The sequence below is a fragment of the Accipiter gentilis genome, chromosome 3 (genome assembly GCF_929443795.1).
Source record: "Accipiter gentilis chromosome 3, bAccGen1.1, whole genome shotgun sequence".
Lineage (NCBI taxonomy): Eukaryota > Metazoa > Chordata > Aves > Accipitriformes > Accipitridae > Astur > Astur gentilis.
Window position 1 is genome coordinate 8325139 of NC_064882.1, and position 72089 is coordinate 8397227.

At 39.0% G+C, this 72089-nt stretch overlaps 1 protein-coding gene across 1 annotated transcript; it reads left to right on the forward strand.

The window, feature by feature from the left end:
* The first annotated feature begins 29861 nt into the window (after positions 1-29861).
* MAP9 (microtubule associated protein 9) lies at positions 29862-51525 on the forward strand. The gene is made up of 13 exons (XM_049796506.1): positions 29862-29966; positions 30959-31055; positions 32324-32752; positions 34895-35121; positions 35493-35604; positions 38007-38257; positions 39117-39175; positions 39719-39881; positions 41013-41102; positions 41818-41979; positions 42435-42580; positions 43335-43467; positions 49491-51525. The coding sequence occupies exons 1-13, from the start codon at positions 29913-29915 to the stop codon at positions 49611-49613; spliced, it is 2046 nt and encodes a 681-aa protein (XP_049652463.1). The 5' UTR covers positions 29862-29912; the 3' UTR covers positions 49614-51525.
* The last annotated feature ends 20564 nt before the right edge of the window (positions 51526-72089 follow it).

The window sequence follows — 72089 nt, forward strand, 5'->3', positions numbered from 1 at the left end:
CAAGCCCGTAGCGCTACACGGGGTTGCTATGACCCAAGTGCAGGACCTGGCACTTGGCCTTGTTGAACCTCATACAGTTGGCCTCGGCCCATCGATCCAGCCTGTCCAGATCCCTCTGTAGAGCCTTCCTACTCTCAAGCAGATCAACCCTGCCTCCCAACTTGGTGTCATCCGCAAACTTGCTGAGGGTGCACTTGATCCCCTCATCCAAATCATTGATAAAGATATTAAACAGAACTGGCCCCAATACTGAGCTCTGGGGAACACCACTTGGGACCCACTGCCAACTGGATTTAACTCCATTCACCACAACCCTCTGGGCTCGTCCATCCAGCCAGTTTTTTACCCAGCGAAGAGTACACTTGTCTAAGCCATGAGGCGCCAGCTTCTCAAGGAGTATGCCATGAGAGACAGTGTCAAAGGCCTTGCTGAAGTCCAGGTAGACAACATCCACAGCCTTTCCCTCATCCAGTAGGTGGGTCACGTGCTCATGGAAGGAGATGAAGTAGGTCAAGCAGGACCTGCCTTTCATGAACCCATGCTGGCTGGGCCTGATCTCCTGGTTGTCCTGAACATGCCATGTGAGCGCACTCAAGGTGAACCGCTCCATAATCTTCCCTGGTACCGAGATCAGGCTGACAGGCCTGTAGTTCCCCAGATCCTCCTTCTGACCCTTCTTGTACCGTTCTTCCTTACATTCTTTTACAACACTGTAAATGGGTTGCTGGTTCATTGACCTACAGCAAGCCTTATATATTTGCATTTTAAAGTGGATTCTATCTCCCTTTGTATTTATTTCTTAGTTTCTTAAAACGTTGATTATTCTCTTGACTTTTGCTCTTCAGAATAGTCTTCATTTCTCTGTTATCCTCAGCTTCGTTCACGTTTCCTTCCGGACTATGAACATTAGGTCCTAAAACTAACACTGGGCCCGATCCTGCACTGAATAGTAAAACCAGAGTTATGAAGAATGGGAAAAAAAAATCATATTATCATACTTTATCCTGAGAGCAATACAACTGAGGCAAATGGAAGCAAGCAGAGTTCTTCTCCAGTGTAAGCTCAAGTGAAGCTTATTTGCTCTTCATGTTAATTTTCATTTTAATTTAAATTCTTCAAGTTAATTGTAATTTTAATTCCTTTCTGCTTTCTGAATTGTTGTTAAAGAGTCACTTGTAAAAAAGAAAGGATGTCCTGCATGTTTAATTCATACATAGAGATAAAGGTTCATGCATGTATCCACATACAAGAAAACAGATTCAGACACCAAGAGGAAGGCAGAAGCAGACTTCACTGTTAACATTCTGACAGAAACTTCAGAAGAGATGTTATTAAGCTCAACTCAAATGTTTATTTTAGAGGGCACATAATACAAAAGCTGATGAGTGAGAAATAATTTTCAAAATGCTGAAATTTTGCTCAGATTTTTTTTTTTACATGACACTTCAGAAGCATGTACAGAAACACTCAAGATTAAAAATATGAGAGAACTATCTAGTGAAAGAACATCAGCTATTAATTGACCCAAGCATCACATAACTGGACAATGTACAGAGAAGGCATTCAGCAGCCTTAGGTAGTCTCTGGGGAGAGGTGGAGCAAACACACGTACTAGGAAAAACAGTATTTTAAGGTAAGCAATGACTTCTAATGATGAGTGCCCTGTGTGTCAGGTGTGGCAGTGGTGAAAATACAAGCCTGTGAGATGAACACAAGATCTCATAGCCTATATAATGAAATGGCCTTTTAAAACAAATCAAATTCTGTCCTAGGCAGAATGATAAACAAAAGGAAGAGCTCCAAGCCAAAAGTAACCAATATATTTCAGTGTTAGAAGATCTATTTTTAATCTTCCTTCTGACCACAATTTGTAAATATGCTAAAAGATAGTGCAGAGGAATGGAAAAAAATTCCAACTCCCTTAGACCAACAGTAGTGATCTAATTAAAAAAAGATTCCAAATGGCCCCCAAACCCAAGAGCAGGCTGGGAAAACTACTAACTGTGTCCTAATCTCTAACTCACAAGGGACTCCAGCGGGCCTGAGACCAAAATTGAAAGGCTTACTAGTCCTTTTGGATCTTTGGGCTTTCAGCTTTTTCCCCAAGGAAGCCACTCCTCTTTCTATTCATTTGGCAACAGTTGGTACTGTGTTTTGATATTTCTCTTTGCTTTTCATTCCCATTCCTGTGTCTGGAGTCTCCATGTACTGTAAAACTCTAAGAAGTTTTTAATTTCTAATTCACGTTCAGAATATTGTTCTGCATTTTCCATAGAAGCAGCTTTCTACCCCACAGTGCAAATTCCAAATGGGAAGCAATATGAATAACTTTTGAATGCACCATTCTGTTTTCTTGCTGCCAGAGCTTTCAGCTTTACCATGAAAGTTAAACAACCAAAAATTCAGCCTTTTATCCCAGGTACTTAGGAACAGCAGGTGTAGGTGCTGAGGACCCAATCAGTAAAAGCCTCACCCTGATCTCAGGTATATTATATAAATCTGGATTATCTCCATTGTTATGGATTTGCTTCATGGATTGTATAGATTTGCTCCATTAGCATAAGTGAGACAGTATATTCACAAGAACTTTTTTTTCATATATTCATTTCCATTTCCATTGTCGGTCATCAACATGAAATGTTATAACTCTGAAATCAGCCTGTCACTTATATAATTTGAAAACCTACTTACTATAGAGCTTGCAAGCACACTACTCCTACACACATGCACTCCTAGTCAAATTAACCTTCAAGTCAATGAATATTTAATTTTTACATTATTTTCAGCATCTCATCTCTCAACAGTAAGTGTGTACTGGATAATAACATAGCTGATATGGTGCTAAATTCTTTGAGGCACAAGAGATGAAGTAAAAAAGGCTACAGACCAACTAACTACTGTCCTGAATAGAGAAAGCCCAAGTCCAAAGATAAAAAGGCTTTGTCAAGTGGTGAAATGCAGGCAAAAGGTAAGGACAGAGAAACTCAGGAAAGACATAAAACAGTATTTCACACCTTGACAGCAGCACTAAAAGTGTGCTAGTAAGGAAATTAAAGCACTGGAGGCCACTATGATACATTACAAACAGATCGATAGCAGAAAATGTCACACGTACCTTATAGTTACAGAGCTGTGAGAAATAATCTGATTCATTTTGGCTAATGCTATAAGCCTAAAAGCATCAAAGAGAAAAGTCAAGCCAAGAGATATTACTTACATTTTAAATAAGCTAAAGGCTTTCCTTTACTAAAAATGCTGTCTTTTCAGAAAAGTGTCAAAGACTCCTACAATCTACATCGGGCAGTTCAAATTTTCAGTATTATCACTATTTTGAGAAAAATAAACAAAAAAACAAAAAAACAGAAAAAAAAATCTATGTCAGAATTACTGTTCCAGCAATATCAAAGCATTTTATGGAAGTCTGTTGGTCTGATGAAAATTTCACTTGTACACTTCCTCAGATCCAGGTTCAAATTTTGATCAGAGCATGTGCCAGTCCTTAGACTAACCAGGAATTTTCCTATGAAGTTCAAATTATTTCTTTGTGTCAGGTAGAGGAGTGGTTTGAGACTGTCTCATTTCTCAGCTGACTGGCCTACCATCTTTTGGTTACACTGAATTGGGGCTCTCCTCTCTTCCTCTGTGACCTCCAGATGGAGTCCCCCCAAAAATTTCAAAACCTCAGAACTTTTCCATGGTCAAATCATTATTTTCTAAGCAACCCCCCTGCTACTGGAAGTCATAGGCTTCAGTACCATGACTAAATGGCTAGATTACATGTAAATCAGTGTTTCTAGTAGTTTGATGTCAAAATATTTGAGAGAGACTGAAAACACCAATAACTATAGCAGGGGACAACAGAATGTTCCTGCATTGTTGGGATTAGTGGTGGCTAGTGTTAATTTCCATACTGACAGTATTCGCTGTGTTTCTCTAAAAGATTATGAACCACAGTAGGCAAGTGAGAAGAAAGAAGAAGTACCTCTTTGTTTCCATCTGATTGCAATGGTTGTTTTACAAACTCATGCAGCTCTTTAAGAAAAACATGTCTTGAAAATAGCTGGTGTATTTAAAGGATTTCTAAAAAGATTGAGAAAACTAATTTTAATCAGGCACATTCCAGGTAGGTTTTGCATTTTGTTTTTATATCTGCTTACAGAGGAGAGTTATTTATACCATTATTTTGAACCTATTATAAATGTATTAGCTGTCCATGTCATGAATAGCATCTCAGGGAAGAGCTGATCCTGGGTCTAAAGAAGATATACATAGCTAGATATCCATCTGTGCAGAAATCTGATTGTTGGGATTTATAGTCGTAGCATCTTTCCTTCCTAAATATTTTCTGTGAGGCTGTAATTCCATATGTTATTGCACAGGACAGCAAGAGAAAACCTTTAAAGTACTGAAATCAATGTAGAGCAACTGTGAAAAATAGCAGCAATTATAGCAAAAGTAGTTGGATAAAGCCAGACGATTCTTTTCTTCATTCACACATAACCCAAGACCAAAATCCAGCTCAATTATTTCTAGGTTTACAGAAAAAAAGGTAGAGGGAATGTGTTTAAAAAAAGACTACCGTTTGCTTTCTGTTGTAGTACTTTGAGTTGTTTTGTTTTTCTTCAGAGAAGTACACTGCCTACCCATGAGGCAATAGTATGTGGTGGAGAGGGTATTATCTGATGTTATAGCTTACATAAAAGGAAAATATTCTCTCTTTTTGTTCCTCTTTTAGCTAGCCAGGACAGCCACGTATTTTATGGGTATCAAGCAGGAATACTGAAAGCATGATAGAGGCAGTGACTTCTGAATTTCAATAGAAAATATTTCTAGTCAGGAAAACCAGCTCCCAGCACTACTCTGAAAGAGCTGTAGTAAGAAAGTAAGACCCAATATTATCTTAAGACCCAATTATGTTCCTTTCAGTGGGAAAATAGAAAGCCATCATTTTACATGAAATTCCCTAAACAGCCTTGCTGATGATATTTTTTCTGTATATTTTAAGTGGAATTTCAATTCTACATGCCAAAGGAGATGAGTTGCTGATTAAAGTTGTTTGATCACACACCAGCAGACTGAAGACCTCCCACTGCCTGCTCTAACTGCTCCCTCACTTTCTCAAATGCATGTCTTTACTATTTTGACTTCATCTGTAGTCTTGTGTAATAAAAATGAAGTCATTTGTCTGGAATGTATTTATATCGCTATGATACCAGTGCTCTGTTTTCACAAATTGATTTTCAGTGTCATTTCCATGTATGTTACCCTATTGCATCTATGAGATGCTCATCCTAACACAGAGCTGAAACTATATTCCTAACATGAAGCTGCTTTTCAATATATATTCCACGGAACAACTTCCTCTGAAAACAGTAACGCAGCTATGCATTTGGCTGGTACTTTACTAATGCTACACACAACATCTGTCCAAAAGAAAAATTCATGCCAGAATAATTAAAAATACCTGTCGTGACTCATTAGGATCAGCATATGACACTATTGCTGCTGGCAACAGAAGTGACACACACAAGTCAGCTAGTGGCAAAGACGTGTCACTCCCTTTAATCACGGGAGGGGGGGGACATAAGATCTCTGCTGATCACAAAGTACTTTCTCAATTTAAATTTAGTACTCATGTTGATTAAAAGGTTTTCCACTTTAATCTTACTTAATCAGATAAAAAGGCTTGGTACCATGTGTATGGAGCAGTATCTATGACTCATGGTAAACTGCTGCTTAACAGAATTAATGCAGAATACAGTTCTTCTCACACATAAAGGAGGAAATTATGTTTGTTACTACACCACTCCTTGAAAAACAGCAAGTTTCATAATAAACTACATAATGAAGTAGTATCATACCTTTTAATCATACATAATAAAAGTACTGTGAACATGTGATACCTTTTTATCAAACGACCAGAGTGTTACTGAAGGCAGACCAAAACTATTCCTTTCTTGAGGAGGCAAATTAAGATAGCAATAAAAAGGTAAAGGTAACTTCCTCCAAAATTTCTGAATATTATGTGCAAGAAAGCATGATTATAACTTGTATAGCTTGGTTATAGTTTATGTGTTTGTACAGTTCTCAGGACTGTATGAACTATCAGCTCACCATCTAACCGGTTATTCAGCCTCACAGCAATTGTGCCTGTACTGTTGCAAGAGAGATGTTAAATTTTTACACACATAGTTTTGTCGCACAAATATTAGCCTGGGTTTCCTGCTGTAGAGGGCTGAGGTCATGTCTACACCAGAAAGTTCTTCTGGCAGGACTTTGGGCTGATTACAGCTTGTACACATTGCACTGGAAGAACAGATACGTACTTGCTGAACTGCCTTTGCTAGTGCCAAGTGTCCTCCCCTTAAAAATCCATTTTGGCAAGAGATATGGTATACACACTTTCTATTGACCCTAGCAACTCTGCCGAGCACAGTTCCTCAGGGACCTCTTGAAGCATGTTGTAAGATATCAACAAGGAGCTCAGGTTCGAATTCTCGTGACTCCCTTTCTTCCAGCCCACTATGTTTTCCCCATTCTCTGACATTCACATTTCTGGTTTAGATTTTTCATGATGCCTTTTCACCTTTCTTTTCAACCTCTCAATCAGAAATAGGGCCCCAGAGAGATAAGTAGCATACCAGAGCCTGTTCACAGTCAGAAACTCCCTGCAGACTCTACTCCCGAGGCAGCCAGCGGAGCTGTGGTAGACACCAGGTGGAGTGGCTGATGATGGCAGTGTGTGAAAAGGGCAAGATGTGCTAGACATTTGATGATCAGCACCGCACAACAGAGCCGCAGGAAGCAAACGTTAAAGAATGTGCGATGTTATGCTGTGGTACAAATCCAGGAAAACCACCAGTGACGCCAAATTTCACAAAGGTTGAAATGTCCTCTGGCACAGAGACACTGGAGACAGCAGATGGAGGTTGTTCATTTGCCAACCCTCAGCCCAGATGCTGATTCACTGGGGGCAAGAAGGGCCAGGGAGTTTACAGCGGATATAATCCTCCCTTAGCATTGTTAGCATTGTTGAGCATGCACTCAATCTGCTCTGGCATAGCACAATATCCTCACAGCCATATGGATGCACAGCCTTCCTCTTTTTCCATATCCAAAATTTGGCTTGTCTGGCCAAGACAGTTACCAAAGGTTAATGAGGCTGGGGCTGGAAAGCCCAGCATGGGAACAGGTTGTCAGTCAGGTGTGCCGGGACCGTCTGCAACAGGAACAACAGGCAGATTTGAAGTAATGGGATACATGAATTTCAGAAGAGGCAAAAGTGTGGTGCATAACCCAGTTTGACTCGGCACGTTGTGCCTCTGAGTACACAGGAACAGGGGAACAGCTACAGTGGCTCAGACAAAAGGTCTAACTAACTAGCCTTGTACTTCTCTGACAGTGACCAGCAACAGATGCTGCGAGAAGTGTAAAAAGGAGACCAGGCAAGTGGGGGCACTTCTCCAGACCACCCTCCCAGCCTCAGGACTTCCTAGGGCAGAGGTTTTCACATTGTATTTCATAGTCTTTGATTTATTCCTTTTCCAGTAATTTGTGCTGATGCTTTTGGAAACCCTGTAAAATTTTAGTATCCACAACAAGGTGTGGTAAGAAGTTCTACGATTTTTTGGGAAGCTGCCTATGGAACTACATTAATGAATTTTCTTTGAACAGGTAACTAATTTAATCTGAAGCTCATTATATTTTATACTGAAGCAGATAGCAAAAAATTGCTTGCTATTTACTGTTTTGTGGCCATGTGGGACCTCATAGTTTTCTACGATAGCACCCAGACTTACACAATGTGGATTCTTTATGAACAGCGTTCACTAGATGGGGAAGGTATGTGATGCTGCAGCCTTATAAATATAAGAACTTTTCCAATAAAACCAATAGGAATACAATTCTGGGACCTACATTTGTGGATTTAAAGAGCAGTGCTGATCTTAGATGGCCATTCACTTCCTTGGTTTATACTGACTAGCAATAGAGAACTGTTTGCCTTTTTTCTGAATAGGGACAACAAAGCTGTTGAATGTGTACCAAACAGACTGAAAAATCCTGGCAGTGACTCACGGCTAGCCTGAACTGTGATGAGTAAGTATTCTTTAGTTGCTACTGTATGTTATGTTTTCCATAACATTTGTGGAGCGAAAACTAGCTGGACGGAGGAGTGAAGTCTAAGGACTGCTGATTTTGAATAACCTGGCACAATTAGAAGAGCTCAACAAGGCTGCAAAGATCCCTTTAACAGTCAGTCAGAATTGCACAGCATGCTGCTTTTGTCTAGTTGTTTGCATAGTTGGCTTGGATTTGGATTTTTCATAACTTGTAAATGCCTGTTATAAATGGGGTAGAGGGGATGTTAGAGCCTGTAAATATGTATAAACAGGAATGTCATACTCATTAGCTAGTTCATGATTTGAAAACAAAGTTATATCAAATTGTGATAAACAATGTGCAAATAGCAAAACACTTCAGAGCTTATGAACTTGAACATTAATACAACTTTTTTTTTTTTTAAACCTTCATCGCACTGAGATGTGTGTGAAGTGTTTTTTGACACATCCTGTATTTTTTCCCACAGGCGAGTGTAAGTTTCCTTCTAGCTATTTGTCTTATCCATGGAATTCCTGTTACACACTTCCTAGACCTCCCACAGCTTTCACCATTCTTCTAATATTTGTCTTGTACTTTCTGCTTTTCTTCAGCCATGTTGTGCATTAACCCTTCGTGCTCCTCCTTGGACTCTAGCATGCTCAGCCGTTGTATCATGCACTCCCACTGATCCCTACTATTACACTTGACAAGCACTGGGGATGTAAGCTGCCCTGCTTTTTCTGATTTTCTTTTCCTAATCAAGGCCAATTAGTAGAGAGCTTTGACTTTGAAAGAGGCAAATATGCACATTGAATAAAATGTCAGGTGAGGAAAAATAAAACCACCTTGGTGAAAATTTGAAAAGGATTAGATTTGCTTCAGGGCTGTTCCACAATTTGAGCCATCACAAACACGAATGCACTCCTGAGAGCCTTTGTGAGAGGTGTTTGTGGCAAGATGAAGGACCCCCAGGGCCACTGGAGACACACTGGCACCAGACTACTAAAAGAGAAATAGGTGGAGATGAGCACTAACTGCTGCCTGTAGTTACGCTGTTCATGACTTGAGTGTGGGTTCTTGCCATGGATTCTGTGCAGGGTGGTCCAGGCCAGTTCTACAAGTCCTCCTGCTTATCTGAAGGGTTAACATCCCCTTCCCTCTCCTGAATAAATTAATTACTGGGTGCTGCCAGGAATGCTTCCTTGAGGTCAGGAAGGGTGTCCTCTCTCATTTGTGGCAGTGGGGATCCAAACAAGGCTGGAAGTTCTTTGGTAGCCAGAAATGGTACGTTTTGGAGAGAAGCACCAGATTATCCTTTGCCCTTCTTCATCTAATAGTGCAACTGAAACAGCTGATGTTGTTTCTTGTCCTTGCTGGCTGAAGAATTATGTTGCTTGCAGAGGTAATTTTACTTTGGAGATGAAAAGCTGTTTTAACCACCAAGAACTTTAGCCAAAAAAATACAGTGCAAGCTAAGTTTGAGAAACTGTTATAAAAATTACTGCAGAAAATCACAGTCCTAAAGTACAAGCACAAAATGAATTATTTACCATGCTGCAGATCATGACTGATCCTCTAATGGTGTGCTTTGTATTAGAAAGACATTTTGCATTATGAAGACATGAATATTCCAAGTGTTTCTTGATTTTCTTTCTGTGAAAACTAGATATAATAGAAAAGTAATCATATCAACACTGGTCTCCCATGGTTTAGAAACTGCGCAGTAAATACTGTAAACAATTAGCAAATCAACATTTGTGTTTGTTTTACATGACAATGCCCACAATAAAATGTGCCAGTTTGGGAATGTTGTTGAGATAAACACTTGAGGGAGGAATCCTGCCAATCATAGTTGTATCAACAAACAGCAACAATAACACATATGCTTTTACATAATTAGGATAACTAGTTTTATTTCTTAAAAGACAGTTTTGTTTTTATGGATTAATTGACAGGGTAAACACTCATGTTAACTTAAATTACTCAGCCCTTGTTAATGCCCTGAATGCGTCTTCTCAGTCTTCACCAAATATGTAAATGTCTACCAGAACCTCACTGAAGTAGCTGCTAAATTGAGCTTTTGATAATCTTCAGGTACTATCCTTTTCAGCTTCTGCTCTCCTATAGCTCCTCCACTCAGTTTCCTGGTGTACTCCATTGCCTTCCTGCCACTTTCTAATGCAGCCATCCACTGCTTGGCATTCTGCTTCTATTTTGCTTCCTGCTTGCTGATGCGGTGATTCACCAACTGCTCTAATCTCAGATTTACAAGTGTGTTGATTGCCCACAGTCAAGGAGAAGATGCAGTGAAAAGGACTGCCAGGGGAAATTAAATAAACTTGAAATTTATCCATCTTTAGAAAATGGTGCAAAGTCTCTTCATTTCTATCACCCCGAAGACTTTTTATGGCAATAGTTCTTCCTTCTATGTGCCCTCCTACCTCTCTTTAAAAAAAAATGTAAAAATAATTACAAGTAAAATAATGAAGTCAACAAACTTGCCAGAAAAAGAAGGATACAACCAGACTTCAGAAATGGACACTCCGAGAGACAAGAGAAACTCATTAAGCCCATTAGGAACTTTGCAATTCAGAAGTGATTTTATACAGAAGGTGTCCCCGGAGTACACAATTACAAGATTCAAAGAAAGGAGAGGTAGAGAGGAGATGCGTGGACATGAGATTTTAAAGCAAAGCCAAGACAGCTGGCAGACAGAAGAAAAAAAATCAAAGCTATCTGTAAATATTCTGGGCCTGATATAGGTACCAGTGCAAATCAGTCTTTTTCCCTTGAATTTAGTGGAACTACATACAACAGCTTAGTGTGAGTCCATCTGCCCCTTTTGCTGTAATTGGATGGCTAAGAAAAGAATAAGGGGGCTGTTTACTTATAGAATTAAACATGAGCTGTATTTTCTAGGAAAAGTCATATGGGACAATACACGTGTTGTTTCCCCATCTGGCTATATGTCCAACCTTTCTTTGGCCAGCAAGTGGTCAGTCTTTGCAAAAGTGCTTCTGCCATTGCATGATGTTGTAATGAGATTTTACCACATGAAAAAGAAAGGCTAATTAGTACCTTTTTGAAATTTCTAGCATGCATACACATACAAACCAATTTTAAGAAAATGTACAATCTACTTTTGGATCAAAACATCTCTAGGCTTTGCTAATAAGGATCTGACTTCAAGAGTACCTGCATTCTATTTTCATTCCTACCACATACTTATGCTTTATTTTTTTCATTCTTGTAAAGCATCAGGCTGTGACAAGAAGGTACAGCATCCAACAGAGCTTGGGTTTGCTACCTTTCAAAATTTATATTTGGAACTTTATTAAGAAAAGGGGCTTGGTTTTACTTGTTACCTTTGTAATTTTGACTGACAACTGAGGTGAGTTTATGATCCTCAGCACCTGCATGCATATCCCCTGTTATGCATCAGTACACTTAAGTGATAGAAGTGTGCATTAAAACTGAAGTCATTCGGAGTTCCTCCCTCTTCTCCATACACAAAATACTACCTGTATATATGCTCTCCCTCTCCCACAGTGAGATACAGAGGCTTAATCTTCTCCTGGGCTCTGCATGATCTTCTTTTATCTCCTTAGCTGTGTTCCATATAATGAAAGTGACATCACAAGGTGGCTTTTTGCCTCTTTCCACATTACTTTCAAATTAATTAATGTCATAAGTTTAGAATGTTTACAAGGATTTTAATTTTTACTTGGCAATATTAGTTTGCACACATAATTTTTCTGTTTTTCTTAGGTTGCGTATTTTTAGATCAGTGACCTTTTGGATGTATGATTCATGCTGATTTAATTTTTTCCAGCTGGTACATTTCCACTTAAGCTGATACAAATGCGGTGAAACTGATACTTTTGCAATGAAACCAGCCATTACACACCTGTGGTCTCAATTTTTTTATTGGAAATAAATAGATTTTCTTTTCTTCTAGTCTCTATTTTTTTCCCAACATGTCTGTAATAACCTTTCAGGAAAAAAATAATATTAAAAAAAGCCCAAGCACCTGTACATTAATGCCACCTGTCACAGACCAAGAGCTATTCCAAATCAGGTAACTTAGTGCTATTTAATTTACTGTGGAACTATTAAAGGTCAAGCACACCTTCTATTTATTAATATAAGTAACTAATTAGATTAAATATTTTTTGCATCCATCAGACTGCAGTAAGCTCTGCAAAAATGATTTTGTCATTGTCATTCCTTGGGTTCTAATCTACACACGTGGTTCTTAGACCCATTCTCAAGAATATTAACAAGCATGCCCATCAGCAGCTAAGCATTCAAAAAAAATAATGCCTTAGCATGTTATTTGTCCACCAAGGAGAAGACCTGAGCTTTTAATGGGTTTCTTTCACAGAGGCTATATGTAGAGTGTGGGAGCAAAGAGTGTTTCCATGCTTACACAACCAGGCATGTGTCCTTTCTGCATTATTGTTTTATCATGAAAAAAAAGTCTCCTTATAATCTCCAGCCCTGGTTCCCTCCCCAAAATTCTCTTTTTCCCCTACAAAACACACACAGACACATAGACTCACTCACAGTTTGAGAAATTGATTCGCCCTTAACCTTTGGAGGAGGGAAAGGCTTCACTTCCATACTCAAGAAGACACCTCTCTACTCCTATGTTTTCTGCATAAAAGGGAGAATTATAAATAGTAGCCTGAAAAAAAATAAAGAAAGAAATGAAACTATTATAGGACTTCGAAAATTAAGGCCTTGGGAAAAAACCATGGGCTTCTTGGTTCAAGTACAAAGGCAACATCAAACTGCACAATCGTGTTATCTGCAAAATGTTAAGAAAGAAAAGCAACTGGGAAAGTTTTTAAACTTTGACCATCTTTGCCGCCTTAGTGTAATCTGCAGCAAGTAGCAAAATCTCTAAGGAAGCAGCAAGTCACAGATATTGTTGATATAAACAGATCTTGGAAACTGACACTTAACTGTGCTTCAAACTTTTCTGTTTGTAATTATATTAACAGTATTCTATATATTGGTTTGGGTTTTTTTAATGTTCTCTCAAGTGCGTGCAGTGTTCTTAATGGTTTTGTATTTCTCATAAACTTAGGTTTATCCATTACTTAGTCTATGTGATCCATAAGCCCAATGAGAAGTTTAAAGTATGGACACCCATTGCAGCCATGGCATAAATTGTGTATCTTTTTGGAAGACAACGGTATTAAATAGTTCCACTATAAAGAGTTCCAGATGTTGAGCTCATGGGGCTGAGTCTAAATGCACAAAGGCATGTTGATATTATTTTCTGTGAAATGCTATTAAGAATGCTTAAAAAGCTGGTTACATAAATGAAAAAGTAAGCAGCTAATACTCTGTAAATGCAAACAAAGAGATCAGTTGGCCATTATTTGGGAGGATGCTATTATTTTTGCCAGTTGGACAAATATTTCTGCAAATGTTAATATGTTTTATCAAGATAATGTTAATTCTGGAAAAAATTAGTTACTGGTTAATACCTAACTTTCACCATTAGCTACAGTACCAGAGAAAATATAGATGCATTCTTCTGGGGAGCAGAATCTGTCCCCTCTTAATTGAGTGATCACTCACATGCTATAAATAGTCAGCATCCAATATGAATAGTTTGCTAACCATTTACAATCTGAATTTTTCTGAAAAAATTATTCAAGAAATACTTATGGGTAATGGTTACACATGTAGAAAACAGAACTTTCAAAAAGCTGTGGGGTCAGATTCCCCTGTCACTCTTGCTTATGTCAGTGTTCATTTCTTCCACAGATTTTCTGCTCACATTCATGGGATCACCTTCAAAGCGAACAGATAACAGAAATGGCCTTAATTTTTAGCAGAACAAAAGAGGCAGTAGAGGAAAAGGAGCCATCTTTTATTGTAGTAATAATACTTGCTTCTGACTTCAGCTTTGAGCTCACACTACTCTGCATCATGAGAAGCCTTAATGCAATCGATGTCATCATATTGATGCAAAATCAAAACCAGTAGCATAATACAATAATTTAGATTGGAAGGGAGTTCTGTAGGTCATATAGTCCAAACACCAGCTCAAAACAGGTTCCAACTTCAAAGTTAGGCCAGGTTGATGTCAGATCAGGTCAAAATAGAAAATAAGCTGGTGACCACAATCATGATTGTCCTGATACTTTAAAGTTGTATCAATTACTAAACACTCTCCCAAATACCATTTGAACCACATAAGAGTGTTTATTTGCATTATTTTAAGTTTTGCAGCTTGCTTTTATCACCTTTGTCAAGACTGATTAATCATTGGCCCTTCTCAAATAGAAGAGATTATATTTAAACTTGGTTCTCAACTTTAACACTTAAAACCCCCTGAAGTTTAACTGCTGAATATGTTCAAGAGGGCTTCAGTATGGATAAGGCCAAGTAGCTTAACAAGAGCATTGCCTAATACAAGAAAAGGGCTAAAAGCTTAGAGTAAATACTAGGGCAATGTCTTGGACTCAACACTGAGCTTTCAGGCTCCATGTTCTTTAAAAATCCTAGAGACATACAAGTTATTTCAGGAATAAAATGAAACTAAAATGTAGGAGTGGAATAAAAATAAAAATAAACAGAGATCTTCACTATGCAAATGTAGCATCATAATAGTAGTAGCAGCCTGACACTGCTGCTGATTAGAGCTATATTTGGTTTGTAACTTATAAGAAAGATGGAACTCTAGAAATCAGTGAACTACAGTGTAAAACACATCAGCTAATAAAGAAGTGATAGCAAAATTAGCATGAATGACCCAGAATGATTGTTGGTGAAAGAGCTAACATGAAAAACCTTCTAATATAACATTTTTAAGATGGTAATACAGATACCAGATACTTTATATTGGCATTGATACTCTCTGCTCATACCTATTTTATTAACCGAAAGAATTGATGCCTTGTGAATTATAAGACTATTATAATTTCATAAATCAGAATCTCTGCCATAAAATCTAAGCTGGAGACTGAATTCTGCTGAGCTAGAGCATTCCAAATTAATTAATCAGTAGCCCTACAATTAATGATTCTAATTAACAGATTAGGCCACAAAGGGATTACTGGTTTACCAGCCACTTAAGCAATGGTTTGCTGCACGTTGGGGAGAAGGGCTCTGCAGGGTTGCCGCAGATGCCCTGCACAGCTGGGCAGGAGGAGGTGAAAGAGTACGAGACTGAGTGCAAGGGAGCATTTCCCTCCCAGCAGTCCCGCAGACGGAGGGTGGTAACTTGTAGGAGAGGTACAGACAAGCAGGTAGGCTTTCCTGGAGCAGCTGGAAGGCTGGAAGAGCCTTCCTAGGCTACTGTCAGGGTAGTACAGCAACACATTACTGATTGCTATTGCTTAATTGCAAATTGATCAATAACAGTCCAGGTGACTGTGTTGGTAAGTGACAACATTCAGCTCTTAGAAAAGAACTTGGGGTCAGATGACAAGCTTCTTGTTCACATGAAGTTTCAAAGGTTGTTTCACCAGAACGAATGAGAGATCAAAGCTTAGTCGTGCATCTTTAAATCTTTGCTGTTCAGAGTACACGAAATGTTTGCATGTTTACAGCATGCCAAAAATATATGCTAATGGTAGAAGAGTTTCCAGTGGGTGAAAATAAAATATCAGCATTTGTCACTGCTGTGATTTAGTGATTTGCTTCTGATCAGGGATTAGAAATGCTCAGTGAGGATCTCACAGCCATTAGAGCTTCATCTCCCTGCATTCCATATGAGATGGTTTAGATGCTATTATTCTCAGATTAAAGCAAAATATTTAAGGACAGATCACACAACTCAGGAAGAGAAATATGCAATTTCCTGTATCTACAGTAAATAGAGGAATTTATGTCTGGAAAGAAACATTTCTGTTTCTCATGTTCATGTGCAATCTCACATTGCAGTTCTGTTTGTGGTCACATCAAAATAAAATCCCTTTGTAGGAAAAGTTTCAAATATATTTGACAAGGAAAGGTGTTGATTTTTGTGTCCTGAGTTTTCCATCCTATCTGGAGCCTCTGCCTTCTGTTTGCAACCAGTTTGCTGGAGAACTGTTGAAATTTAACTATGCATTTTTAACATTGAAATAGTAAAATTAACTTCCTGAGGTAGCAGAAAATTATTGGGAAATGTGCCTAAGTCACAGTGGTTTTAATAATAATTTTAAGGAATAACCTTGGCCTTGTTTTCTGTGGGTGGTCAGCAGGAAGTGTTCCTGCTATCCTAAACCTTGCATCGTGGCTTCCTCCACTCCAAGTACAAATGGACTCCGTGTGAACAGCAACATTCAAAAGACTGGTGAAGAGGTGTAGGGCAAGAGTCACTCCACAGAGCATTAGAAGAAGAATTCACTGAGGGCTATTAAATATAAATAGAAAGCCATTACCCATAATTTAGGAACCTTCTGAGCTACACACAGCTATAGGGTAAGAAAACTTTCTGAGGAAACACCACTATATGCTTTCTGTGTTCTTCTGGTGCTGTTGGTGACTGGGACAGGATGTTGAAGTAGATAGACCTTTCATATAATCTGATAGTCACACAATTTTATTACCTCGACTGCACTAAATGACATGGAGAGCAGTGAAGAGTACACAACTAGTGAAATACCAGAATTTACAAGAGTACCTGGATCACAAGTGAAGTCTGTTGTCCATGACCACACACGACTCCACTGTAAAGACCAAAACTGAGAATCAGTCCAAGATACAACATTCAGTTTTGCCAGTATAAATAAATTGGAATTAAACAAAATTCCTATTGTTAAAGGAATAGAACAAGCGATTCAATCTCTCACACTCTAAATCCAGAAAGATAATTGTTTTGTCTGTAAGGATGTTTTTAAAGACTGTTGATGTGTTTATTCCTTCCAAGCCCAGCATGTATTTCTCAAGAAGGATATTCTGGAGAGAAATACAGCTTATAAATATACTGCATGGTGATTATCTTGTGTGACAGGTGGACAGAAAGTCAATTACCAATAAAGTTTACTTTTAAGATTTAAGAAGGGGTTTTTTTTTAAGTGTTTCATCAATGGAAGAGCTGTAAAGAGTGTTGAGGGATTTGACTTTTAAAACAAAATACAAGTTAAAAACTTGTCATGAATTTGGAAAGGCAGCAGCATCTAGTCAAATGTCTCTGATTAATTCTACAAAGGCATGACCTCTTTAACCTCCCTCTGAAGTTCAGCTGCCAGAAAAAAAGCAAAGCTTCATAGCAAAATCTTCATAAGAAAAAAATCTTGGGAAGGATATGGCTGGCTGAAAGACCTAAAACCCTGCATCGAAGAATAAGGCAACAGTGGAAAGAGTTAGGTTCACATGATCTCTGTAATACACTCTGACATCCTGTGCTGTTGGAGCAGATGCCTAAACTTGCCAAAAGGCAGTAAGAAAACACATTTCTGGACTTTGCTGATTACTAAGAACAGTCTTATTATTTAATGCAGGTAGAGTTCCTGTGCATCAGCTGCACCTTGTCTTCTGGAGGAATGCAGTTCTGATCCACAGTCCCTATTTAAGACAGAAAACACTGAAGCAATTATGACTTGTATAAACAGGGTTTCTCTGTAGACCACAGCCAATTATCAGTAACGTGACAGTCAGTAGAGAGGATGTACCTGTCAGTGTCTTCCTTTATTACAGGCTATTTGGAAAATTGATTAAAATATCCTTCCATTTTGTTTTAAGTGCTCACCACTTCCAAAACTTCATTTTCTTAAGAAAGCCATTGCTAAATCTCACAGAAAAATGACAAACCACGATCTCAGTGTTTCTGAAATAACTTTGGAAACACTCTGTTGTCACGGTTAATGAACAAAGGAATGTTTGCTTAGACCCTGGGTATGTTTTTACAGCAGTTGTATAACACTAAGTGGTCCCTTTCCTGTGCAGGACCAATGTTTTACAATTTAATTCCTCTTTCAATCTGATTACCCTCTCTAACCTAGAAAAAAAAGTAGTATATGTTATTCAAAGACTTCATCATGGATGCTGGCAGAATGCTTACCTAGGCATTTGCCATAAAATGAAGGATAGCGGAATCCATATAATTTAAACTTGATTCTCCTCAGCCTATGACAGCATTTATATCTGCCAAAAAATTGAATCTTAGAAGTGTGTATATTCCAGTAGTCCTCCTTAATAGACTGTACATTTCATCATTGCCTCAATATAACTAGAGACTGCAGACATCACAAGAATCTTTAGCACATCATTATATTTTTTCTCACTCCATTAAAAGCAAGGAAAAAGAATCTGGATATCTGAAACCTGGTTTCTAAGCACAAATCTCTACCCTTCAAAACTATATTCTACCATTGCAAATCTTTCTAAGTAAGTAAGAGTTACAAAGTAGTAAAGCGTATAAGAGAAAAATTAAATTAAAAGGGATTTAAGTACTACAACTGAGTTCAACACACTTGGATGATTCCCCATGGAACATGTTACGTTTTCTGTCCCATGTGAAAGGAAGCCAAAGCTAATTATAGAACATAGCACTGGGCAAGCAAATAAATCAAGCTTTGCACTGTTGAATTCTCACATCTGCAAATTGACAACTCTGGGTCTGTTAGTGTAGACTCTTCTGTTACAACAAAACGATACCAAATGTAAGTATAGTTGTTTATCTTGGGATAAGAAGATGTAATCTAAAAGGAAATGTCCACTTCACATGAATTCATAGCCATGGGCTAAATCACCACGCATAGAAGTGTGCATTAGAAGGAGAGCATTAGCTCAGTATATAACACTGCAAAAGCCCACTCACAGTGTCTGTGTAAAACCTGTGTATACAGCATATGATTTCAGCACTGGAAATATAATCTCAAATACTGAGGCTGCCATATTATTATATCCTGTACATTATAAGTGTAGTATAATGTGCATTCAGTAATCTGTATACATAGGGATCATGCGAAAAATAATATATAAGTATGCACATGGTTATGTGTGTGCAGGTGTGTGTAAGACAGAGAAACAAAGTCAGAGGGAAAAACGTGCAGTCTTCCAAACAGAAACTTCCCCAGAAGATAACACTAAAATTTCTATGTAGCTGAAACTGTGAAAAAAGCCTATATACCCTTTGAACACCCAAGAACCTGTAGCATAGAAATGGTTGAGTCACCTCCATATGTGCAAGCCAGATTGATTACCAGACTATTTGAACATTCAAACTGAAAGATTAGTTTAAGCAATCACATTGTCCATTAGCTTGCATGGTTCATCCACTTGGAAAAATTGGTGTAAACCAAAATTTTTTTCTGTTTGCCAGCAGTATGTGTTTTCAGACAGAAATGAAAAAACACTACAGCATCAAAAAACTTTGAAGAACTGGAGCTCACATATAATTTTAACTCTGTCTATTTTGTTCTTTAGCTTTGTTTCTGTTTACTTGGCTATTATCTCTCATGAGTAAGTAGGGTGGCATCATAACCATGAGGGATGATTCTCAATACAAGACATTGCAGGATTCCTCCAGCTTTTTTCAAACTAATGCATTTAGCCCCAAGCCAAAAGAACAAAACACAACCACCCCACCTTGCCACTCGCAATCACACTCAGGTGCTGTATTCCATTGATTTAAATATCTAAATACCTTTCTGGGGGGTTTCTTCTACATATTGCATTAGACTGCAACACAAGATAGCTTTCTCTAGCCAGCTTAGTTTCTAGTATAGGAGACGTCAGCTGCTAAATACCTATGCAGAGTTATCAATAGGATTTGTAAAACATGTAGGGAAGTCTCTGGAGTCCTGATTTCATCAGTCTTTTTATCCGTATTAGGGAAGATTAAAGCTAGCTAAGATCACTAGCAGAGGAGGCACTGAATTGTGTAAGGGCACCCTTTGACTCAGAATCGCCTTTCTGTGCTCACTTAACTACTTTGCTGTGCTAAATCCAGACCAAGATAAAGCTATTCATTACACAGCACTAAGCCACAGATGAAAGACAGGAACTCAATACCTGAAGAGCATGTTCTCACTGAGATTAATGCAGCAGTAAAGAATTAGAAAAACCTTCAGCATTGCCCAAGCTCTGCCCCTTCACGGATCATTATAGTCCTGCTGCTAAAACCAGTAGTGCAGAATTAGGCCACCACTGCACACTAAATATCTCAAATGCACGGATTAGCATATATGAAAGTCATTGCCTTTTACTGCACTGAATCCAGTTTGCTTAAGCATGCATAATGGACATCGTATTGCTGGAGATTTTCCTCTTTTTTTGAATGAGCTAGATGCTGACTGGATTCTATGAAAAAGAGGGAAAAACCCCAGGACTTTTATAAGAGCTTTCTTTCAGCAGCTGGCCACAAAAATTAGAACAAGAAGTTAGAAGGCAATTGGTTTTGGTAGATCCCCGCTGATTTCCGAGGATCCCCTGGTGATTTTGGAGAGAAAATGAGAAACAAAAAGTAAGCAGATAGTAGCAGAGAAAATCCCACTGGATCTGTAATAGGTACTCTTGTGCAGTAAGCCATCAGCATCTGTCAGTGCTGCTGTTGCTCAAAAGACAATGTGAAGTGAACTGTGCTTCTTATTAGCAGTGCCTGAGTTGCATGGTGTCTCCCTAGATGATTTGGAAATACAGTTGGCATATTTTACTTGAATTATGAGGTAAATAACTGTGTGTTTGGAAAAAAACAATCAGAAGAAGAGAAAAAGAGGCAACACTTGTCTAAGAAAAACAGTGTGCAATCCATTTAGCAATTTACTGCAATGCAAATGGGTCTCACATCATTAGCAAAAGAGTTTTTATGAAACATTTCGACTTTGAAGCACTGCATAAAAAGATCAGCATGTGATCACTACCTCATCTTGCTCTGCTTTCCATTACTCTTCTACAGGAAAAAAAATGTTTTGATACAAGACAAAATGCAGTTCCCAGCTGTATTTTTTCATGAAATGGCTTTCATAGCTCACAGCTCTACTATTAGGAAAAGATTCTCAGCAGCTGGGTAAATACATTCTGCTCTGTTGATGCTGCCTGTTAATTTTGCATCTGAAGCTTGCCAACGTTATAAAACCATAAAGCTTCAGAAAATACCATTGGTGGGAAGTGCAGTTGCTATACTATGGATAATTCATAGGCAACAGATGAAAAGGATCATGCTGGTTCCTCTCATGAAGTATTCCAGGATCTGTTTTCAGCGCAGAGCCCAATGATTAAGTAGATAGGTAGGCAGTCAGGTGCTTAGATAGATATTGTAGTATAAATGTGTGTATGTATATATGGACTTACTGCCAGGTAGTTTTAAAACCACTTGTTTTAAATAGTAAGTTTTAACCTCAGGAAAGAGTAGCTTCAGCATCAGCCACTGTCACTTTAAAGATACAAGTATTGAAACTAAGAAATTAAAAATAGTGAAGAAAGCTCATGTTACAAATGGTCTTCCAGATATTGCCTTCAGTTTTAAAATACTATTTTCAGGTATTAATCCTTGTTTGTAATGCTTCAGTGTGTTGGCTTTGTACCTAGAAATGTTTGCATGCACCTCAGACATTTACAACATATCCTTATGGCATAAGGTATTGCTGGCAGGAGATACCAGCATTACCTCTGATGGAATTTACTTCAGAAATGCAAACAGTGCAGCCGTTAGCATGATCCTACAGCACCAAAGCTAAATAGCTCTCCTCCCCACTTCCCCAAACAGCCTGGGTGGACCTATGTAACTGAAAATGCAATTTACATCAGCTAATCTGACTCTATGCATGCATGAAAATGTACTTAGAGGAGGCATCATCCCTTCCCTGAAGAGTCAAAAATACTCTGACACAAAGAGCTCAGTTATCCCCTTCCACCCATCCATGCTGCCTTCTCCCCCAGTGTCCAGCCCAGCTCCCTTCTGCACTGAGATGCCACTTCTTCCTCCCTTACACCCTCCTGCGCTCCGCAAGAGCCCCACTTGAGAGAGTTTTGGCACTCAGACCCTCTCCCACCCTCCATGTGTTTTTGGCATGCCCATTAGCTTCCATTCGGGATTATCCTTTGACAAAACAGGCTGAAGAGCCTTGGCACAGAGAACCAGTCTTAGGGCAGCTTTAGATAGTCCCCTAAACCAATGACTAATCAATTTGAAAAAGAAACAGTAAATGGAAAGAAAGATCACTTGAAACACAGATTTGGGCTGATGACATTTGCTGTTAAACCAAAGCTAAGTAATCTCAGCAGCTGCAAAATTTCAAATCAGTTGCAGGGGCTATAAACTAAGTCATAAGACGGAAGGAAGGAAATGTGGAGAACAAGAAAAGATGAACTGTTAAGCTTCTTTTGCAAATACAGAGTTTGATTTAATGTTCCAGATTACTAACTTGGATAAGTTTATTCCAAGTGCTGGGGTTAATCAACGCTTTCCCTTAACAAGTCTGAATGAAGTGTTCTTTCCATAGCCCTTGTAGAGATGACATAATAGTGCACAACAATATTAATAACAGGGAAAGTCAATATAATCCTTAATCCATAAGGAAAATATCATAAAGTAGCATGGCCTTTATAGGAACTACACAAAATCTGGAGCCTGCATTTTGCAGGTCTCTCTGGTGTTACCATTGTAGAGCTCAGCCTGCAGCCCCAGACATGGTCAGTAGACATGCGTTGGCTGGCCTAGAAAGAGGAAAAATGTATTAAGTGTCCTCCCTTAAAATGGCTCTCTTCTAAAGGAGCAGTTGAGTATAGTGTATCTGAAGCTAAGGAAACCAGAGCTCCAATCTACAAGATAATCAGTGGTCTACCCATTTATATGCTAAATAGAAAATAGGAAATGCCTAACTAGATGCTACAGTCATCTATATATTTCTTCAGGAGTGGGTTTGATGTAGCTTTCTCTACTATGTTATCATTGATACATACCTTATATGTAGTGTATGCAGAAAAAATGCCACTCAACAGCTCTTTTACTAAAAAAAAGAATCACAAAGGGCAGCTGTTAGCAAGTGTTTAAACCTTTTATCAAGCACTGAAATACCATGGATGTTCTTCAGATCCTTCTGCTTCTTGTGCAGCACTGCTGGATGGGTACAAGCTTTCTCTTACGAAGTCTGAATTTTATTCCCTGATTAAGGGCATAAGTTAGTGAAAAATAGACATGTTAGAAATCCTCCAAAGTTAAAACATCATAGAATTGTTGCATGTCTTTGTGTCACTAGCACAGCTCCTGAGTGTTATCTCTACATATACTAAATGGGAATAATAATTCCCTCTCTCAGCAGTGTAGCAGGGAAAACTGATTACTCCCTTGAAGACTAGGAAGTCCTCAGATACTGTAGCGGTGAGGTTCTTATAGGTATATCAACAGACAACCCAATACATTCAAAAGATATAAAAAAATGTTATCTTATATGGTTAATTATAAATTTAAAAAGATTAAGCAATACAGTCAGTGTGCTCCCAATGGGCCTTAGTTTTGCTACACTTACTCAAGTAAAGTAATCATACATCTTTATTTGCTGAAGCTACTTGCACCGTAAAGTTCTATCTTCATTAGGATAATGGTAGCAAAATCAGACCTGGCAGCTCTACTTTCCTTTAAATCTTCCTGCCCTAGTGTAACTAGAATAGCACTGAGAATTAAAAGGAGACAAGGGAGGAATATAGACATAAAGAGAAGGAGCAGACATTATTATTGTCAGTGAGAATTAGCCAGTCAATCTTTCTGACCACAAAGCAATTTAATTTGGCCTTTTACTGCGTCCATTTTCTCTGATTAATTTTAATGATGTCAGACTTCTTGTCCCTTGGGGCTGGAAGTCTGCGGGACGTTGTCCAAGTCTTTAACTCAAGGTCCTGCATCCGCCTCTCTAGTGATCCTGCAGGTGGAAGCAGCTGGAGTCCTGATGCTTCTCAAATGCACAGGTGATAATCTGACAAGCATTCTTCCTCTCCCTGTGAAATGTGCCATAGCATTAAAGGCCTGAGTTACTGCTCAGCACTTAACAGCTGTTGGCTTTTCCTGACAGCATAAATACAAGATTAGAGATGTTTCAACAGTGAGAGATGTTTAATGAAATTGCAGGTCTGTGAGGTTTCTATCAAAGGTGTTTATTCAACCAGAGTTCACATCTGCAAGACTTTGAAAGAAGAATTTATCTATATACAAAAGATACCAGTAGCTTGAGTCATTTGCACACAAAATGACTCCGCTTGACGTGAAAAGGTTTGCGTTTTCTTACTCCCCTTACAGGAAGTCTGATCTGTTGTCACCAACACATACAAGCTTTGTCTGTTTGAAAAGTTCATTGTCTGTTACTATGACCAAGCACAACACCGAGACAGCTGTGTCTCATTCCTATGTGTTCCAATGCTTTTCCTTAAAATCACACCAAGTACTAGTAACAAAAAAAGGCAGCTTAAAAAATAAAGCTTAAAATAACTTTAAAAAGAAAGGAGCCTTTTTTTGCCTTTCTTTTTTTTTTCTTTTTTGGATATCTACCTCCACCTGCTGCTTCTAAGTCTAATGCTCAGAAATAAATTAACCAGTCAAGAATCCCTGCATTCTTCATAAACTGCTATATAAATTAAGTAGTTGTGAATTTATTCATCTTAGTCCCTCCCTTCTTTTGCCCTAGTCTCGCAGTCTGTTCCTTCAACATCTATGTTTACTTCTGTATATATTAATTTTATCAAATTCAAGTTCCCTGGTAATATGCTTGAAAGCAAGAATGTAAGTGAAGCTTGCATACCTCCCTATCCTGACAGCATCTTCTTTAACTACATACAAATCAGAATCAAGATATAAAAGTGAGACAATGAATTTGATGATTACATGGATTTCTATCTGATTTCCATGACACCACATTTTATGGATATTACTAAGTTCAAAGCAGTAAGAATGCATTATCAAAAACTTAGATACTCTCTTCTGGAAACATGGTAGGATATCACTGAATAGAGTTCCAGTAAAATAAGAAATGTTTTGTTTTCATATCATTAGACTTTCTACAGGGATGAATGATGCAGAAAAGGTCAAGCTAAATTTTAAGCTGATATTTCGACCTGACAGCTTCTGGTCTCAGATGTAATTAAAAACATAGTTATTTTATTATCTATTGGAATACAACCCCTTTCTCTGTGTAGTGGGGACCAAGCTGCTGTGTTAATCACTGAATAATGACAGGTTCTTTTAAGAAAAATAAAAAAGAAGAAAAGTATATTTTTATGCTGAAGAGGGTTTTTTGCATGTAAATAAAGTTAGTAAATATTTGAATTCAGTCACTTAATTAAAGACTATGTCATAGTACAAATGCAGAAGGAAAGGGGGGTAAGATACATTAGCATCTTCAGTTTTGTTATTTCCTGACTCTTATCTGCTTAGCTATTCAAACTGAGCATTAGTTTAACCATTAGTTTTTGTTCAGAAAAAAAAAAGCAGATGGTCAACAAATATGCCTAAATCTGTCTGTCCAGAAGTGACTGAGAGGTACAAAAAGATATTTTTAGAAGGAGCAACCCAAGTCCTTCAGCCCTTGTCGGAGCAGCTGCGGAATAATCCAAGGATACTGGTAGAGGACTGCCAATACGAATTAAGTTAATTAAGGTCAGCTGTCAAATCCTTCCCAGTTAGACTGGCACTGTCATGGTTTGAACATACTGTTCTCTGAGAAAGAATGTAATTTACTCGAAATAATATAGGTGAGGAGAACAAAAGGCTGAAGGCCTATTGTATATTTCTCTGCAGCGGTGGGTGGCTGCTTTTGCAGTCACTCCAGAGCGATTTTAGCTAGTTTGGGCACCTTTGGGCCTCCGAGTAGCTGAGGTGGGACAGCATTCATTGCAGGCTACAAACTCACCGAGGAACCCGCCCAGATTTTTCTGTGCTTGGACCACGCTGAATGTTTTCCCAACGCCGCTGCTCGCGCCATCTGAGATAGCAAAGGTCAAGCCCAGCTCAGACATGTCTACACTGGAGGACTTGCAGTGAGGGGAGGGCGTGTGACTTCCCCTGCACATCTAACCCTAGAGGCATAAAGTTGATTATATTTCCGGTTTTACTTCCAGGCAAGCAAAAACAGAACAGTATCTTTTGGCAGGACAGGCATAGCCCTGCAAAATATGGTACATTATTACTAATAGAGTATTTCATATTGACTAGGAGGAAAATGTGAGATTAGGTTTTAATGTTTGTGCTTCAAAATGTCTGGGAGAGTGACCCACAGGTAAAGATCTTCTTGTTGAAAACTGAAGAAGCTACTTGACCTGTTGACTATGTTACTCTGCTAAACCAGTAATGCATGCAAAATCCAAGACCCAAATGCACTTGTAGCTAGATGTCTAACTCACACTGACGTCAAGAACAGGAATAGTCATTTGTGAGTAGAGACCTTTGCAACCAGCACCAAAAATCACTTTCTACAGGAATGTACACCAACTCAGGCATTTTGTCATGCCGCTGTTAAGCCTCCTTTCAAGTATAACTTTTGACTTCGGGAAGGAATACCAAAGCAAGCAGAACACCATTTCTCTCCAGTAAGGGGTTTTATATATTTTGACTTAAGGTGACTTATGGTATATAATTATAGCATTTTTAATCTGTGTGTCATTTGTTCAGAGGAAATCCTGAATCCAATCTTACAAACTCTAGCCACACGAATAAAATAAACCACTTCTGGAAGTTGTTTATATGCATATGAGCTAGCCATCCAAAAACCTCATCATACCTGACTGCTTTCTGAATGTAACATCGTTCTTGCAGATTGGAATTACATTGCATCGTGATGCTTGTTTTAAAAAGCTTTATTTTTAAGGTTCGGGCATGGCTGAGATTAACGTTTGGGCAGCAGAATTAAATGTTACCTCTAAGTTTATTTTAGCCAAATTAATGTAACTGCTAGGATTATTTAGAGTATTTTTTTCTCAATGCTCCATGTATACTTGAGAGAGAAAGAGCAACTGCACCTCCAAACATACATTTCCTTGTCTACTTCATACTTGTGATATATTTACCAGTTATTAATTAAAAAGCAGATGTTAATGCTCATTTTCATACCATAAAATCTTTGCTTTTTTGTCCTCAATAAGCCTCCCCCCCCCTTTTTTTTTTAAGCAAGACTCTTAAAAACCTTTATATTTACACTCAGAGCCCTACATTCATATTTAGGCATAAATCCCATTCACCTCAGTGGGTCTCGATGGGATTTTTGCCTGAGGTAAGACTAGAAGATGCAGATCTGATGTTCATGTGTTTTGACAAAAACATCTTCACACATTTTGAGTTCTTCAGTGCTGACAGTATTGATCTTTTTTTCTTTTTCCACATCCTGCCAACTCAGTGCATTGAATATTTAATAGTACAGGTGATATCAGACCCCATTATCTGACTCATATAAATAACATAATAATTGAAACCAAATCTCCTTCCTTCTCTACAGTGTATGCAAGGCTGGAAGTTGATCTAAATGAATACAATGGCTTTCAAAAAATCCCATATACATCAGTGGTGGACATTTTAAAAAGTGGACATTTAAAAAAATGAACCAGTTTTTTAATTTTAAAATATTTTGCTGCCACCTTCTGGAATTTAATAAAATGTGCATCTCCGTTGTTTGTAAGGTGGATGTAATTTAGCCTTCAACAGCAATTGCTAACTTTATTACAGGGAAAGAATACATACATTTCTTCTTTATTTTTAAATTCTAAATAAGTACGTCCAATTTCACCTTCCACAGAGAGATGGAAGAGCATAGTGATGGAATAATTTAAGGCTTTCATATGTGAATAAAACAGAGGGGAAAAAAAATGTGCATCAAGCGTAACTCTCAACAAATGCCATGAATAATCAGCAGATCGAGCATTATTTGGTCATAAGTAAATACAGGTAAACAAAGCATGGAGCTGCTCTCAGATGATACATAAATATCAATTAATCATTCACAATTAATTGTTTAAATCCAAGGAGAACTCAGGGCCTCTTTCCCCCAGGTGTGTTGTGGCCTTTGCGTAACTGTGCTGCTTTTTAAAATATAACTACATAAATAAACAAGAGCCAAACAAGTCCTAAGGCTCTGGGCTCTGTCCTACATATTCTTTCCCTGTTTCTGTCAGGGAGATTTGTTTCTGCACAACATGTGAAAATGTAATGCATTTTGGGGAAGATTAATATATGCAAATATATTTCCCAGTGCAGGGAACGTCAGAAGTTCTTTATTATCACTAAGACAACTGGAGCAGTACTCTTATTTTAGAAAAGGAGCAATCAAAAGCATTTAACCGGAGAAAGACTAGAAACGTCCATATCTGTACATGGTCCTGAAGTTGACAGTTTTCTTTTGATGCAAGAGATCAATATTCCCAGAGCACGCTGGGGTTTGGTCCCCTCCATCACTGCCCACACAGCGGGGAGATGACCTCTAGGGCAGCCAGCTCTGCAGGGATGTGTGCTGCTTGGCAAGGGGTCCGGTCAGCTGGGGGGTGCTGCTCATCAGGTGTGTTGCACAACCACCTTTTGGGGAAATAAAAATCAGAGTATTAGGAGGCGCAAGTACCGGGGTTTTTTTAATTTGATGCCATGAAAAGCCAAAATCAGGACTCAATAGTCAGAAGACTATCAAGCAGGTATCCTTTATTGCAGCACTGGGCACACAGGGGATTTCTCCTCCCACTGTGGGCGCTTGGTCAGGTTAATTGCATAGGTTATACACAGGTTCTATATACATATTCATCAGATTTCCAAGAAAAGTTTTACATATTCATTAGTTTTCTGGGAACTCATTGTGATATGTAAATGTCCTTCACACAGGTGTACTCAAGGTCTCTGGTGATCTTCAGGAGTCCTCTGGTGGTCTTCGGTAATCTTCCTCGCTTGTCCGCTACTTGACCCTCCTCAGATGATTCTGCACAGTGTGCTCTGCTGCATGTTTTGATACATCTTATCCTAAAGAGTGCTTGTTAGTGCTTCTATTATCTATGCTTACAGTTTGATGAAATCCATGTGGATACTTCTAAGCTAAGTTATTGGAGAGAGCTAAAGTCCTAATCTTCTTAGGAACTGCAAGGCCATCCAAAAGCAATTTCTCCTACATTTTGCAACATACAGAACTTTTATCTACCACCTGTTAGCAAATAATTGCATAAAGAAATAGCAAGGCCCTTGTATTCAGAAAAAACATCTTTGCATCAACTTCTACGCCACTATTGCTCCTTCACCTCTAAAATCTCATTCAAATGAATGCACAAGTGCTATGAGCTTTTTCTCCAGAAAGCACTGAAATGAGTTTGTTCCTTATGGAAAGCGTTGTCTACGTCAGCACTCAAATCCCAAGCGGGAAGTTTTGGACAAAGCCTGGCTGCAAGAGAGGGGTCGACGAACCTGTGCCAGTCCCACCTTAGGCCCCGAGGGGCATACGCGTATACTTACACCTTGTCGGAACAGGTACGTGGGCTATGTGTAGGACACGGGCATAAATAATAAATCCTGCCGACTTCAGCCGGCTCCTGCTGAAGCAGGGGCGAAGCCTGACTTTGGCCCAGGTCAGACAGTCGCCCAGCGGTGACAGACGGCCTCGGTTTTGAGGCACAGCCCCGCCTGTCCTCCGCTGCACCCTGGCCCTAGCGGAGAGCCTCCCGGTTCGGGGCGAGAGGCGGGAGGCGGGAGCCCAGCGCGCCGCGGAACTCGAGGTCAGAGCGCCGCGAACCTGCCGCCGCCGCCCGCCCTTTATTCGCGCTCTCCTGCGCGGCGGCGTTGCCAGGCGACGGGCAGCGCCGCGGCGGGCGGGGCGGCGGCGGGGCCGGGGCTGTCGGGGCTGTCGGGGCTCTCGGAGGGCGGGCCGGCCGGCCGGCTGGCCGGCGCTGCCAGGCGGGAGCGAGAGGCCGCCGCCATGTCGGGGGAAGGCGCCGGCAGGCGGGCGGTGTGGCGGCGCAGCGCGTTGCAGGTGAGCGGGGACGGCAGGGCGGCAGGCCGCGGGCGGGGAGCGCTGCCTGTGGGACCGGGAGACGGCGTCGGTGGCGTTTGTCCGCGACTGCGGTCGTTTGCTGTTAAAGCCAACACACGCCCACCCCCACCCCACCCCCCCAAAGCCGATTTGCTATCAAAAAGAAAAGCGGGCAGCAGGTCTCCTTCTGTGTGGACACTAGAAGCCGTTCCCCGCGCATAACCTGGGAAGCAGTCCCTCCAAGACGGGGGCAGCCTGACCTCCCTGTTCCTGGTAGTCCTGCAGAAATGTCTCTGGCTGAAGGACCGGCGGTGGCCGACAGCAGGTGCCTCGGGAAGAGCGTAAGACCCGTGTCAGACAAACTGCTCTCAAGCCTTCCGTGGTTTGTGCCTCGGGGTCTTCCAGTCTGGACATAACCGCTGCGTTTTGCAATGTATTTTTAATCCAGAAGTAAGGCCAGTTGCTTTCAGAACCATGTAAACATGGTGTGTCCATGATGTCCTGTGGCAGAGAGTCCAAAATACCAGTGCTGCCTCATGTGAACTTCTCCCGTTGCTTTGGACCTGCCACCTGCTTCATTCAGGTTCTTGTACTGAAACAGTCGGTGGAGAGGTAGTCCCTGCTCGCCTTCTCGACCATGCGTGACCATACAGACCTTTTAGGTTGTAGTCTTGCCCATCAAACGTACAAAAGGGGGAAAAAGTGTCACATGCTGAGACAACATTGCCGAAAATGGAAAAGGGATCTGCAAGATGTTTCTTGTGAAGCAGAAATATAAATTAATATACGGAGGGGGGTTTTTTAACACAGAAAAATTGGGGGAATGAGTGGAAACGCTCTATTTTACTTATCCTTCACAATAATTTTCAGTTAAGTGGGTTAATCTCTGTTGCTCAGTTTTACTTATGTATGAGTGGGAGAGGGGAATGAGTGCTGAACTTGAAAAAGTGAATCTTCTCTTCTGTGTGAAGTTATTTGTGAAACCATTTCAGGATGAGCTACAAGAAGCAATTTCTGCTCATGCAGCAAGAGAGCAAACAGCTGAATACTCAGACGACTTTGACAGTGATGAAGATGACATGTTAAACGGTAAGACAGAATTAAGTATTTGTCCTCGTGTACTTCCCTTTTTTTTAATTCATTACTAGATCACAGAGAATCTTTGTGAGTCGATGTGATTTAATGTTCCAAGACTTCATATTTTAACAACTTCTAAATCACTTAGTCTTCCTCCTCTAAGTTAGGAGCGGAATTCCCAGTGAAATTAGTGGTGGTGCCAACCTGCTAGACCAGACACAGTCTGTGCTGTTCCTACAGTTGTGGTGCCCAGTTTTACTCCTTAGCCATATTGTTTATACCTGAATGAGACAGTAGCGCACAGTACTGTGAACGAAAGTGGACATGGGCAGAGAGAAAGCCATGTTACTGTCTTACTGTTTTCCCTGTCTGGACAATCAGCAAATAAGGGCTGCAGGACGCACTGCAGAGCATGCTTGCCTGGCAGTGTACACAAACCAGGAACTGGTTTGATCTGGCTGGTTTTCTTGGGCCAAGATGCATTTGATATTTGGTAATATTTATATTTAGTGTACCGAGATTGGCCGAATGGCTCTTCTTCCTCCTGATATGGTGCTGCTACATGTTAAGGGAAATATGAATCTTAAATATCATAATATATTTTTAAAAGGACTTCTTCTGTCACATCTGAAACATTTTTTAAAGGTTCGTGGGATGCTTTGATTTCCCTTTGCTGACAAGATTTAGAAAAAAGCTGCTCCTGCATTAAATATGTTACTCAACTATCATGACATTCTTTTGTTGTCTTCCTTGAGCATTTGAACTCTGAAATAAAGTCAATTAGAAATTACAGGCTACAGGAAGATAAAAATATTTTTGTTGAACACATGAACTTTAGCATCAGAGCAGATATCTCCTTTGAGTATCTTCTAGTAGATTTCAGATGGGACAGAAGTGAAAAGAATAGAAGGGGAGGATGGATTGTGGTAACCAAACAGGCCTAGCTTTGTTGTTGTTGACTTGCTTCCAGTTCTTACGGCATTGGAGACACAGGTTTTTAGAAGGGATTTAAACTGCATGACAGATAAGATTTAACAAGTGAATATTTGAAGTATTTTCTTCAGATTGGGTCCATGGAAACAGATGACAGGAAAGGAAGTAGAATAAGGATGTAGTTTAGTGGCTTTGCAGAGATCAGAGGTACAGAAAGAGAAATGTTCAGAGACTTAAGCCAGGAGAGTCTTATATGAAAAATACTTTTAAATTATAGAAGATGTAGTTTCTGTGTCCCATTTTTTTCCACTTGTCTCAAATGGAAGTTGATAATGTGCTGTTTTCAGGTATTGGGGAAGAACTTAATGAAAGTAATTCAGGTGCTGAAAGCACTAAGAAAGCAGTTGCTGTTGAGAGTCCTCTCTCAGATGATGATGCTTCACAAAAAGCAGCAGATTTGGAAAACGAAGCTGGTGATGACTTTGCTTTATCCTTTCATGAAGAGAAGCTTCAGCAAGCAATGCTTTTAGAAAGTGAAAATATCCAGGATGACAGAAAAGATGGTGAAGAAGAATGTTTGGCAAGTCAAAATGAGGGTGATGACAGAAAAAATAATGAAGAGTGTTCAGCTGCTGAAGAAGTACCATGTGATAATAGTGAAAGTGACCACTGTAATGACTTGCCTATTCATGAACTACAGAAAAAAAGAAAGCAAGAGGAAAACAAACCAATACCAAAGCCACGGGTACACAAAACAAGAAATGCTTCAGCATCAGGTGAAAAGAAAGCATTTGAGTGTTGTTTCTGCTGCTTCCTTAGCCATATTACAATATTTTAAAGTGTTGTAATTTGGGTTATGTTCTGTGTTAAGTATCAGCTTCTTTGGCTTGCAGGGAACTTATTCAATATTCTTCTAAAAGTACATGTTTCAATAACCTCCAGCTGCCAGGGTGTAAATGGAACCAGTGTGGGCCAAGCAGCAGGAGGTTCCTATTTGCTTTTTCCTTTCAGGAGGTGAGAAACAGCTGTTTGGATACTTAAAGTCCAGCTCTCCATAAATGCATGTCCATGGAAGGTGTGGGAGGGCTGCAGGGTTGCTTCCTCTGCCTGCACATAGCACAGAAAGCCATATTCACACAGTGTCCATGGCATCCATGCACCCTTTAATGGAAAGCTCCTTAAACAGATAACCCTTCTCTATGACCAGTGAAGCTGGACCACAGTGTTCACAAATACAATGTTGAAGTCCTGATGCTGAGACATCATGATGCTGTATTATTAACAATGTCAGAAAATGACCTGTAACCAAAACATTTATGAATGGTAGACATCATCACAAAGTTAAAACTTCAGATGATCTTTTACTTGGAAGATACTGAGCCACTTGGGATGTATAGTCAAACACGTAAAAAACCCCAAACTTTAATGTTTCATTATAACAATAGCTAATTCATTTTTAATACGCAAAGCAGAACTTGAAATTCTGCTAATTGACTATATGTGCTTTTACAAATTTAAATGTCAAAAGACTTAATATTTTTTATCTACTTCCTAATATAAGAAGAATTTGCCCTGTTTGATGTTGAGAGACATTTATGGCTGGTCATTACCTCTGATGGAAGATTACAACTTTGAAATTGTAGAGCAGGGTTAGTGATATCAGCTCCTTTTTTTCTTTCCACGTGATGGCACCAAAGTGCTAGATACTTGAATGTGGAGCTGGGCACTGCAGATGCCTCTCTTTCATGGCCAGTATGCCTGTGTAGTTTTACACTGGGAGAAAAAAGTTGTACTCTTTTTCTTCATGTGAATCTAAGTAGTACAGTGATACTAGCATATTGTCTTCAGTAGTCAACCATTGTAAATTTTCTTATATTGGATAAATTGATCTCTGTCCAACAGAGGAGGTGACTATCCAGAGATTAATCAGCTTTTTCGGCTCCTTTGACTTTTCTTGTGATTTACTGCATGGAAAAACTATTGATGCACTTGTAGGAATATTGTTGTGATCTCTTAGGTCTCTGAACTTCACACGAATTACATAAGTAGACTTTACGCAGCTGAGTGTGCTGGATGGGCATGGTGATTCTCCCATTTCCTGTGGTAGATTTGTGTGAACTAGGACTTAATAAGAAATGCTTCTATAGCAGTGTGCAGAATTAGATAAGCATTTCTATATGGATCAGCATACGTAAAGAAAAATGCAGGTAGAAAGCTGTTGTATGGCTTGATCTTGTTAGTGGCAGGGCAGAGGGAAGAAAAAATGAAGATAGGATTACTAAACGGGAGGAGGGTAAGGAGCCAAAGGATAGAAATTTGTAAGAAGCAGTTGCACAGTGGTTCTGCTGCTCAGTGACTGCCTCAGGGGGAAACAGAGACATCACTGAATAAGCTAGAAATATACCCTCCTCTTCGACTGCATTTCTCATGATGTCTCCTCCTACCCAGGGTTGTTCTGTTCTGCACCATGCAGAAAGGAGCAGTCTTCCCTTTGTTTCTTTGCTAGTAGATAACTGAACAAGCAGAATAGCAAAAACGTTTTCTTACAACAACGCTGTATTAGATACATGCTCTCTTCTATATTTATGGAAAACTCTGTCTGTCTCTCTGACTGCAGATAAGCCCTTGAGTGTAGTTTCAATGTATACAGAGATAATGATAAATAGAGAAAATAAGTTTGTAGGTTGTCTATGTAGAGATTATATTAGAAGCCTTAAAACTTCGGTTAAACTTTCTGAAAAAGTGGCTGTAACTCTTTATATAGCTGTATATGGCCTAATGGTGTTAAGAAAGCTGTGCTATTATTTAAATGGCTCATTTAACTGAAAATAGTTAGTTGAAACTATCTTGGCAAAATAGTGTTCCAGACTAAAATGTCTTTAACTAGACATAACTGAAACTATAATATTTATTTTCAGCTAATATCAGCATTCCTTCATTAAATAGCTGCTACAAACCATCACCTCAACCAAGAAGTATGTTGAGAAAAAGTGGTCCTGTGGAAGATAATGAGCTTAATAGGTCAGAAGGAAAAATAACTTCTAGAAGTGGATTTTCTTCGTTTTCGGCACCATCATCCCTAATTACTCTGAATGTCCAAGCCACACCCAAGAAAAAACTCCTTGCCAAAAGCCCTAATTCTGAAGTAAGAGAGTATATGGGTTGGTTTTTTACCATCTACATTCGAAGCTTTAGAAACTACTTTTATTTAGCTGACAAAATTTTGGGGAGAAAAATCAGACCAAAATAGGAGTGAGAAAAAGTCTTTGCCAGTAGCATTCTTATATGAGGGCCAGATAAGAGAACATTATTCTTTTTCTTTCTAACTAGAAACAGGATTTTGTGACAGTTGGCCGCCTTATGTGCTGATTGGTTTCATTTCTCCAAATGTAAACCAAGAATTAGACTTCTCCTAGAGAGTTCTGAACATTCTATCAAAGTATTATAAAGTCAAGTTAAATTATACTGATTTGTTATAAATTGCTCACTTGTTTATTTGTCGCTTTCTGATCTAAGGGTGCATGGCTAGGAAGTACTTCAGCACCATTTTCCATTAATTTTACTACCCACAATGAAAGATCTGGAGACTCCAATTTACTGATGTGTGGAAAAGCACCACCTGTAAAAGGTAGAACTTAGATATATACAACCAGAAAAATGTTACCATTTATACCTTACTGATATCTAATGTTCCAAAACAAGTCTTCTTAAAATCAGTGCCGTTCTTAATTTCCTTTCTACTCTCCTTCCGTATCTTTCTCATGCCCTTGTGTCTCCTTCTGTTCTGGTTTTGAGGATGGCCCAGCCTGGTTCGTGCAGTTATGTCCAAGTACAGTATCATCCCAAGTATTGAGAAATTTGGCCCTAGAGCCATCCCAGGAATGCAGAGGAACAGATTAAAGTTTGAGAATTTAGGTTTTATACTTTGACTTATGTCAAGTGTATACATCATCATCTAAGCATCTTTGAGACTTACAACAAGTCATTTTGATTTAATTTCCTCTTTTTCAGTCAACAAGACTAAGGTAAACCTTTCACTTCTTCCTGCACCATTTCCACAAAGTTTAATACAAGCTGAGTAGCGCTTTTCTACTTTTTTGGATTTGTGAATCCCTAACAGTTCACAGGGGATGTGCAGACCCTTTGAGAAATATCAAATCTGTGGGCTTCTCGGCAGTATCCATTGAACTTTCTTAGTCCCCCTTTTCAGACTGGTTACAAAAAATCCATGGACCCCAGGTGAAAAAAACACTGGAATAGGCTGTTAGACACCTTTTTAAATTTGCTAAGGCAATCATGCTGGGTGGTAATTTGCTGTGCACAGGACTGTACCAGATAGGTAACAGAGACTGTTAGATGCAGCAAGAAGAATGCTGTCTGTATGGCCTATGTAATGTCTATATGCTGCAGCTTAATGAAAGAAAAGATAGGACTTGGCTTGAAGAATTTAGTGCAGAAAGTGAACAAAAGTTGAAAACTCAGGCAATGTACTAAATAGTAAATAACGAGTAAGCTTAGATCTGTGTTTAATTTCAGTTCTTTTATATATTTTGCTGATTCCTCAGATTAGAAAATTTGTTTGGTATAGCTTGATGTTTTTAAGCATCATTAATGAAACAATGTCTAAGGGGAGTTTGTATGGGGAAAAGGATATGGGCATCAGTGTACTGGAATGGGTAGATTCTCCAAGTGCAGGGACAACATAAGAGGAAGAGGATGGTAAAGGTGGTGGTGTCAGTACAAAGGAAAACTTAGAAACAACAATGATATGGAGTCTTCAACAAAAGTGGAGGAAAAGAGATTGGAAAAGATTGTTTAAATATGATGCTGAAGTGTGCAGGTGTAAGAATTCCAAGCAGACTGATCAAACTTGTGTAGCTTGAATTGTCAGGAAAGAAACTACAATAATAATACTTACAGGTTTTATTCCCAGCTAACCATGGGAAGGTAGTATTTTGTATCCCCTTTGCAAACAGAGCCAAAATGACTTGCAAGTGAAGTTCTGTGAAGTTCATGCTACAAAGCGCTCATAGTAAATCTGCTGTCACCAGTGGTCTGTACGCTAAATGCTGCAGCTTACTTAGGATTGTACAGTTTCAGATGCCTACAGTTTATATACACTTGTACTATCTAGTAAGTGTAAAGTAAAATATGAAAGTTTATATATCAACAGAGGGTAGAAAATGGTTCATATAAATTCAGAATTCTCCTTGTCACCTTGAACTTACCTCTATCATTGTAAATCTAGGTTAAATTTCTTAGTTTGTCAGCACTGATATTCCTTTCTTCAGGTAACTTGGAGTTAATCTCTCATCCACAATTTCTATTTCTTTTTAGAATTCCATCAGAAAATTGTGGAAGACTGTAATTTGGAATTTATCATGGCCTTTTTTGGTTTATGTCTGAATTGTTTTACAAATTTAGAACTTTGTGTTAATGACAGTTCAAGTCTGATAAAAATGGGGTTTAAGTTTTATTAATAAAATGTTACATAAATGACAATTTCACCACTTAGGCATACTTTTAAATTGAGGTGACGTTTTGTTTAAATCCCCACTGCAGAATCTTTCCATTATTTTGTTGTGTGTCCCACACCCCTGAAAAACACCACACAATGAAAGTGGTTTTTTTAACCCAAATTGTTGTACAGACTTCATTAGTAGTTTTCTAGACATCAGAAGAGCTCTTGCCGTCATTGCAATGGCTCTTGCTTTTGGTTTCTGCACTAGAACCATGTTTGGGTGGTAAGGCAGATGAGAAGTTTTGCCTTTGTCATGCTCTCACATTCTATAACATTTGTTAAAACTTCAGTTGACTACTCCAGTCTTACATTTAAATACAATACAAGTGAATACTCTTATTAGTCTATACAGTTTTTAGAAGGAGGTATACAGAAAGTACATTATATTATCTCAGATTTAGTAATATGTTTCATAAACAGATGGTTTTCGTACAGAAATAACAATACTCAGAAACAATGGAATTCTTGTTAATGTGTCCTCTCAATCTTTTTTCTCCCGTTAAATCAAGATCAGAAGAAGATCAGCACCAGTGACTTGAAACTGGAGGACAATAGTGGAAAATCCTCTTCTGCGATAGAAGTGATGAAGACCACAGTATGTGAGAAAACAAAGAAATTAGAGAAGTCAATAGGTGACAGTTCAGGTGAAACGGTGAAAATAGTGGAAGGGCAAATATTAACTGATACAATACAGGAGGTATCAGCGAATGATCAATCTGAGCATGGGGAGGCAAAGAACACTTCAAAGGACTCTGTCAAGGTATTATTCATATGCGTTTTTACCATTGTTTAGAACAGTGTCCTAGAAGCACAGTGAAAAGTTTTGTAAAGTTACTGTTGGTACCTTAAATGTGTAGAACTCTGTTTATAAAGCTGACAATTTATCTCTGGGTTCTAGAGCTGAGGTTCTTACAAATTCTGTATAGTTTTATGGCAGATGTAGGGAATGCCTTTTACACAAATCATTTAAACCAGAAAAAGGTATTGAAATGTGTGTTTCTCCAGTCTTAAGGAAAAACCCTTATCCAAGTGAAAGCGTCAGCTCTCTATTGTGAGGTTAGCTGAATTGGAATAAGCAGTGTATGTTGGCTGAGGATGGAATCCGTGGTGTGACTTGAATAATGGATAAGATGCAAAGCACTCTATGCTTTATCATAAGAAACAAAATATGTAGAGAGATATATATAATTATTAAAGCTAAATATTAAAAATAGTTAAAATACTGTTGATATAATAACAGGGAAACCCACTACCCAGCTGGGTTCTTTTTATTCCTTTGTATTTCAAAACTATAGACTATATTTTTACATAATACAAAGAAACATTTCTAGGTGCCATTCCAAAAAGATACAGGCATTCTGAAAGTTTATTGGTTTGGTTTGGGTTTTGGGGTTTTGGGGTTTTTTTACTTTCTTACCCTGTACTGTACCCCTTCTATATTAGAGTGGCTTTCTTGTGTATTTTTCTAACATCATAGATGTCTTGACTTGGAAGGGACCCATAAGGATCATCAAGTCCAACTCCCAACATTCTTGTTAGCTTGTAAAAATCTGTTTCATCCTAATCTAGTTCTATTGATTGAGGACTTTATAATTTTACTTTTCCTCTGTGTTTCTTAGAAACTAGGTGAAACAAAGGAGAGAGTTCTACAAAACCCGGAAGCTTCTTTGTCTGTCAGGTAAGAGAAAGATGCTATGTATCACAGTCCGCAGAGTGTGAGATGCATGTAAGTGCCCTGACAATGCTGCTTCACTCTCATTTTCTGTCAGCACTGTCTTCACTGTCAACAACCTCCAACTATATGTGGAAAACAGTTTAGTAGATGTGTCATGTTATTATAACCCTTGCTCAGGGTTATATCAGATCAGACTCCAAGTCTTTTGCCAGTGTCTGTGATGAGTGTGCGCTACAGGATCCACCAGTGAATCCAGTCCATGATGTCTTTACAGGTTTTAAGCTGTTTTGTAGGTGAAAGTGTAAGGAATTTGTAAACTTTTTCAGGCTGGATATGTTGAGTAGCAGCTTGTTTTGGCAATAATAAAGCCCTCAGAAGAAAACGGGCTTCTTCCTTCTTCCCTTTTCCCCTATCCCCAGCCAAGTGCATGTACAAACAGAATCACAGTAACTTGTAGTATACACTGAAATAAAAAGAACACTACTTGGTATCAACTACAATAAATTGAAAGACCGTTAATATGTTTGTGTTTTGGTATTTATATAGGTCTCTGTCTTCTGCACACTTAAAGAAAAAGACAAAGGCTACATCAGCTACACCTGTTTCATCTCAATATCTGGGAACATTAAAGGTGTTGGAGGATAAACATGTGCAGAACAACAGTACAGAATTTCATAAAGCAGATAGTTTACGAGCAGCTGTTTTCCAGGTAGATCTTAAAAACAAACAAATAAAAACTGAACAAAACAACCCACAAACAAAACTATGCACGTAAAAGTCCTGGTATAGGAGTCAACACCCCTTATTTTCTTGAAATCAATATTTCTGAGTGTGTTCCTTGCATATCATTATAGGTGTAATAATCATTCTGTTGGCTATGCCTTTTCATCAAATTATGAACTAAAAAACTAGATGAGAGGGACCGTGGTTCATAATTTATTGTGTCAGACTATTTTCAGACAAATATACTATTTTCCTTTATTTCTACTTCTTCCTTAACTTTAGTAAGTGTGTAGTTTAAAGTTTCTTTTCCTGATATGTTCTATTCAGTTGGAATTTAGGAAAAGTGAAAAATAGTATTCTCTCCAGAAGGATAATCTATGTGAATTCTGTGTAGAATTTCATAATTAGTTTGTGGGTTCCAACAGATTTTTGCTACTAATCTGTGTGAGAAAAATTTTCTTTAGCAGATGCTGTTCATATTGGTATGTGTTTTAATACTTGTTATGGTTCTAGAACAAAATTTAGAACCTCAAATCCGTATTTATATTCTTTCTATAATTGTTAAAGGTAAAATAGACTTCATTTAGGACACTTGTATCTATAAGCAGCATACCAAATACATAATTAAACTTTGAAAATTTAAGCCTGGTTATGCAAATGTCTTGTAACACTTTATGGATGCCTGAAGTCTCACTTTTCCCAGTTGGATTTTATTCTCTAATTATAGGTATTTTCAAGAGAGACAATAAATGTAAATTATATTTCTATATACCAAGTGATAAGAATCTTTATTCCATTCTTTTTGGGGTTTTTTTGATGCTTACATTTTTTGGTGGTTTTTTGAAGATTTTTTTTTTTAAAGATCCTTCATCTTTTTCATATTTTGTAGCTATGATTTTAGAACCTTACACTTTTTTGGTCACAGTCTTTGTGTGATCACAGCTTAGTCTTCCACATGGGGTCATTATTTAAGTAGCACATGGAAGAATTAAGAGTAATTTTGGTGGTCATTATATTGGTGTTGCTCTAATAATATTTGGTTGTTTTAACAGAATTTTTTTAGTTATATCTTAAAAAAGACTTTAAAAGTATAAAAGTCTTTTAATGATTCTTCCAGAATTGGTTGGAAAAGAAAAGAGTCTTTCTACTGGAATTAAAGAGAACTGAAAAGGAGAAAGCTGAAAATCTAAGGAATGATACTGAAAAGGTTTGTTTACATTCTTGTTTAAATTAAGTTTGCAAAGTATAATTCTTTGAAGTATGCTTACCTGTGCTTTCTGCCTAATTTCATCACTCTGCTATTCTAAGGCATCTGGTTTTCTCTAAATAGCACAAGGTGAGTTGAAACAGTGTATGGCATGTCCCACTTGTTATGATTGCTGTAAAGGCTGTGTGGCTGATACTTACTTACACATTTACAAAAAGTATGTTAAAAGTGTGCTCCTTAGATTAATTTTCAGGTTTGTTTATAAAGAACTTGGGATGCTCAACCCTTCAGGTCTTAAGTTTTGTCATCTGTCAGAAGATGAGTTTGCTCCCTATTTCAAGAGAAGCTTATCTACAGAGGACTGTATTTTGAATAGTACCATACACAATTCTTATATTTGGCTTTTAAGTATTCAGTACATTTTGCTTCTAAGCATTTAACATGTATTTCATATTCTTCCACACATATTTTGCAGGAGTAGTTTGTCTCATTCAATAAGTTAAATTAAAAATGAGCACAGAAGAAAAACACTTCATATAGTTCAAATTTAATTTTGAATATTACTTGGACAACTTGGTATGTTGTCTGCAAATCAATTTCCATTTCTTTATTGCTCCATCTAATCCTACATTTGGCAATGAGTTTAAAACTTACTATTTCAATTATAGTTTTATATTTAAGTGTATTTAAATGTAGACTGTTATTTTCAATCTAGAAAGAAGCTATTAAAAGAGAGGAAGCAATTGCATCTTTTGAAGCCTGGAAAAAAAAGAAAGGAAGAGAAGCAAAGAAGTTAAGTGAAAAAAAGAAGCTTGAGGAACTTAAGAAAAAGAAAGCAGCAGAACAGAATGAGGAGAAAACAGAAGCAGCACGGAAGGTGATGTGAAATATGAACATAAATGTGTATTGGATATGGTTCAGGAGGTTGTTGAGAATAATTTTGATTAATCCAGCAAGAGGTGGAAACTAGATTCTAAAATCTAAACATGCCTAATTTTTGAAGAAAGCTTGTATAAGATTCTGATCTGTTCTGTTGGAAGTATGTAATGTTTATATTTGTACACAGACAGGCATTTTTCTGTATTTGGATTCAATGAACTGAATGTAAAGTAAACTCCATACAAATACATAGGCAATGAACTATTATTTACTGGGAAAAATAATTTATTCTTTTTAGGTATAGTGATACCCATTTCTGAGCAATGCTACAAACAGATATTCGAAAATTGGAACATGTAGAAATTACAAAAAATAATAGTACAGAATAAGCAAATGGAGTATTGACAAAAAGGTGAGGAGTAAGATTTTTAATGAGTCTGTGACTTTCTTTAGGCATTTGAAAAATGGAAAGAAAGTAAAGTGCAATATTTAAGAGAGCAAAGGAGAAAGGAAAAACAGTCTGAAAGAATCAGGAAGAAGAAAGAGGAAGAACTGGTTGCAGAGAAGAAGAGAGACAGCATGTCAGCAGTTGAAAAATGGTACTACTCCACTAGGTTTTGGAATATCATAGTTTCCCAAATCTTCACTTATAAATGCAATAGGTCTTCTGTGAGTGCTTGATGTGCTTTTAATTGGGAGACAATGGCATGCTTGGGATCAGGCTCTTTGGTCCCATTGGAGAGCAAGTATAACAATGAGAACAAAACTGTACAAGCTTTTTTCAGTTTGATAACTTAAATGCTTTCCTCCCCAAAAGGCTACTACTGTCTTCAGCCCAGGCAGAGATACTGCAACTGAGAAGTACAATTCATGGGGTAGTATAATGTCTTATATGGTTAGTCTCATGCTTCATTACTAAGCCATAAGAAGGAAAGTAAATCTTTATCTTAAAGTTTTGTGGAATACAATGTATGAGTGTAGATGTATTCAGGAGCAAATGAGATGTGTCTGCTGGAGAAATTCTTTTGTTAGTTTTACAAGCCAGGAGTTTTCACAGACCACGTGCAACTTATTATTACCCACAGAAGTTTTGAATCTTAATTTTTTATATGATACCAAATACAGGAGAAAGTAATACAGAAAAGGTGATGCCATAATAGATAGAATAGCAGGTTCATTTATACCTTAGAGATATAGTATATAAAGATGGACTTTGAAGATTTTAAATATATCTTCTTGGTCTTTTATTAAATGCATAAAATATCTCTCTTGACTTAATTTAGTTAATCAGTCACAGATGCAGCATTTAGTCTGTTACATGATGATCTCCTGTTCTTCACTGTCACTATACAGGAATGAAAAAAAGGAAGAATTTATAAAACAGAAGAAAGTAGAAAAAATCTTAGAGAGAAGAAAGCAAGAAATACAACAGGCAAAGAAGGAAGAAAAAAATATAAAGGCTATGGAGGAATATGAAAGATGGCTGGTATTATTTTTTTTTGCACTTTGTCAAAACCAAAAAGGTTAATGTAGTGTGAACACTTTTGTATTGTAATATTCGTGGGTTTTGATGCTGTTATGAGAGAGGCCAGATGATGGTGGCATTACATAGCTAGTCCCCCAAAATTCTTGAGCAAAATGATGGTAGAATATGGTGGACTTGATATTTAGCATACATGGAAAATATATTCTCCCTACCTACATGTCATAGAGTTTTGTATTTCATAGTTAGTCTTAATTTTTTGACATTCCACATCAGGAGCAACCATCTCTGAAGAGCCAACTCACCACAGCACAAAACCTGCAAAGCCAAGCAGTGTCACCAGCTGCAACAGTGAGTGCATGCACATTCAAGGAAGCTTTTAAAGTAGAGACTTGTATACCTTAAAATTGGCAAAAGTGCTTGTAATGAGGTTTGAGATTATTTCCATTTACTAGAAAGGTTGGAACTCTGATGCTCTCAGTTATATTTTTCCTACAACAGCATTCTTTAGTCACAGTTGTTAAGCAGTAAACTAATCTAGTACTCAAGTCCCAACAATAAGGCAGTTTTTTTTTCCTTGCTACAGAAAGACAAACTAGAAGAGAGATCACTAATATTCTTAGCATATATTGTTTTCTTAAAGATGTGTGACTTGCTAGTTAAAGGAAAACCTGTGGTTTTTATCCTCACCCTGTGACACAGTCATTCATCATACTGACTTTTAAGGCTTTCTTAGTTTGAGAGTGTTTATTCTGTTGTCTGCCTTTCTTTTGATTTTTGGCATGCATCCTATACATATAGTATCTGTTTCAATTATAAGAATGGGATCTTGCAACTCAGCTGGCTTAAGGTACTTACAGGTGTTCATTTGTACTGTCAATAGCTTAAAAAAATATCTTTTCCAGAGTCTCAAGTGGGCTTTCTGGCTTTTTCGGGAGGCGGGATAGATGAGAATTGAGGCAGGCACATGTACAGGTGTGGGACAGATTTTGAAAGGACAATCAATCCTTTACTTGACTAACTCAGAAATATGCAGTTACATAAAACAGCAAGAGCCTGCACAGTTTCCCTTCTCTCAATTTTCAAACCTTTTTAGTCTTAGGTTTAAGTCTTTTAAGATCTTTTTTGACCTGGTCCCATTTTGGAATACCTCTGATTTCTGTAATCATTGGCAAGAAGCGCTTCCTCTGATCCCCTTAGTGAAGTGATTTCTAGCTCAGTTTTGTCAAATGATTAATGTCCAATCTTAGATTATTTCTTGCTTGGTCAATATTCCTGGTTCCCAAGGAAGGAAGTACTATGCTTTGAGTAGTAGCTATCACTGTCCAGGTATGCTCCCCTTACGGAGACTATCCTCGATTAGCATACCTGTACCAAAACATTAATATTACCTCTCATTGTACATTTGGCTTCCTTGCTGTCTTGGACTCTGTACAAAGGTAAAAAAATTGCCTCTTTTTTGGGGAATGAAATATGCTGCCTAGCACAGGCTCCCCTCTTCAAATTGTGTATAAATTCCTGAGGTCACTGTTTCACTTCAGTGGGATTATTAATATAAATTTTAGTAGTTGGAGGAATAAACAGATCTAAATGGATGTACATGTGTCTACATGAGAGGAGCAGTTTGAAAAATAAGCAGGTGTTGGAGGATGTGATAGGTACTGGACTGGTTGGCAGAGGTAACTCTAAAATTATCTCCTTTTCCATGTCTATGTGCAAGTGCTGACTGATGTGTCTTATGCCCAGTCTTCACATTTTTACTTTCATAACTTGTGCTGGTTTTTGCAGCTAACAGACGTTTATTTGAGAAAGCATATTGGGCAATGGCTCTGTCATCGTGTTTGGCCAAAATATTATCTCACTTGGTATAGTAATAGAGAAAATACACACCTTCACTGAACTGCAGGAGAGAAATGCCTTTAAAGTTGTCAATGTATTATCAAGGGAACTAAGATGGTATCTGCCCACAGGTAGATAAAGAGGCATCAAATCTGAGAGGGCAGAATTGTGGAAGCCTTTTAAGTATAGTATTTCAAATAAGATGATTTTTGTTTGAAGGGAAATAAAATAGGAGGAATGTAGTGGAAAGTATTCTAATATGTTTTCATTAACATTCAACAGAAATAAATGTGTAAATTCATCCTCAGCTTTCCTGAACCAGGTGTTGACCATAACGCATGGGTAGAACGGACATAAAAACCTGCTTGTAGTTCTTCTAAAATATAAGAAACATACTGCTTTTATGTTAATGGAAATTCTGTTACTTATACTTCTAGAGGTTATTGTGTGAGTGTTTGATAACATAAGTGCATAGAGAAGATTACTTTTTAAGCCTGAAAATAAATGCCCTGAAAAAGGCTATTAACACTTGTAAAATACTAACATAAAAAGGATAATCTTGTATTGCTGAGGAAATTTTAAGCTTCTGATTTTTTTTGTTTCTTTCATAGTATTTGCCTCTTGCTACTCACCAAGTACTCTTTGAGCCAATCTAGATGTTTTGCTTGATAAATGATCATTTTTTACTTAATATATAATACCAGTGTCTGACTCTTGTCATTAGCATGCACCTATTCTGAGGAGTACAGTGTGAAGAAGAATCATGTAGAAAGTTTTTAATGACAGATCAGTTTAGTTTCCATTATTTTTGAGATAGTAATCTTGATACCTATTTTCTGTAGAGAAAAGTGAGTATCCTAGATCTGTTATGTTCTCCATTTTATGTGGTAAACATTAACCTAGTATGAGTTGATGAAAGTAAGGCTGCTCTCAAATAATGCTTGAAGATCAACATAGCAAGGTTAAATGCCCTAGAAGTTTGAAATTTTACCTGGAGGTTGAGCATGCTCAACACCTATTTTTGGCATTCTAAAGCTGTTTAAAAACATCAGGAAGTTATGTACTGGATGAGTCTCATGGATTTGTTGCTTTTCTGGGTTAGAAACAGCTGACACGGGTTATTCATTTCATGTGGTTTAATAAGATCTATCTGAAAATACTTTCTATATTGGAATTTTAATCTCCTGGCATTGCAATATGTTAGAAATAAGGCTGTTATTGTTACTCCTCTTAAATGTTGTAAGGCTTCTGTACTATCTAAAATTCAATTATTATGTGGCAGTCATACTGCTAAAGAATGTGATCTTCCCAGAATTTTGTAAGCAAAAAATGTATTCATCATACTAGGCTGCTGAGTTGGAAATTTCCACAGAGAAATCAAGCCATACAATCAAGTTGGTCTAGTGTATGGCAAGCTATAGTTATTGATTTCATCTTTCACTATTTCTGTTACTCTTCTCCTGTTAGTGCAAATAACATCTTGTTTATTATTTTAGGGAAGATTTATATCAGTTTTTTCTTGTGAGAATGTGAACTGTGGTTAGGACTAGAAAATAAAAAGCTTTGTGTGTGTTGAATGCAGGGAAGAAGCCAGTAAGTCTTCATGTCAGATTTAATCTTTAAAAGCAGGACTCTTTCCTTGGCACTGGGATTCATTCATGAAAATTGGATCTTCAAACCCAAACATTCAAAACTGAGACATGATTAAAAAATCCAAAGCAACTTTCATTCCTTTCCTGGGTGGGTGTATGTTTTATGTTTGGGTTGGGTTTTTCATACATAAGTCTGTTATGCAACATGTATTCAGTAAAGAATGCTTTATAAACATAAAATGTGCATATTTCTTCGTAACATGTGACTTCTCAAATAATTGCCAATACTGCTACAGTAACTCCTATTTTTAATGAGTTTTTAGTTTAGTTACCTTTACTGGTGTGTCTGTGAATGTCAAATACAGATTCAGATTCTAAGATTTGTAGAATATGATGAAATTTTTGTAAGAATAAATTGGCTGAATATGTGCAAATACTCCAAAAGAGGAACATGAATCATGTATGTGTTCCATTGCAGAGCACATTCTTCCCAAGCTCATCTGTATTGCTTGCACATATCTTGTCATCTTTTTTGAAAAGTATCACTGATAATGCAGACCCTTTTCCCCTTAGGGTAATAACCAGTTCCCTTTAAGAATTCCTGAAAAAAAGCTCTTGAACTTGTTCTAAAGATGCAAAGCCACTAGTGGTGTTCATCCGAGGAAGATCTCTGTGGAAGGAGAAAGAAGGCAAAAGTGTATGATGACAGAGAAGAGTCAGAATCTTACAGTGCTACAAGCGCAGTTTGTCTCAATTACTCCATATAATCCAGAAAGATACAGTTTGTATGAAGAGATAATATTTTTTTATTTAGACTAACTGTGATGAACTTCTGTATCGCTTGTTTTAGTAAAGGGTATTACTTCTCCATGCAAGCTTTGCCTTGCTTTTTATCAGCTTTACTAGTAACATGAAATAATTGTGCTCATTTAGCCAGACCAGACATTTCTAACAGAATTGGATCTTCAGATTTATGTTAACAAAGACCTAAAAGGCCTAGATTGAAATCATATGGATAGGGTTGATATTTCAGTGCATGTTAATGCTTTTTAAAATTTTTTTACGTATCACATGTATAGCTAGCATTAGTACAGTTTGACCGCTGCATACGTGTAAAATGATTAAAATTCCACTCAAGCTCCTGGTTTTTTACCATAACACTTCTACCCCCATTTACCAGTCTACTCCCTTAGCCACAGTTACTTCCCTATTTCTCTTTTCAATTATGAATAACAGGCAAACACTACTAGGGTCTTGGGAATTTGCAGGGTATACAGTGTCCTCAGAGGGATAGGATCATGGGTTATCTGAGAGTGCCAGTTACCTTACAGCTGTCTTCAAGGAGCAGTACTTCCACTGCAATGCAGTTCATACATGTGAAAATATGAAATTTTTATGTTTCTTCAAAATACTGGCTGATAGGCTGCAGAAGAGGAAAGGACCAAGGTTGGATTTGGCACAACTGATGATGGTTTTAAGCCTGCATATCCACATTGCACCTTTACTACCAATGATTTGTATGCCAGCTGTTGGTCCTAGGAATGAATGCACTGTTCACATGCCAGAAAGCCAGCTGGTCAAGGACCTTTTATCCACCTGTCAAGTGGGGCACTGTAGGTTATGCTCTGGTCCATAATGTCAACCTTGGTTCCATCAAGAGAGAAACTACTTTAAGTCAGTAAGTGGTGTGCTCAAGCATACACCACAAACTTGCAAGTACGATACAAGGAAAATTTGCACCTATAAAGAACTCTCCAGTGTACTAAATTGCTAATGCAGATGCACCCCTAGATGCTGGTCCTCACAATGGTGAAATGGCAGTCATCTTTGCAAAGAAGAATGCTTATCTTATATAGAATGGAACAATATAAAAATTTGGAAATAATTATAAATCATTGCAAATTTTTTTGGAATGACAGGTATCTTGAAAATCATTAGTTAATCAGGCACAAAAAGAATATTGCAAGTATCTTGCTTATCCTTCATCATCCTAATTGCCTATTGCTGTTTGAAACAACAGAAAATATCATCAGAACCTTGCAGTGTTTATAATATGTTAGATAGATATTTGTTTATAATTAAATTGTTTAATTCCCAGTTTGTTCTAATACATGGCAAGTGTGATTGAATAAGTACAGAAAGTTACAAAGATGCATCAGTGCTCTCATGTAATGAGAACAACATATTTAGCACTGTGATTTAGGTATCCTCTTAAAGAAAAGAAGTAATTAAGATGAGACTAATGATATACAAGATAAATACAGTACCTAATCCACTAGGCTTTCTGTTGGGCCTTTTGTTTAGATAGTGCACAAAACCAGCCCATCCTTGAGATAGTCACCTTCATTGTAAATGACACCAACTGTACAGCCTCTTGTGTTGCGTTGTGCAATGTGTGTGACTGAATCCCTAGAAGGGATGCGCTAAGCTCCAAAAGGCAAATCTCCATTGCATGTTAACTGTTCATTTTACTCAAGAAAGGTGTAACAATAATTGTAACTTTTCTGTTGGTGGAGTTGGTTTTTTGGTGGGGTTTTTTTGTTTGTTTGTTGGGTTTTGTTTGGGGTTTTTTTTGACACATCTTTTCATTCTCAGGAAAAGAAAGAGAGGAGGGAGCAGCTCGAGAAGAAGCAAAAGAAGTTGAAGGCTGTCCATGGGGATGTAGTGCCTTCTCCCTGGAGTCCACCTGGCAAAGTCACATATTCAAGGAATTACTGAGCAGTCTATTGCCTTCTATGAGAAGACATGATCCACAGAGTTATGACAATGGCTAGTCATTATTTCAATAACAACTGATTTTCACTGAATCCATTATAGATGTTGCATCCTTTCTTTTTGGTTTGTCATCTCTGCGGTTTAAATAGATCAGTTGTCCCTTTCCATTGCTTTATAAAATGTATTAATTTTTGTAATTCCACATTTAACTTAGTTTTGCTAAATCCTGTGTTACTTTGTTCCTTTTTGGTGAAAGTGTATATTCAGGATACATAAGGCTGGACTCTGGCATTTTTTTCACCCAGTAAGTAGCAGAAGGGTTATTTTTAAGTTACTAGGATACACTGCTGGGGAATTAAGTCTGGAAGAAATGCTTTGTGAAGTGTGGAGGATGATGGGCAAGATGTTGGCTCTTTTGTGGTGATAAAAGGCAGACAGCTAAGCAGTATGGTAAGGGGACGTCATTTTCATACATGAAGAGACAAGTTACAGAGAACATAATATAATTCTTGGAGTATGTTACATTATGAAATACAAAAGTAGCTTTTAAATTAAAACTGCATTAAGCAGAAACAGGATTTCATGTGGCCAAAACCAGTCAGCCATGTGATGGTACAAAAGAATTAAACTGGAATCCATATAATGTAAAATGATCCAGGACTAAGTAAGACTGCAGCTGTTAATTCCATTTCAGGTCTTCATATACATTCCATAGATTTCCTGCTTCCTACAGGGAACAGTGGTTTTACAGGCATGTTTTGCAGTTCACAGAAAATCTTACACAAAAACTACAAGGGCCGAACAGTGGTACTCCTATGAGGCAACCTTAGACACTGAAAATTACCTTTTTGGAACTTAATTTAAAGGCTTCTGTGGCTGTTTGGACATGATCAAGTACATCCTTCCCCAGTATGTTTTCATCATTGCTAATGAGCTAGTTGCTGTAGTAAATTATTAAAATTTCTCCTGTTTTTTTCATGGTTATTTGCCTCACTATTTTGGAAACAAAGGCAAGACTACCTGTCTTTAGAGATCTTCAAATCTCTTGTTTGCCTACTGTCTAAACTCAAGCTGTTAGTTATGTTTGTATTTTCTTATTTGAATTTTAATAATCACTCCAGATAAGATTTGCTCCTCAAGTGTGTATTCTTAAAACAACCTACAAAAACAACATCACCAACCAAGAAGTAAAAAAAACTAGTCTTTAAATTATAGATGTATTTTCTCAAATGAGAATCTTGCTCCTGTTGAGACTGACAGCCTCCTTGGGAGGTCGAAGGAGCATTTGAGAAGTACACTTGCCTTTTTCACTCAAGTCTTATGCTGTTCATAAATCACTGAGATACTTATGAATTCTGCATTTTATGTAACACTAGGGCATCTCTTCAGAAAAGAAGAACCACAAGACCAGCAACCAGATGAATTTCTTTAGTTTCCTGATGTTTCTTGCTTGGTTTTCTATGCTTTAGTGAGAGCCACTGAAGATTTAGAGGTGCTTGGTTTGGCCATAACTGTTTCTACTACCGGAATGCTGTACAGGTGAAATTTATTGCTGGTATATATGTAAAAGTAAGATCAGAACAATATCTGTTCTATCTCATTGTTGAATATGGTCCTGTTCATTATTGTCAGTATGAACTCTTGTTCTGTGAATTCCTAATGCAGACCTTTTGCACAGTTTATGACAGGCAGAAGCAGGTGCTAGAAAGCAAAAAGGTAAGATACATTTGTTACAACAGTAGGTAGTGGTATAGTTACCATCATTAACCTAATTTCTATTGATAAACAAGTGTAGAGGAAGGCTTGTAAAAAGTACAATATTTCTGTTGCATAGAATCTATTGACAGTGTCAAGAAGTATTTGCTAATCTTGAGAATAATGATGAGGTTTCACTAGTAGTTGTGCTGGATTTGTGTACAGCCAAATCATCTGACAGGTCGGTTTTGATCCATTGTGAGGAGTGGCTGCAGATTTGATACAGCTTCTAGATTATGAAGTATTTTTATTGCAGGATCATATTTGAGTATATTGCCTGGTATTTTACATTGCATGTTTCAGCTTCCAGTTGCCTTTCATGCACCTTGTTCATGGTAGCCCTGCTGTGTATTGGGATTTTTTGAGCAGGTCTCTGCTGGTCCTGCCTCTTGTTTTAAGTTCTGTTTCTTCCTCAAAAGACAATTGTACTGGACCTGGCTTTTATTCTTTTATTTGTTTCTAGCCGCCTGTCATTGGGCTGCTTACCCAGAAATGTTGTGGCTGGAACAGTTTTTTGTTCCACTGAAGACTCTGTAGAGAAGCTAGGGACCTTTAGAACACCATCCTTTGATTACATACAGTCTGTGGGCAATGCGCACTTGATGTCTTCTAGTGGATCTTAATGACAATAGTGACCTTTTTGCCCCTTCTGTGAGATTCAGATTTGTGCCAAGAGTCATCACTCGGATGCTGAACCTCTGGGTAGGGCAGCATTCATATGGGTTCACGCTAAGCTCATCTTTTTTCATTTGGGAGGAGGAGGACGACATTGGTTGAGAAGGGGAGAGGGTGGGAGAGAGGCTGGGGCTTTCAGAAGCAGCCCGAGGCCTGCAGTCTGTTCTTGCAGGGCCCCTGGAGTCTGGCTGCGTTCCTAGGCCACTTGTGTTTTTTCTTGTAGGCTCTCTTCATAGTACCCACACTGAGCTTCCTGCACTGCAGTGTTGCTGTGCATTGCATTACCACAGAAGTTCCCAGTTAGGGAATCCTGCACATTAGGGTTTTTTTGCAGAGATCCAGCAAGTCTGGATTTTTATTTGGCTTAAGCTAGGCTGTAGCACAGATATTGCAGACAAGTGAATATGGGGCTTTCATAAACTCTGGGAGTAGCTCTGGCTGTTACCTTATGACTGATCAGGCATTTTTTCCAGCAGTAGTGGTATCACAATGACAGTATTGGCATCCAAGGAGAAAGAATCCACTGCTGACAGAAACTACCAAGAAGCTGAGGAGATGCCCAGCCAGAGCAGCTTCAGTGGGCAACCTAAGAGGTGGAGTAAAATTACAGTTACCAGGAGAGGTAGTAGAATGACAGCACAGGCAGAATGCAATAGAACTGCCAACTCAAAATTGACCCACCCAAATTTTACGGAAAAAAAAATTGAATTAATTCAGGCATTTAGGCTGGAGCAGTGAGGTGCATCATTGGTCCTCTAGGCTTCTAGCACTTGGAGCCTTGAATTCAAGTTTAGTGTGTTAAACTATAGCTATAATATCACGGGAAGGTGAAATGTGTAGCAGACAACAGAGTTTGCTGTACAGCTGTCATGATCAGATCAGGAGAGTCTAAGGCAAAGCATGCAGCCTGTGAGAAACAAATCGTCTGGATCTTTATTGTTGCAGTGTTCAGCTAAAGCAAGTAAGGCAGGTCCCTACGCTGACAGGCCTGTAGTTGAGGGATGCAAATGAAAAGTATGGTAGAGGTCGTGGCAGAACTAAAAAAGCGTTTGTCATGTGCCTGTGCCTGAACTGTGCAAATGAAAAGTATGGTAGGGGTAGTGGCAGAGCTAAAAAAGCATTGGTCATGTGTCTGTGCCTGAACCGAATACTGCAACCTTAGTGGCTTTAAGCCTTTAAGATGGAAAATTTTTGACAGAAGATAGAAGTGGGAAGATGTTGGTGACATCTTTCAGAGGAGTGATATACCTGGCACTCCCATAAATTCACAACTTTTCAATTAGAAGAAGATGCCAAAGATCTGTAGACATGGAAAAACAGTTGATACAACTGTGTTTAACTTTCTTATAAAAATTTTGGAAGCTTTGTCTGATTTTACATTGTAAAAACTTGGACATGTTACAGCGTGATGCAAACGTAGAAAAAATAGAGCTGAGAAATATGAACATATGAACATTAATTTATAAAAATGTACATGTTTCTCTATAAATCCTGTTAATATGTTTATTGATGACAGAGGGAAAATATATTGTATTTAATAAAGTATATTTTAGCATAATGTCCTCCATGTTTTCATCAGATCCTAGGATACAAGCCTCACATGCTTTAATGCATGTAAATGAACTAGGTGATGTCCCTAAGCATAAGATATTCTTTCATCACTGTTAATATGACAAGTAGACAGGGAACTGTATCCCACTGAAGTTGGAGCTTCTGGCACTACAGCTCTCTCCTCCAGCTCACTGACGCCCACTTTTCCTTGCTGCCACACCAGTGCAAACAAAGATTTCAGGAATGCAGGGTTTTCCAAGTAATAACCTGGAAGATGATCAGTATCTATAATTTTTTTCCAGAGTGTTTCATTCAGGCATTAAGTTGTTGCATTGGTGCACTAAAGGGGCAGGTTGATGATAAACAATTTTCTATTCCAGTTCTCTTGTTCTGGGTAAGAAAGATTGTACGCTGTTCTCCATCATATCTTCTTTTTCTTTCTTATTCACAAAGTATTAGATCATCTTACCTGGTCTGTGTATCATGCACTGCTACATTTCACTCGGTTAATTTTCTGTTGAACTGAGTTACTTGAGTCTAACAGGGATGAACTAGTTCGGGTTATGAACACTGATGGCAGCCTTGGCTGCAAGTCAAGAGCTGGACTTGCTCCAGTATGTCTGTATCTTTCTTGCACTGGGGAGCCCAAAACTGAACATGGTGCTCCAGATGCAGTCTCACACCCAGATGCAGTCTCACACATGCCAAGTAGAGGGAAACAATCACTTTAATCAACCTGCTAAATACACTCTTGCTAATACAGCCCACAATGCTGTTGGCGTTCTTTGCTGTGAAAGCCCATGGCTGAGTTATGTTCTGCTTCTTGTCCTCTGGTACCCTTGGGTCCTTTCCTGCAAAGCTGCTTTCTATTCTGTTGCGGCTCAGCCCATACTGTTGCATAGGCTTATTTGGCCCTACATGCAGGACTGCCTTTGTTTACCTTAGAGGTTCCCATCAGCCTGCTTCTCCAGCTCCCTCAGAAACACCCTACTTGGCTCCATGGATGTAGCTATGTCCACTTAGCTGAAGTGCTCCCCTCTTCTGTGTTCCTCTTCAATGCTTCAGTGCCTGAGGGCAGACCTCACCAGTGGGGAAAAAAAAGGGGGGGGGGGGGGGGGGGGGGGGCAAAAAACCCCACCAGGTACCTCAGCCTTTTCCATGTCCTGAGTCACAAAGTCACCTGCCCTCCTGAGCAGCAGGACCACGTTTTTGTTTCACTGTCAATATACTTACAGAAGCCCCTCTTGTTGCCCTTCAAATTCCGTATGAGCTTTAACTCCCGCTGAGCTTTGGTTTTGCTAAATCCTTCCATGCTCGATCAGGTAATGTCTCTCTTGCTGCTGGGTGGCAAGTACCCTTCACCATGTGTGTGCTTGCTTACTGTCTGAACTCAGGCAGGAGACCCCCATTCGTGCATGCTGGCCGCCTGTCACACTTGCTCCACCACCTACGTGTCAGAATGGGCTGTTGTTGTGCTCTGACAAGGATGTTCTTGCAGGTCAACCAACTCTCCTGGGTCCCTTTGCTCTTCAGGGCAGTCTCCTGTGAGATCCTGCCAAACAGATCCCTGAACAAACCATCATCTTCTCTCCTGAAGGCCAAGGTTGTGGTTTTACCATTTATCTTGCTTCTTACACGATTGAAAGCTTCACAGTCTCAGTCGTGGCAGCAAGGCGGCCATCAGCTTTCACAGCCCAGACTAGTTCATCCCTGTGACCGTTCAATAACTAAGCTCAAGTCCCAAGCACCTCTTAGGTCATCAGCACTTCCACCTTCAGATTTCTGCTGAACCGTTGGCTTTTAAAGAACAATTTCTAGAATTTTAATAACACTTATTGGGTATATTTTCCCCTAATGGATAATAAAGTAATTGCAAATCTCTTACCTCATTATTTCAGCCTGGGGCATGGAGAAGTCTGCTCATATTAGACTGCATTCAGGCAACTACATTTTCAACATAGCACATCGTTTTAGCACCTACACTCGAAAACAGAAGAAAAATGCTAGTAAAAGCCCTTGGTATTGCAACGTATTTTTCTTTTTTTACTACTATTTTAATTATTAATAGTCTTTTTCTGTCATGCTTTTATTTCTGGGTAGATTCAGACTAGAACAGTTGAAAGGTTTTTCATTAATTCTTCATTTAAAGACGAAGTGAGAACTCCGATTATAGGTTAATCATTTTTCATTAATAGAAATATAAAATGAATAGATATTAATTTTCATGAATATGAACTGGGATGTCCAGTCCTTGACGATAACAAATGATAGGAGTATAACATTGTTTTCAAGCATCGTTAACTCTCAACAAGTGAAGTAGGACATTCCACCATTTAATTCTTTTAGTGCCCAGGTATAGCACTAATATTAACAATAATACCCTGTTTGACTTAAATTTTCTGTTGCACCTTTTAACATGGTTTCATACACTGGGTATCCATCCCCATATGCTGCTTTCTAACAAAACAATTGAGGGGAAACAACAGAAAAAAAATTTAGAGGAAGGGAAAATATTCAAGCTGTCCTCAATCTATTTCACTTTCTTGTAGAAGAATCTGCAGAATCATGGAGAATAAATGACATTTGGGGAAAAAAACCTTCTTGGCTACCCTGAATTCCTATACACTTCTTAGCACTTCTAATATTGAAGTATAATGAGGTTGTGCAGAGGTGATTTAGCACCTGGTCTAACTAGCTGGTCATGAAATCCTGCAGGTGGGCAGGATAACTGCTCCCATCCTGAAGGGCTTCTGGGAGACCTGGGGATTGCAAGTTCTGGTCCCTGCCACAGGCAGGATGATATCCACTCTTCCCTCCCCATACCAGAAATACCTTTTCACTGACAGCTGTAGGCAAAATATGAGCAGCAGTTAACTCAGCCAATAATTAACCACCGCAGATAAGTTTCTAAACTTCCCAGATTTTACTTTTGTCTAAGTAGACCCTTGTTGATAGGATTTTTATTGCTTAGATCATCTGCCACTGAAGAAGAATGTTGTCCTTGATTGAAATGGGAGCAAGGAATATTTATATTGCAGAAGGTCAGGGAGCAAGATGAAGACATTCTGGCTTTTATTTAAAGTTTTTTTTTGGCTGTCATGGTGAAAGAGAGGATACCAGTGAGAAAATAAAAGCAATCAGTACCGTCATTATTAAATTTATCATTTGTAAAAACATTAGTGGTTATGAACATGGTCCTGGATACTGCACAAGCAAAATGGAAAGATGACTTGCCACAGAAGGCTCCCCATGCCAGAAAACACATAATGGAGATTTAGTGAAAAGCACAAGGAGAATGAGGATGGTCTTGGGAAGGCAGCAGCAGTTTCAGAACAGCAGCCCTGGTACAGCTCCTGGCAGTTTGATTTCACAGTCCACCAGCTACTGTCTTTGCTTGCTGTCTTGCCTTAGCAGACAAAGCCAATGTGTTCATTTTCCCCTTGACTCCTCTGCTGACTATGTTGTCAAGTATCCTCTGGTTTCCTTTATTCTAATGTACCAAATTTCCTGCCTTTCCTGCTTAAGATGCCACATAATTCTGTCCATTCTTGCTGTCATACAGCACCTCCAAAAGAGATCAGTCTACTCAAAGAATGAATTTGCCGTCAGTATTGCTGTACAATTTAAAGTATTATTATAGCATTAAACCCTAACATCAGCTTGATACTTATTTTCCCTTAAACAGATGGTAGTGCATCAAGCTGTTAAATTTCACTGCAGCAAAAATAACATTCCACTTAAAGTTTCTATTCCTCATGTGAATCAATAAAATGTAGGAACACTGCATTAGAGAAATGGTCTTTGCAAACAGCTATGCATTTGTAACCTATCCAAAGCAAGGGCTCATGATAATGACCCCAGATTTTTCAAGGGAAAACTATGGTTTTTAGCTTACCAAGTATCACTAGAAAGAGAGGTTATGTGCAAATAATATCGGGGCAACGATAGGTGGAAACAATAGGGTTAATAGCTCAAGACTCAGTGTAACAGGTGCACTTTAAGTGTCTCACAAAACCTGTCTACTGATTTGCAAGTCAAATATCCTTTACACTATTCTCTTTATAATTCACTTTCACCTTTTCTCACGCAGATATCTGTTTTAAATAGTCATATGCGCTGGCTAAAGCAGTCATAAGAGAAAGAACAGGGAGAGTTTTACCTGTATATGCAATCCTTGCTGTCAGTCTATAAGCTACATGTAGAAGTAAAATTATAAAATGGGCATGAAGGCAAAACATAAATTACTAAAAAAAAATTAACTTGCAAGACTGTTCTACTTGAAATTACTGCCACAAGGGAGGGAAATGAAGTGTGCCAGCTTACAGCCCGGGCTCAGAGCCTCTGCATCAGATGCCACCAGACCTGGTTTTCTGTGCAGCTGTGCCACTGGGTTCATATAAAAGCGTCCCAAGGGGCCATGCCACAGAGCTGCGATGACATCCCAAGCTCATGGACTGTCTCCCCACTGATGGGGTAAAACAGAGCAAGGACAAGACTGGCCAGTGGGTTTTTGTACAGGTGTCACTCTTTGTTATATGCTGAATGTCTCTTTTCTGACCTGCCAGTTTGCTAAAAATGCCTCTGAACAAGCTTCTGTCCACATGTGCCAGAACAGGATTTACTGTGGGCAGGATGTGTTATAGTTATGGCTGGCAAGGCTCTGTTTTCATAAATTTAAACATTTGTTCCTTAAAAAATGGATAATCTGTTGCCACAGTAAACTACTCCATGGGCAATAAGGGAGTCTTACTCATCCTTAGCAAAACAGGCAGCCAAGAATTAGCACACACATCTTTGTTGCTCTTGTGTGCGACCTAGATTGCTCTTGAATATTATTAAGAATACTTAATGGAAAAAGCAAAGATTGTTATTATGGCCACACTTAAAATCCTAGCAGCTCAAGGACAGATCCATCCTGCCTTATGAATCCTGAGCCCCAGCTTTGTAAAACAAAGCAAGATTTTCAGGTGTTAAGCATCTGAACTTCACAAAGATTTCACTTGTATTAATGTCCAGCCATACCTGGAATAAATTAGAGTACTTACTATTCATGGGTAGTGTGATAGATTTGATACGCAACGTATCATTAAAGAGATCCTCCCATGGGAACAGGTTAGAGCTGTTATCCCCCACGTTAGACAAATGTATTTTCTTAAGCCTGAGTCACGACCAAACCAGTAGTCAGAAAACACGACTTCTTAATTCCCAGACTTGCACTGTCTCCTGCAAATGTTGCTGTTTTTCTCACAGGGTTTTAACTGTGCAAGGATCATCGTAAAGGCTTCAGGTTCTGCCAGATTAATTTACTGCATCCTTCCCCCCACCCATCACACAGAGTCTTTGGTTGTTGAGGAGAATGGGAACTTGTATTTCAGATATTTATACTGTGAGGTATTGAAGAGGCATTGAACAAAGCTCAGCAACCACACCAGTGTGACCTGAAAGATCCTCTAAGCCCCAAATTCTGAAAGTGTTGTCAGTAACCAATGTGGGCTATCTCTGGTAGAAAATTCAGTGCCTGAACACTAGCACTTAACTGTGCTGCAGATTCATCAGGCTAGCCAAGGTGACACTAACAATATCATGTTCTACTGTGGCTCACAAGATCTGTTCATGGGAATTTCTGTGGAAAACGAGTGCTGGAGACAAACCTTAAACACGGCAAGTAGGGAAAACCCCGAACTGTTCATTTCAATGTGCTGTGACCAGTGTGGCTGACTAGACAGAGACATACTGAGACTTGAGGAAAAACTCAAGGAATAGAAAGTATCTGAACATAACCAGACGCGACTGTTGAACCATCCAACAGGTTGAGTAAAATATGTATTAAAATAGTTTTGGGAAATATGCAACCAGTTACAGACCAAGAGTCACAGGCTGCCTTTCCCCTCATCTAAACACACGAGACCATACCACCTTTTAAAGATGGTGATTCACGAAGCCGACAAGCATGATCCCCTACTGCACTTGCAGCATGGACGTCAGGTGCCTCCCATGACTGGCACCCGACCTGCCTTCAGAGCTGCACACCCATCACCAGCAAAAGCTTTAGCAAAAAAGGTACATTTTCACATTCTAGATAGGGTTTAAGTTCCAGAAGAAGTAGAAACTTTCCGCTGCCGGCTTTTGCGGTTTGGGCTGCCAGATGCCCTGCTGCCGCCGTGCCGCCAGCCTTGCTCCTGCCAGCCCCCTGCCACCCACATCGCCCCACTCCCACCCCCCTGGAGCACTTTTCCCTCTCCATTAGGCTACTGCCTTTTTGCCCTGGACATAGCATCACTGTGCTGGATCGCAAACGGCACACACCCTGCCGGCCAAGGAGCCGTAAAAGCATTCATTACACATTTATAACTACCGCCCGCTGCCTCAATGGACCACCAGCAGGCAGCTGCCGGTGTGGCAGTACCTCAGGGATGGGGATGGAGCAGACAAGATGGCAGCAGGGAGAGGCGGCTCAGGCCTTGATGGAGCCTGCTGCAAGCAGAGAGGGTTCCTGCTGGTAAGTGTTGCTTCTGCTCAGCTACTGTTTTTTCCTGACTGTCACCAGAAATGTTTGAGTATCTCTTGTAGCCACTGACCCCAACAAAACAGGTTTTTTGTCTGGCTCCAAACTCTCTGAATGCAATTGAAAAAAAAAAAGACCAACAAGCTACACTACACTTTTATTTAATTTCTGATATCGTATGCAGGCTTTCAGTCTCTCCTGGGAGCCAGACCCCTTGTAAATATGATTATGGTAAGTATTTCACCTGTATTGCCTGTGGTCCATTACACAAAACCTTGCGTGACCAGAGACCCAGGCTGACATGGCAGACGGGGTCAGCAGCTTTCCCAGGCGACTGCTCAAACAGGGCTAAGTGTTACTGCCGGCCGGTGCTCAGCCAGCGAGGAACAAAGCACTTTGGGCAGCTCAGTGAACCCACATCCCATATTCAATTATGGATGGGGAACGTCTGTTTTGACAGAAACTCTTGAAATAACTTAGTTTACTTCTTCTAAGAGGGAAAGCTTTGGTAATGTGTACTTGCGAATTATTTTTATTGCCATACAACCTGGCATAAATGCTGCTGCCCTCCCTCCACTGCCCACAGGAAGCTGGTTTTTAGCTGAGATTCACTTTGCCAGCTAATGAGGGAGGCTGCATTAAATGGCAGTAGCAAGGATGGGTCACAGACAGTCCATTACCACCCCCCCGGAGAGCAGCCAGGAGGGATCTCACTCAGCCATGCCTGTACCTGGGATGCGCAGAATCACTCTTTGCCCTGAAGTTCTCCTTACACCGGCGTGATCCCGCAGGGACCCCCTGCTCACTTGTGTTCAGCACTCGGGCTTGACAGTTGTAACATGCAATTACACTAATTAAACACTAATTAAACACTAATTAGCATCAGTGTTTTACTAAAGGAGTGTTGATACAGCTAGTACTTGGAAACCTAAACTCCCTTGAACATGGCTGCACATGTGTATTTGCTAATGAGTCTGTGTAGGGCACCAGGAACTGCTTATTTTTCTTCATTCATGCTTTATATCGATTCATTGGAAAAATTGGTGTTGCTGTAGTCTTGCAGCAAAGAAACTTGATGAAAACAATAGGGAAACTAGAGACCAATCTTTTATTAATATACTGAAAATATTCTAGATGTGCGTCCAAAATGTTGACTCCTGCATCCAGCAGGGCTATGATATAGTAAAACTCATCTCTTGTATTAACGTGGCCTGTATATTACACTTGCTAAAATGCTAGCAAACACAAAGTTGGTTGAAACTGCTTTTCTAAGGGGGAAGGGGTGTCCCCCAAGCCTATATCTGATTTACAAAGCAGCGTTTGGAAAGTCTAAAGCTGAATTCAGGGTACTGCTGAGAAGGCCTGGTGAAAGAGTCAGCATGCTGATGCTCAGCATCACGCTGGTGAATCTCTCTGGCCAAGCTTAAAGATGCTCTGCCAGCTCCCTGGTCTCTGAGGGACCCTTACATCCCAGCAACAGCACAAATAGAGAGATAAACGAGATCACCTAGAGATGCTTTATAGGGTCATTTGCATTCAGTGGTAGCTGGAGGATTCACACGTGTAAATGAGGGACAGCAACCCGGGGAGGAGGATGTTCCTAGAAAGCACATTCAGATGATGGGGAACAGCTGGCACAGCTCTCTGAGCAGTATCCCAGCTGTGGGAACCGAGGAATAACACGAACTTTTCAGCTGTATGTTCAGGTATAGTCTAACTCTGAGTTTCACTCTTCATGCTGAGAGCTTCATGGTGTGGATCCTCCTGGATCACTCCTGGGCTGCCTTCCTCTGGGTTTTCCTTGCTGGCTTAGTGCACAGGTATGTTGCCTGAAGCAGTATGGGAGTCCCAGGAACAGGGGAAACTCTGGATGGGGGTTGTCCAGGGACGAGGGATGATGCCAGTGCTACATACAGGGGATGAGAAATGGAGGCTAATAGGAGGGGCTATTCAGGAGTGGGATAGGCAGCACCAGTGAAAAGGATGGAGTGGAAGTCGCAAGTCCTTTCTCTTCATTCCCGTCTATATTATTTTCTGCTAGACACTTCTGCCAGCATTGGGGCTGTATATTTGGCTGTTGTAATTAGCAACAGACTTGTATTTCTGCATGGGTTTCCCTGATTGTAATTAGCAACAGACTTGTATTTCTGCATGGGTTTCCCTGATGGGAAAGGCATGTTTATATATTATCTCAGAAAGGCAATGAGTCCAGGATTCCAGTGGTGTTCCCCCTAAATACACATTATTATTACTCAGTCAGTGCAGTTCTAGTGTGATTCCTATATTTCAAAAAGGAAGCAGATAGATGGGAAGGGGACAGACAATTCGTGGTAAAAACCTGGGAAGTGCTAGGAAGGAAGTATGGTGAAGTAAATCTCTCACTGAGCTTTGCCAAAGGTAGTATTTGCCATGTAAATACACAAGCTAAAAAGAAGAACAAATGTATCAACAAAGGAAGATTTAATTAAATGAAAGTATAGAAAAAGTAAGAGAAAAGCTGAATTCCAGTACCTAAACAAAAGCGTGAAGAAAAGATTAAGATAAAAATGTTGGTATAATTAAAAAGGTGGCTGACAGAAAATGAATTAAACACAGCTGAGAAAGATTGGTTGGAACTATCCACTCAACAACAAAAAGCTTCAGGGAAACCTTGGCTTGTCTAAGCTTGCTGAAGAAGCTATAGATGATGTCTCCGAATGTTTGTGTCTGATCTCCGAAAACAGTATTATTGTAAGATTATTTCTGCTAATTGCATGGCATTCCATAATCTATTTTTGCTAGACACGGTACAGCAACCGTGATGATATCAGACAGTCGTGATTTGATTGTGATGTTTAAATGTTCTCAGAAGTGTGGTTCTTTGACTGTGTAACAGCAAGCTCAGACTATCTGTAGTGAAATAGTCTTGTGGAAAATGCAGTTCAAACTGCTAAAAGCATGGTTTAAAATTCAAGCTAGTACTTGGCTCTATTAAATTACAGCACAGCACCCTGGAAACTGGCACTGCCACTTGAAAGTAGGATTCCCACTTGCTGAAGTGTTGTTTAATAGAAAGCTTTAAAACCAGAAAGGTTAGAAAACCTTCACATCCAGGGGAAGTTGTGTGCATCTGTGTAAAGTGTTTGGTAAAACATGGCCCAAGAGACAGTGTTCTCTTGTGAAGTGATTTTTTACTCCGATGGATAACTTACAAAGCAGGGGTATCCGGTGAGGAAATGGGAAGCCTCAGGATCTTTACTGGAGATGTGTCCTGGGTCTCAGTTCCCAAATGGACCTAGCTACTGAGGAGTTCAGGCCACACCAATGAAAAGGGCTGAGCAGAACCCCATGGAGGCCAGCATCTATGGCAGTCTCTCCTTTGTCCTTTTGCTCTTCAAAGCAACTTGGAAGCTGCACACTAATCTTTAAATGTTTAACTGCGTCAGTCATGATTGCATGGACTCTGCGCGGTTCATGTGCATGGTGTTGCCACATAAAGACGCTTTAGTGTGGGAGCAACAGTAGACGTGATGCCTCGTAGACATTGGGATCCAAACTGAGAATCTGCACTTTTCCAGGTGCCACTCTCCCTGCCACCCTGCATATTATTGGAGCTATTCAGTGGCAAAAAGTGAGCTGGCCAGGTTTCACATAGAAACCAGCAAGACTCGGTGCACCTTAGCACATCCCTTTCTGACACTAAAGGTGTCAATTTAGGTGATGCTTTTCATTTAGAGCAGTTTAAGCAAATTATCTGCCAGTCTCTACCAGCATCTTCAAGTCAGCTATATTCATGTCATTCTCAACTTTGTCATCATCTTCGCTGCCTGTCACTCTACTGCCTCCAGCTCAACACAGTTACGTGCTGGTCGCTGGTCCCAATGCTTTGCATAAAATAACATGTACCTATTTGAATGTGGCTGCCCAGAAAATTCTTAGTGCTTGCATTATCTATGTTAAAGCAGCAGGAAATTAAATTAATACAAATATCAATTCTCAATGCAGCACAGGTGGATAAGTGATGTCGTTGTCCAAGGGCACAAAGGTATGTTTCTAACACCTTCCTACTCGTTATGCTTGTTGTCCTGTTGAAATTAAAGGCACCAGTAATGTGCAAGTAAACAACTAAAGGTATTTTGAATCTGGGCAAACCAGAGGCAATGAATATACAAGGTCATAGGAGAGCCCTGGGCACCTGACTTCTCTGTGTTCCTCTGTTCCAGTTAACCTCTAGAAAGATGCCTAAAAATAGCACCAAAGCTATGAAAATAGCTACTTTTAAAAAGCTGTTCCAGGGAAATATGGGCATCAGGAGGAAATTTCAAACAGGTTCCAACATGTGTTATATTCTCTTAAATAAAATACAAATTAGTTACAACAGTATTCTGAATGTTTGATTATGACTCTCTAGTAAAGGAAAAGAAATATAAATGGTACTTTTAAAACAAATACCAAATACTGGAACATGAGCAGTTACAAAATCACAATTCCTATGCATGTAAAAGTGCAGGCAAAGGGATGCCTAGGTTAGCTTCACTAGTCAGACTATATGAGATGTTTGATGTTGTTTAGCTGCCATATTTTCATTCTTAGTTGTAGTCTTTAAAGTAATAGTGGTACTTTATTCTACTTAGTGTCACATTAACTTCAAAACATACATGTCTATAGCCATTCCTAGCTAAAATAATCAGTAGTTGTCACCTGGATGACCTAACTGGAAAAACCCAAGAATCTAGTAACCTGGACAACTCAGGTGTATCCAGGTGTCTTATTCATTTGTGTGATCATTCCTACAAGAAAATCCTGCCAAAACATGCACACTACAAAAATGCAAGAGGGATAATTGTGTCCAGTTTTCTGATACAGAAGATCTGCCCAAGTATTCCTATTACAGTGTAATCAAATGATTGAATTCCTGATTCAATTTAATGGTTAAACGATCCAGACCAGGTATTTTGTCAAAAAATGTCTCTTTCCCTCAATTCTCTTTTAGGGAGGCTTAGATGTGACTGACTGTCTGGAAGTTATTTATAAACCAGTAGGTCCGTGTTTGAGAGTTTGAGAATAACTTGCCTTCTGTCAGGTGATAAAAAGCAGAAGTTCTTCCTTTGTAGCTCATGCTCTATTTGTTCCTAATCAGTCAAACAAAACAAGATTAAAAGGGGGGACTAGATTCATTAGTTTTATGGAAAGCTGTTCAAACTGCAGTAGTAGAAATAGTAAACAATCTGAGTCTAGGGGAGGGAGTAAGATTACAAAAAAAAAACAGAACTCTTTCTACAGGGAACTTTACATTTTCTAACTTTGAAAATATTATTTACATTAATAGGGTTGTTTGAAGAGGAGAAAAATAAATCAGAATCTGAGATGCTGGAGTCTATCTTGTTAAGTGTGTTTTGTTCAAATGCAAATGTCCATTTTACCGCAAAGCTGTCTTTCTAACTGCTATAGGGTTTTTAAAGCTACTCAGGATCTTCAGACTGATTGAGGGTAGAGGTGAGCTTGTGCTTACTGCAAGGAATATTCCCTAATTTTTCTGCCCTGCTATTTCTTACTAGTCAATGTCTGAGGCTGGAGAGATTCTTGAATCCTGTTTTAAATCAGCAGGGAATTTATGTGCCGATTAGAGCTCATTGCTCTTAGGTTCAGGTCATTTGATATTCTGGCACCTGCAGATATGCATTCAGCAGTGCTGATCAGCACTGACAAGCAATCCATAGAGCAGGCTGCTTCTCAAAGCGTTTACAGGCTTTACATAAAGGACATATGGCACAGAATTGTGGGAGCCATGCAGATATTCAGACTGCACTCACAGTTGTTAATGTTGTAGTTTGCTAGCAATTCCCTGCTTAAATTTGTGAAGGTCCTGCTGTCTCAGCCACAAGCCATGGAAAGTATTTCAGCAGAGATGATGCATTGCAAATAATTTATATTCTGGCTCATGGCCAAGAAATATTACCTGTATATGCTGTTCTCTGTTCAAAGTCAGATTTTTACCAAAGGCAGTGATATAGCTGCAGGTGAGGTGGGGGTAGCGTCTTGCCTTGCGTCACTGCTCATTCTTCAGGACTTTGTCATGATTTATATCATGCAACGTGACAGTGAGTTCAGGGAAGAACCCCAATGGCTGCTGTCCTGGTTTTGGTACTCCTGTTTCATTTTTTGTTCCTTTTCAGTGTCTCTCTTCTGGATAATTTTTAATGTCAGGAGTTCATATTTCACCCATTTTTTCAGTTATTAGCCACTGAAACGACAGGTATCTGAATAGTTAATTCTTACATTCATGTTTTTCTTGAGCTTCAGACTAATGTTTTTAACTGAGCAAGGAAGATTTCAATGCCCAGCCATTTTTCAGGCTATCTGTAGGAAGGTAGAGGTATAGCAAGTTATACCTGATCTATATCTGGAATTTCGCCTTTACAAAGAATTGCATTTGCACTAGTGTGGGTTAAGCAGGTCATAAATATTTCCTGGGGAGGTGGGAAGATTTGAAATGCGTTCCAACCCAAGGAGTCTTTGTCTGTATCAGCCTTTCAGGACACCACATGTCTGAAGTTGGCTGCTGAGCAGACTGCAGTCATTTTTATTGCATCTTTTAGCTACAAAGAGAGCCACAATATATGAACCATGACGTTAAAAATCAATGGCCATCAGTTATATGAAGGAAGCCTTTGGGCAACACTTGCCCTCTGTTAAGCTGTGGTAGAGTCTAATTTTCTCCTGCAGGCAGTGCCGGAGCGTGGGGCAGCCACGGTGCTTACCTGTCCCCCTCTTCCTTCTCTGTCAGGCACTTTCCAGCCACTCTGTGGCAGGGTGGGAGCTTCATGTGTTCCCCCGGGCATGGCAGAGCAGTGACGGGGAAGTGGGAGAAGGAGGAGGAGGTGGAGGAGGAGGAGGAGGAGGAGGTGGTCACAGAGGTGCAGGATCTCAAGGGTCTTTCTGTGGCTGCGGTGCTGCCCCTCATCTGCCTTTACTAGAGTGACTTGATGTCCTGTGTCACTGCACCCCATGTCATGTGACTGACGTCATTTGGGGTTTAGATGGTGCTCCCCAACGTACCCTGTCATGTGACTGACATCGTTTGGGGTTTAGATGGTGCTCCCCAATGTACCCTGCAAGAACATGCCTTGCCATCAGGTAAGACGTACTTGGAAGAGGCAAGGGAAAGAGGTATACCTCACCTTTCTCATTCCTATTTCTAGCCTTCTAAATAGAATGAGTCTAAATCCCTATAATAAAATGCTGAAAATTAAATTCTCTTTATGTTCAGTGTGATAGTGTGATACTTCATGAGTGTTCAGAACTTAATGGAGCTCAGTCTTCTTTCTCGTGTTTAGGGGGGGAAGAAGAACTTTCATGCATTGCAATAAAATGTAGCCGTACAAAAGCAATCAAATTCTGAGTGCCAGGGTAAATAAAAAATTATTCTTATTCACAGTCCTAGGATGATTGCATGAAATTGTATTCAATATTAGATTCAATATGAAAGAATATACTAGTTAAGAAATCCTTTAAATGAGAATTTATTTGGTCTGTGGAAAAAAAAAAAGCTCTTTATCCAAAAAATAATGAAACCTGATGCGAGTCTGAAAATTACTGTGTATCTTTTTACTGTATGTAAAACTGACAGAGGAGCAATTTCTAAGCCTCTGATGAATGATCCCTTCTGACCTTCTGAAATGCTTCTCTTCTGAATAAACACTTGAAACTATAGGCCATTTATGAGAATTAGGATATACTGCCCTAGGTGCACTCATGAGTAATTAAATGATCTCTGCAAACTGATTTGCCATGCATCTGACTTGTGTGTGGGAGTAAGTAAATGGCTCAGTGCACTGATAATGAGACTAAATTTTTATTATGAATTCTGTTGAAGTTTTGAAACAGGCTGCATTCAACCAGATACTCAAGGACTTTAAATGAATTCCAGACAGAAACCAGGTCTCACCCTAGTACGTGTCCTAACTACTAAGTTTCAACATTTTTCTGTTATGCTGTCTTAAACTTTCTTTCTAGTTAGTAATTCTTTTGGCTCCTTTGGGTAGTTAAGTGCTGTGCTAACGGCAGGCAGCTCCAGAAGGACCTCACAGATCTGAGTGGGCAAAAAAAAGGCAGACAGTCTTCAATATAGATTACTCTGTTAAAGCAAAGTAATGCCTCTAGAGAAAAAATAATCTGTATATATGGGATGCTGAGCTCAAAACTGGCAGTTGCAACTCATAGGAGTAGGCTAAATACTGGCCATGCTTTCCCTAACACCATCTTATACTGCTGCTGGGTTTACTTACTCTTAAACAAGCAGACACCTTCCAGCACTCTGTTGTTGAAGATTAGGATATGCTAGAGAGGGTGCAACATCTGTATTTCCTATAACCTGTAGATTTCCTTGTCCATAGATGGCAATTTGCTCAGCATGACGCCTATATAGAATCCCTGGATGAGACACCAGCTTACCATCAGGTACCGTGTGTGGACCTGGGGTCTAATACGGGTCTCTCTGTATTAATCAATACCCTCTGTATTAATCATGAGCCTGAACATTAGATATTATAGTGACTGACTTCTAGGTGCCTAGATCCTTTCTGGCTATATTCCATATTGGCAACATTCAGTGGTACATATGAAGTGAGTTTTCTTTTCCTCAGTCTTATATCTTGCAGAGAGGTTTCCAGGTGCTCATTAGGGTGTTTATTGTGATGGCTGGATTGTTTTACTGTGGTTTTTGGTAAGGGCCTCAAACCCTGCCTCTGCACTGAGACCGAACTTTTTCCATTCTGATAAATATTGTTCTGTACTAGCATTGTTGGACATGGGTTACTTGATTCTGTGTTTAATACTGTGTTTGTTTCTGGGATATAGACTGGAGTGAACAAGAGTAGTAGTTTCAAATACATACTACTGTGTCTTTTCGGCAACAATGTAAACAATTACTTTTGTCATATGCCAAATTTAGCATATTTCACAGGCACAAACACAAAGAGATTGAACTATTCATTAGTAGATAAGAATCAAATTCTTTAAAGTTTTAAATAGACATTTGGAAAAATAACACTGATACCCAGGAAATTAGGACTGAAAATATAGGCATCACGTAAAGCGACTGTTAAGTAACTTGTTGCTTAATTGGCTGTAAACTGTTAACTGAGTGTTCTACATTCAGCCTTTATTAACAAAGGAAAACATGCATACTGATAATGTATATTAAAGCAATCTATTATAACTGCATATCTAGGTTATAGATGCATCTTCTTTCATCCAATAGAAAACAGTTTTGGAAACTTAACTGAATCTTCTTAAATGTACGTGTGGCCACCCAGCCTTCTAGTCACTGCCTCTTGCGGGAAGAGAGCAGAGTGTGCAGTAAGAGTGGGTGAGGCAAAAATACGAGACAGGAGAAGAAAGAAGCAAAGCAGAGGAGAGCTCCCTCTTATACGTCATGCCTGCAGTTCTGCAGTCTTTACAGATAGTAGATGCCGTGTTTCTTTTCGAGCGTGTGTGAATAAACAGCACATATTTGTCCAGAGGCATGGTGGGCTCAGGCACTCGACACCTCTTTCATAGCAGGGACTATAACTTCCAGCTATATCTCATGAGTGCTTCCTTTCTCAGATATTTGAGTGACATTTCAGCAATCCTAGTAGAGCAACACATTTCCTACATTTACAGGAAGATATACACATATTAGTGTGTCTAAGTCTGTGTATACTTCATATCAGTTTCAGGAAACATCTATTCTCATTTATCCAGATACATACAGAGATCATGGTGAAGGTTAGGTATTTAGGCAAAACTCCCATCCTGGGTAGAGCTTTATCTGAGGAAGATCTTGAGTTAGATATCTGGCCTCTTAAACTGGTTTTTTTTCTTTGCTTTTTTTGTCCACCACCTGGCCAGGATTTTCATAATTTAACCAGCTCTGATTTTAACTCTCCTTCCTGAAACAGTGATTGAATAAAATGGCTCTAGAAAATGCTGCACTATTTGGTATGAGTAGACAGAACCACGTTCTTTCAAGGTAGAAAACTGAGCTTGCTCATACCTTGATACTTAATTGCTTATAAACAAGTAATTACCTTAATGTAAGGAAAACATTCTCCTTCAGCTGGTTGAGCTGGCACTCAACCATTAAGCCATTGTTTGTTTACACTGATTCTTTATACTTGTCTGTCACCTTTATTTCATTTAAACACAAATTTAGCACCACATTTCCTGAATGCAGAAGGATAATGCATGGGAGGCATCACTAGCTGTTAATAATGACAGTCTATGAAGGTAAGCATATGTTCTGTGACAAGAGTGCATTTGGACTGTCTGATTGCTCTAAACAGTTTTGAGGGATAATCCTAAAATATTTAAACAAGACCTAGGAAATTCCATGGTAGATTGAGTCCAAGGTCCTGTATTCCATTTGCAATAGTGCGTAGTACCTGATGTGTCAGAGAAAGATGTGAGGTGATAGATTATGCTAGCTAAATTGGAACATAAAGTACCCTCCAAAGTATTTGCTTGATTTATAATAGCAGTAAGACTTATTGAAGACTGAAGTGTGATCTGAAAAAAGTTTGCAGCTACTAGGGAGAAAATTAAGGATTAAAAAACCCACAAGTCTAAAGCTGACAGATGTAGCTTTTTCACTTTTTAAAAAGGCCAATCAGAACTGTTTAGAAAACTACAAATTGCATTTTTGTCATGCGTCCTGTTTTTCTTACAATATTCCAAGCTGTGCTCTGTGTTGCTGTAATAGCCAACATCTGTAGCAAATTGAATCCTTAAGATTTATTACCACTTTCTGAGTTTTAACATACGGAGTGTTTCCATTCCTTGAAAAGTTACTTTGGTGGTATCATATCACACAGCTGTGTGATCATAGGCAGTATGAAATCAAATAGAATGTATTCCTTAACTTCTCCAACAGAGCTTTTAAAGCTTTGGATGGAGCAGATAACATAATGTTGTCTTTTGATGTATGAAATAACATTTAAAATTCCAATTTTACATTCATTGCTAGAGATATACAGTGACTGTTGTTCCATCAAATGGAGCTTCAGCATAACTGTAGTCCAGATTCGTCATTCTACACTCAACCACAGTTAGCAAAATACAGCAGATTCGATATACACTTCTGCCTCATTCCTGTATTGCACAAGCTAGTAATAAAAATGCAAATAGCACCACATGATCTGTGCAATCTACAAATAAGGTTGAACTTTGTGCAAAGTAACATTTTGTTGGTTTTGAGACCAGTTGCTTCAAGGCAGACGGTAACAAGACGTTTGTAGTAAGTATTAAAGGGAAGCTGACTTATTTTCTGTGGACTTAGAAAGACTGCAGAGTGTTCTGCAATTTGGATTTGATATTTCAAAAGACTTGCTGTAGAAATAGCAAAGTTGGAAGGGTCAGTGAAAGCTGATGGTTTTTTATCTGTACAGCTTCTCTGGTATGTCTGTGATAGAATCTTCTGCTGCAGCATCTCTCTTGGCTAAATTCTTATATCTGTCTTCTGCAAGCAAGATGCAAGTAAATCAGTTGTTGACAGCATTGATAAATATGAGTACGGTGAATGTGACCACTAGGAAGACAATAGTAAAGTCTGCCTAAGAGGACATTTGGAACATAATTACCCACATACTTAATACTTTCTTACCCCAGAAGTTTATTTGCCTTAGAGAAAGGTGAAATACAGAATTGATTATTTTCTTCAGATCTGCTCCCTCATCTGCTTAACCACACCTTAATCATCTCAATGCTGAGTTCTTTAAGTCTGAGAAGCTATTTGTTAGCTCTCACGAAGGGGGATGAAATGTAACAGGTTCTGCCCTCAAGACCAGAGCCAACATCCATCGGATCAACTGTTTTGTAGTTGAGCTTTGCCCGAGATCAGCTGTGCCTCGTGGTGTCTAGTCCCTTGCTCCTTTCCCTTACCCATCCCAAGTGCCTCTCTCCTCAGCCCCATTTTGGAGCCACTGTCCCCTTGCACACAAACCTGCCCTGTGATTGTCATCACTTCCAGCATG

Coding starts and splice junctions, on each gene's coding strand:
- MAP9 (XM_049796506.1), top strand. CDS start 29,913: ATGTCGGGGGAAGGCGCCGGCAGGCGGGCGGTGTGGCGGCGCAGCGCG. Junction 29,967..30,958: donor GGCGGCGCAGCGCGTTGCAG/GTGAGCGGGGAC, acceptor AAACCATTTCAG/GATGAGCTACAAGAAGCAAT. Junction 39,882..41,012: donor TACGAGCAGCTGTTTTCCAG/GTAGATCTTAAA, acceptor TGATTCTTCCAG/AATTGGTTGGAAAAGAAAAG.